This window comes from Engystomops pustulosus, chromosome 1 (assembly GCF_040894005.1).
Source record: "Engystomops pustulosus chromosome 1, aEngPut4.maternal, whole genome shotgun sequence".
In the NCBI taxonomy this organism is placed as follows: domain Eukaryota; kingdom Metazoa; phylum Chordata; class Amphibia; order Anura; family Leptodactylidae; genus Engystomops; species Engystomops pustulosus.
Genome location: NC_092411.1, coordinates 301,089,492 through 301,161,580, shown reverse-complemented (window position 1 = coordinate 301,161,580; position 72,089 = coordinate 301,089,492). Strand labels below are relative to the sequence as shown.

General features: G+C 45.7%; 1 protein-coding gene across 1 annotated transcript; it reads left to right on the top strand.

Moving 5' to 3' along the window:
- The first annotated feature begins 46,762 nt into the window (after window positions 1–46,762).
- Window positions 46,763–63,493, top strand: LOC140133133 (vomeronasal type-2 receptor 26-like). Its single transcript, XM_072152885.1, has 2 exons — window positions 46,763–47,503; window positions 63,416–63,493. Exons 1-2 carry the CDS (start codon window positions 46,763–46,765, stop codon window positions 63,491–63,493), a joined length of 819 nt encoding a protein of 272 aa, XP_072008986.1.
- Window positions 63,494–72,089: the final 8,596 nt, after the last annotated feature.

Here is a 72,089-nt window from a genome sequence, read left to right as displayed (position 1 = left end):
GTTGAGACGGGGGAGCTGGCACCACGGGGGGTGTCCAGTCCCCCGAATAGTTGTTTAACAGAGATATGGTGAATTCCTGGGAGCAAGGATCTCAGGAGGTGGAGAAGTCTCCATTTTGGGACCCTGGTCAGGCGCATAAACGGCTGGGGACAAGTGAGACTTCCTGGTAACGGTGAAAATTATAATGTTATGCAATGTTATTGATTTATGATGATGTTTTGTTATAATAAATGCGGCCGCTGTGGCCTTGACACCCAACAACTGTGTACGCCCATTATTGAGTGAAAGGGCGGTTTGGGGTTGGGTTGTTCACAGCGGTAATTTTAAGTCCCAAAGTCATGTGTTAAATTTTAAATTTTCATTTATTTCATATCATATATTTTACAGCTGTAGCTCCACCGGGTTTATGAAAATAAGATACTTTTTCAAACAACAGATCATAGAGTTTCCTTGGCGACGTTTCGGTCTAAATCGACCTTTGTCAAGCACGATCTGAAACTAGATTTGGAAAGTAGAGCAAGATTAGCATATATTACGCTGTTATCTATAAGAGATATTTGCAATAATGTTGGCGGACATCATAATTAAAGAAAAACACTATAAATGTTGTGGGTCTAACAAGAGATATAAATTGATAATCAATGTGTAAAGTGACAATGAATATTAACATAAGTAAGACACTGTCACCTGTCCCCAGTCTCGGCAGAGTAGGGCTGATCTTTACAGAAAGATGGTGAGGCAGTACGTAGCTGACCATACCATCGTCCTAAATGATCACACAGCTCCCTACAACTACTGGGTTTCAAAGCTGGACATGTGGCACGAACTGGCGCTGTACGCCTGGGAGGTTCTTGCCTGCCCTGCCGCTAGCGTGTTGTCCGAGCGGGTTTTCAGTGCAGCTGGTGGCATCATCACCGATAAGCGTACACACCTGTCGACAGCACTGACAGGCTGACGCTTATCAAGATGAATAAAGCCTGGATTTCTCAGAATTTCCATTCTCCACCAGGTGAAAGCAGCTCAACCTGAATAATGTATGCACTCCTCCTCCTCATTTTCCTCCTTCTCCTCCTCTTCGTACACTAAAGCAGAGGAAACTGGCTATTTTTTGACAGGGCCAACTGGCTCTAGCTATAGTACTCTATGCATTTAATTTTTCTGGAGGGCCACCTACCTGCTTCTCTGGTTTGAAAACTTTTTTGGACTGCCACATACAGGCACTCAATCTATTTAATTTTTCTGGAGGACCACCTACCTGCTCCTCTGGTTTGAAAACTTTTTTGGACTGCCACATACAGGCACTCAATCTATTTAATTTTTCTGGAGGACCACCTACCTGCTCCTCTGGTTTGAAAACTTTTTTTGGACTGCCACATACAGGCACTCAATCTATTTAATTTTTCTGGAGGACAACCTACCTGCTCCTCTGGTTTGAAAACTTTTTTGGACTGCCACATACAGGCACTATCCAAATTAAATTGTCTCCATAGCAGCCTCCACATGTCGTCTTTTTAGCTGCCTCCACACGTTGTCCATATAGCTGCCTCCATACATCGTCCCCTTATCAAACGAGCTGTGTCAGGCAGAATTTTGGGTTGTTTTCAGGGCTTCCACATCAAACTTGTTAACTTTGTCGTCACCCTGCTGTGTTATCCACAAAATATACTGGCAAACTTTTATGATTTACCAATATTATTTCAGCGCTTCTTGCGCATCTGTTTACATTCCCCTCACCCGCCATAACCCAAACTTATAAGAACACTACTACACTTGATCTTATACAAAAGGTTCTTAGAAGTGCTGTTTGCGGAGTAGCCGAGAGACAGGGGCCTGGACAGGCGAAAGCACGCCTGGCAGCGGACCGCCAGCTCCATTCCAAGATCCAATTAACATAGTTTTAACTGCAGCACCTTTAATCTACTACTACTTCAGTGCCTCCATACATGGTTCCCTTATCAAACGAGCTTTGTCAGGCAGAATTTTGGGTTGTTTTCATGGCTTCGACATCAAACTTGTTAACTTTGTCGCCACCTTGCTGTGTTATCCACAAAATATACTGGCAAACTTTTATCATTTACCGAAATTTTTTCAGCGCTTCTTGCGCAACGGCTTACATTCCCCTCACCCGCCATAACCCAAACTTTTAAGAACGCTACTACACTTGATCTTATACAAAAGGTTCTTAGAAGTGCTGTTTGGGGAGTAGCCGAGAGACAGGGGCTTGGATTGGCGAAAGCTCGCCTGGCAGCAGAGCGCCAGCTCCATCCCAAGATCCAACTAACATAGTTTTAACTGCAGCACCTTTAATCTACTACTAGTTCACTGCCTCCATACATGGTCCCTTTATCAAACGAGCTGTGTCAGGCAGAATTTTCAGGTGTTTCACCAGACACATAATGGAACTCGGCCCATCTGTCGCCGCCATGCTGGACGCCTGAAGTTGCAATCATAGCAGCGCAATATGGATGCCCCATACTGTTGCTCTTAATCATGGAACCATTTCCGAAAAACAATTAAAAATAGAACCACTATGCTATTCCATTATTCCTAGGTGAAATATTCACGACATAACGACCCCGCCTGCTTTGAAAATTATAATTTCTTCAAAGTAAACGCTTCTGGCCCCCAGGCCCATTTTGGGTTGGGAGGAGCCGAGAGACAGGGGCTTGGACCGCCAGCTCCATCCCAAGATTAGGCAGCCTCAGAGGCATCCATGCATTCTGCCCCTGCTGTTTCCTGTCCATTTCGCCTCCACAATCCTCCACAGCGTCCACCAATGTCTCCATGTGCAACTTTCAACTCTCTATACCCCAGACGCTGGAGCACGAGAGGATATGCAGCACATCATCCCCTTATCAAACGAGCTGTGTCAGGCAGAATTTTCAGGTGTTTCACCAGATACATAATGGAATTTGGCCCATCTGTCGCCGCCATGCTGGAGACCTGAAGTTTCAATCATAGAAGCAATATGGATGCCCCAGTAGTCACTCTTAATCATGGAAGTCGTCTCTATGGCTGCCTCCACATGTCGTCCCCTTATCAAACGAGCTGTGTCAGGCGCATTTTTCGGGTCTTTCACCAGATACGTTATGGATAGAGATGAGCGAGTATACTCGTCCGAGCTTGATGCTCGTTCGAGTATTAAGGTACTCGAGACGGCTCGTTGCTCGGACGAGTATTTCCCCTGCTCGAGATCGAGCATTTAATTTAAAAAACACAGTGAAGAACAATGAAGAATAGAATAAAAACAGTGAACACAGTGAACACAGGATCATTTAAGTGAAAAACACAGTGAAAAACACAGTGAAGAATAGATTACAGATGTTCGGCACATCTGCTTACTTGTCGGAAGATACGCGCGAAAAGGTGCGAACAAAATAGTATGTGAAGAACACATTGAAGAACATGGTGAGCAGCACAGAGACACCAGGGAGCAGCACAGAGACACCAGGGAGCAGCACAGAGACACCGGGGAGCAGCACAAGGAGACACCGGGGAGCAGCGCACGGAGACACCGGGGAGCAGGGCACGGAGACACCGGGGAGCAGCGCACGGAGACACCGGGGAGCAGCGCACGGAGACACCGGGGAGCAGCGCACGGAGACACCGGGGAGCAGCGCACGGAGACACAGGGGAGCAGCGCACGGAGACACCGGGGAGCAGCGCACGGAGACACCGGGGAGCAGCGCACGGAGACACAGGGGAGCAGCGCACGGAGACACATCGGGGAGCAGCGCACGGAGACACATCGGGGAGCAGCGCACGGAGACACATCGGTGAGCAGCGCACGGAGACACCGGGGAGCAGCGCACGGAGACACCGGGGAGCAGCGCACGGAGACACCGGGGAGCAGCACACGGAGACACATCAGGGAGCAGCGCACGGAGACACCGGGGAGCAGCGCACGGAGACAACGGGGAGCAGCGCACGGAGACACATCGGGGAGCAGCGCACAGAGACACATCGGGGAGCAGCGCACAGAGACACATCGGGGAGCAGCGCACAGAGACACATCGTGGAGCAGCGCACGGAGACACCGGGGAGCAGCGCACGGAGACACATCGGGGAGCAGCGCACGGAGACACATCGGGGAGCAGCGCACGGAGACACATCGGGGAGCAGCGCACGGAGACACATCGGGGAGCAGCGCACGGAGACACATCGGGGAGCAGCGCACGGAGACACATCGGGGCAGCACGGAGATTTCAGTGGAAGAAGAGGAGTCTATCTCCCGACAAGTAAGCAGATGTGCAGAACATCTGCAATCTATTCTTCACTGTGTTCTTCACTGTTTTTCACTTAAATGATCCTGTGTTCACTGTGTTCACTGTTTTTATTCTATTCTTCCCTGTTCTTCACATCTGATAACTTGTCGGGAGATAATATACGCGCGGAACAGTGAAGAATAGATTGCAGATGTTTGCATACATCTGCTAACTTATCAGAAGACATTCTTTTTCAATTAAATAACACATTTTATTCCCGAACCATGGTCCCTTTGAAAAATGCTCGAGTCTCCCATTGACTTCAATGGGGCTCGTTATTCGAGACGAGCACTCGAGCATCAGGAAAAGTTCGTCTCGAATAACGAGCACCCGAGCATTTTAGTGCTCGCTCATCTCTAGTTATGGAACTTGGTCAATATGTCGCCACCATCGACTAAATATACCGTCAACCTTTTTTTCACAGAGGAAATCATTTCAGCGCTTCTTGCTCACCTCCTTTGGTTCCTCTCTGCCACCCATTGGTTTGAAGCCTGAGTCCATTTAGGGTATGTCGCCATGCCACTATCTAGCCTGCCGCTGCTGCCGCTGCCTCTGCATGCCGTCCCCTATAGTGTCAGGGTCAATTATTGGATGTTTTAGATGCTATCTAGCCTCATTCGGTCACTCTGTCATGGCCATGCTGTTGCCCATAATTTTGGCATAATGGTGTGATTAAGCAGCCTCAGAGGCATCCATGCATGCTGCCCCCGCTGATTTCTGTCCATTTCCATGGTGTTTCCATCATTTTCTGAGGTTCCCAGGTGTTTGGCCAAGCTTCCCTGTGCAGAGCCTTGGTCCCCTTGAAAAATGCTCGAGTCTCCCATTGACTTCAATGGGGCTTGTTATTCGAGACGAGCACTCGAGCATCGGGAAAAGTTTGTCTCGAATAACATTTTAGTGCTCGCTTATCTCTAGTTGCTAATGTAAACAATTGATCTTATGCAAGACCACTGTATATATTGAGTTGTAAATTGGTTGCAGTGTAACAGTTTCCCCCTGCTGTCGCCCTGTGAACATCACAGTAATAAAACTACAACTAAGCAACTACAACTGGATCCTTATTGTCGAACTTTGAGAATCTGCAACTGTGGACATAATCCCTAGTGGGTGAGTCGACACTCACACGAGCCAGGAACAACTTATTCATTTTATATATAAAAACATATCAATTCCGACAGCTGCAGCGGACGTAGATCGGGGAAGCACAAAGAAAGAGTCTCTCCTTGTGCAAAGCCTGTTACCCAATTTTTTTTATAGATGTATGTATTCATATGATAGAAAACATGGATACCTACAGCTATATTGGGTTTATAAGAATTCAGAACCGCATCAATGAGCTCCAAAAAACAAGTCTATTAGACACGTCATCTAAGACCTTAGAAACCGTTCTATACCTCCTTATAAGGTTTTAATACTGGCACACGCATTACATTCGAATGACAGACAAAACCCCAACATTAAACTAAACAAATACAAACATATTAAACATTCAAAAATCTGTGCACAATGTTATAGCTCTAATGGTATGATCATAGCTACCGTCCAGCGGTCTTCCATCTACACTGCTGTGTGGCACTACTCCTTAGTTCCTGGTGTTCCTTCCTACCTTGAGCGCACTCATGGTGTTCCTTCCTTACTGGCCACCATGCACATTATAGCCATAAACCATTAGATGATTGTTAGAGATGAGCGAGCACTAAAATGCTCGGGTGCTCGTTATTCGTGACGAACTTTTCCAGATGCTCGAGTGCTCGTCTCGAATAACAAGCCCCATTGAAGTCAATGGGAGACCCGAGCATTTTTTTAATAAAACTGAACAGTAAAAGAACAGTGCAAAAAAAAAAATTCCAGATGTTTGCAGATGTTTTACTTGTAAGAACACATTGAAATAACACTATTCTTCACTTTGCAGGTGTTCGCGCGTGTCTCCCGCTAAGTTAGGAGATGTGCACGAACATCTGGAATGTGAAGAATAGCGTTCTGTGTTCTGCACTTAAATGGTCCTGTGTTCACTGTTTTTAATGTTTTAATTCTATTCTTCACATTGCAGGTGTGCGCGCGTGTCTCCCGATAGGTTCGGAGATACGCGCGCACAGCTGCAAAGTGAAGAATAGAATTAAAACATTAAAAACTGTGAATACAGGACCATTTAAGTGCAGAACACATTGAAAGAACACTATTCTTCACATTCCAGATGTTCCGAACATCTCCGAACCTAGCGGGAGACACGCGCGCACACCTGGAAAGTGAGGAATAGTGTTATTTCAATGTGTTCTTACAAGTAAAACATCTGCAAACATGTGTAATATTTCTTTTTTACAATAAAAATACTTTTATTCAATTTATTTTATTAATTTACTGCTCGATCTCGAGCCGGCGAGATACTCGTCCGAGTAACGAGCCGGTCCGAGTATGCTAATACTCGACCGAGCAGTATACTCGGACGAGTATACTCGCTCATCTCTAATGATTGTACATTTCTGAATGTGTCTATATATACCCAGAAACATGGCTTAGCACTAGGGGCTCCTACAGATGTGGGGGTAATAGGTGCAACAATTGCTGCTGTATGTGTAACACCACTGTCTTTAGTAACATCAATACAAATAAAACATGGAGTATTAACACATTTATAATTGCAACCCTAAATATGTGGTGTATTTGGCGGAATGCTCAGCATGTAAGCTACAACATGTAGGCAGTACAATACGCCCTCTAAAAAGAGAATATCAGAACACATTACTGATGCACCACACAAGCTGAGAAAAATATATCCAGCCTATCAAAACACTCTTTACAAGTACATGCAGGAGACAAATCTTGTAGTCACTGGTATTGAAAGGGTTACTTCTCCAAGGAGGGGCAGGGATTGGACCCACAAGCTCCGCAACCGGGAGATATTGTGGATCCTCCAATTGGATACACGCATGCCTAAGGGTCTAATTAGTAAGACTGATACAATGGGGCACATTTACTTACCCTGTCCAGTCGCGATCCCGCGGCGCGCTGTCCGACGCTGATTCGGGTCTGCCGGGATTCACTAAGGTCCGTGTGCCCGATATCCACCAGCTGTCGCTGCTGCGCCGTGGTCCGTTGGAGTTCACCTGCTTCTTCTCGGTGCATGTAAGTGCTGCTATTGCGACGCAAATTCTTTTTTAAATTCTGCGGTTTTTCCGAATCTGTCGGATTGTCCAATGGCCACGCCCACCGATTTCTGTTGCGTGAAAGCCGACGCCGATGCGCCAAAATCCGATTGCGTGCACCAAAATCCCGGGGCAATTCGGCGCATACATTGTTAAATATATGTTAAAATTCCTTCCTATTTCTCTGTTAGTGGTTAACTTTGTGTTTGTCCGCATGCGCTAAAAGGCGGCAAGCTGTAATTTTGTGCGCGTGCGCTCATCACAAAGTCCATTTCACCTGTTACCTGCCTTTATAAATGGAGTGTTTGTGCATTTCCTATAGACCATGAATAAGAACTAAATAGCTACGTTGGAAACGCGTAGGTCCTTGGATCATGCAATGTATTTTTGCTATTGCCTGTCATAGCACATTTTTTTCTCCTTGGATATTGCTTTAGTTATGGACCTTCTAGGACAATTCGGGTCGTAGACGGGATTCCAGGTAAATGTCACTAAATGTGAAATACTTAGTCTAAAGTCTAGGCCTCATGGTTACCTTCTAGAGCCCCCAGAGATATCAATTTCAGTTGCAGAGTCATCCATTAAATACCTGGTTCTTAATTGTAATATACAAATACCGACTGATGCTAAAAATATAATTTTCTTCTAGGCCTGCGCGCCTACCAGTTTAAGGCATGAATGTACTTTTCTGTGTTTTATTTCCTGTTTATACAACAAAAAAATGTATGAAAAAATAATTTCCTAATGTATAATGTGAGACCCCACTTCCCTGGAGAAAAAGGTTGTGATATTTGGTTGAATCTGTCCAGAATAATTGTTGTTTTGTGTCTTATAGATCAGCTATGGAGCCATCGACCCCTCGTTATCTGATAGACTCCTCTATCCACACGTCTTCCGAACAGTCCAAAGTAGCCACACCCACAGTATGGTGATCATTGAGCTGTTGAAGTATTTTGGCTGGACCTGGGTCGGGATTTTAGTATCAGATGATGATAACGGAGAGAGAGAACTGCAGATACTGACAAAGTACATGAGAGAGAACGGGATCTGTGCCGCCTTCACCATAACAATGACAGAGGAGAATTCTGACTTTGATTATGAATATAATGATGAGATTTCACATGTTATAAGCAATCCACAAGTCAGTGTCATTATAATGTGTGGGACCATGTCTTATGTTGGAATAAGTTTACTATACAACCATGAACTTGTATTAGTGAACAAAACCCTCGTCCTTCCCCCATCCTGGGTCTCCAGTTCTGTCCTTATGAAGTTTTACTACGAGAACCTGAATGTGAGTCTAGCGGTGGACTTCTCATCACAGCCTTTTGTAGGAGAGGAAGACTTTGTAAAAAATTACAAGAAATTACCCCAAATATATCAGCATGAAGACTACTGGAAAATATTAGATTTTATAGCAGAAAACAAAAAATATAATAACTTTATTTCATTCTACATAAACACAAGTACAGGTGTGAGGTTGTATCACTATAGTTCCCCAAATCTAAGGACCCTCCTCTCCTCCGGGGTGACCCCACGATTGTATGAGGCAGTAGAAATCCTGGCAAAGTCTCTACATGAAATGTTCTTACATATAAAAGACAAATATAAAGAAAACCCAATAACTGGACTTGTACAATACACAGGGAAGTTACAGCGCTACATACAGAGGATGAAGAATTCCCGGGACCCAATGTCTCCTTCATATTACTTTACTGACCAGGGGGAAGCGCTACATCCATATAAGATCATGAATAAGATGTTTGTAGATGAGGCCACAGGGGACGGGGAAGTAGGAAATTTTACCCCATGGGCTGTGAGTGGTAAGAAGCTTTACATAAATCCCCAGTCTATAACCTGGAGACACACACAGGAGGTAAGTAGCCTTACATTATATGTATATGGATGTGTAACGCTTTGGTTTGCTCTTGATCCTTATATACTGCAGGTTACATATAGAAATGAAAAGGAAAAATTTTTCCAGCATCCAGCTCGAAAACGACTTCAATATTTTCTTTATAAAACTTCCACTTTACTCAAATAATTTAAAAACAGTAGAAATGTCCTCTAGCATAACAAGTGTTTTGGACCCCGTTTGGTCCTTAGTTGTAGCCTATAAACGTGCTATGGCACCGAATATTTAAGCATTTTGCACATGAGGCAGAAATGCACTCGTATGTGATCACATGACCAAAAAACAGAGAAAATGAAAAAGACATCAAAATACAACAAAGGTAAGTTCAATATATACACAATAAGTCATTTCTATAATTAAGTCCTGTTGGAAAACATGTTTTTAAAGCCAATATCCAAAAAGCCTCACACGACTTCAATGCTTTTGTCCAATCCCCTCCTCTTTTGGGGCGGAACACTTTTTCAATCGGAGTAACTTGTAAGTATGAGATGTCCCCTCCATGTACTTTGTGTAAATGTTTGGAGAGTCCTGATACATTTGTTTGTATAATGTTGGTTTGACTGTTATGTTTTCTGGCTGCTGAAATATGCTCCGAGATTCTAATTTTTTATTTTCTTGTTGTGCAGCCGATGTATTGTTTGTTGCATAGTGTGAATGCGGCTAAATATACCACGTGGTCACTGTTGCAATTTACGTAAGACTTCATAGGATATTCTTTAGCTGTAGCTGAAGATGTGAAGGAAGTGGATTTCTCGAAAATATGACATAGTTTACATCGTGTACCTCCACATTTAGAATTACCCTTATATTTCAACCAAGTTTTTTGTGTGTCTTTCTCCGTAACAAATAAATTAGAAGACAATAAATTGCCTAAACTGGGTGCGTTTTTTGAGACAAACCTCACTCCCCTGTCCAATATATGACACAGTTTGTCATCTTGATATAGGATAGGTATGTGTTTTTTTACAATACGCAGTACCTGATCATATTGTGGACTGTATGTTGTACTAAAAGTAATGAGGTGCTTGTTTTCACCAGTTACTTGTTTTTTCTTGTTTCTGCAGAAGTATTGTTCCCTGGGTTTAGTACTAACATCTTTTTCTATCCTTTGTAACTGATTTTTACTGTATCCTCTATTCAGCAATCGTTGTGAAATTTGTTTTGTGCCGTTGTTATATGTAGAATCATTAGAACATATGCGTCTTGCTCTTATGGATGTATTCTCCTTTGAGAAGGTTACATATTACATGTGTAGTCGGATGAGTGAGAGTAGATTGGATTCTCTGTATCGAACACTTCAACAGAAGACCACACTTCAGTCAAAACACTGATAGTGGATCTGGAAAAAACCCTATTCAATCAAGTTAGGGTGTGGTGGGATTATACCACACTAACACAATACTTAGAACATCAAATGGTTCCTCGAGGACTAAGGTTATACAAATTACCGACTACGATTTACACGGATGATTTTCTCAAAAAATGGCATCCAATATTATCCGATTGCTCCATTAAGCTTTAACAGCTGATTGTACAATGCGAAGAACAAAAATTAAAAGAGTTTAATCAGAAAATTCAAAAAATAGAATCAGATCTAACTAAAGATTGTGCAGAAGAGGAGTACAATAATATAATAGACACTAAAATAGACAGCAATCAGAAAAAACTAGAAGACAGTATAACTGCGACTAAAAAATCCAAATTTGAGAGGGACCTACAAGATTACAAATCAGACAAGGTTTACACTTGGAAGCAAAAACGCATTCAAAAACCCAGATCCAACCCAGAATCGAAATTTTGTCCAGCCAAAAATAACATTCAGCTTATCTGAATATGAAATGTCTGATGTGAACACGGACATTTCAGATATGGAAGAAGACAGTAATAGATGACAATATAACAATCACAAAAAAAAAGGAAATACCCCTACAAGAATGACAAAAAAAAACGGCAACGCAGAGGGGGGGGGGCGAAAACATCGTTCTGGCAAGACATCACATGTTCAGACGCAAGCAATAGAAGATACAGCAAAAAATAACAAAAACTTAACAGTAATAAACTTATCATGATGTACTTTAACATCATCTTAAATTTCAGTACTGGCGAAAGGTCTTAATTTTGTGCCGTCTAGAAGCTTAAATTTATATGAAACTATCAAAGACATTAATAAATTCATACCTTTTTTACCCTTAAAGAGGCACTTCTTTGAGCAAGAGGATGATATCTCCCCCTCTTCCACAACAAATCAGGACATGCTAAATGTGCGGTCAGTCAAGTCTTCCAATTCATACAATGTTTCAAGAACAATTTGCAATTAATACAATTGCAAGAAAGCACAGAACAAGAATATTTTCCCATCCAGAAAGCAGCTAATTTTGTTACTACTTCTAATCCCACATTTTATCCAGTAAATTCAAGAGCAAATATAATGGACCAGTTCCAACATAATGTTGAAAAAGATCTAGCTTCGCTGTATGAACAACAAATAAAGTCGAAGAAAAATAATCTTACCTTATCGGAAAATCGTGCCATAAAGGAACTCCCAACAAATCCATACATAATAATACGTGCATCAGACAAAGGAGGAACAATTACGGTTTTGGATAAAGAACTTTACAAACAAGAGATAATAACAATGCTACACGATCCAGAAATTTACAACCCAGTGCACACAGATCCCACTAATCAAGTAAAACTACCACTGAAGAAAATTTTGCAAGTATTTTTGAACATTTTTTCCCAAAAAAACAGCTGATATAATGTTACCTGACTATCCTAATGTACCAATTTTTTATGCTTTGCCGAAAACCCCAAAAGATATTTTTCCCCTTCCACTTAGACCAATCACTTCAGGAGTAGGCTCAATCACAGAAAATATTGCGGAATGGTTAGATAACATCCTCCAAAAGAACACCTGGGTATATAACGGACACATTAGAAGTATTACAGGCCATGGATACCATACATTGGCAGAAAACATATACTTGGGTAACATGTGATGTGGTGGCATTATACACCAGTATACCACATGCACTGGCAATACAAGCTATGGAATACCATTTGACACAATATAGGAAATTTTCAAGCAATTTTTTTACTCAAAAATAATTTTTTCAGTTTTGATGGGTCAGTTTATTTCCAACAATAGGGTTGCCCGATGGGTGCTAAATTTTCACCCACACCAGTAAACCTGTATATGTCCTGGTTTGAAGAATTGTACATGTACCACACAAATAATCCATTTACATCATAAATATCTTGGTACGGCCGTTATATAGATGACTGTTTATATGGACAGGCACCTCAGAAAACATCTTTTCATTTGTACAAATCTGTATCTCAACAAGAATTCATTTAATTTAAAATGTACATTTTCTTATTCTCAAGTTTCCATGGCATTTCTAGATATTACATTAACTGGGGACAATTTGAGAAATGGTATTCACACTAATGTATACAGGAAGCCCATATCAGGCAACACACTTTTGCATGCTTCTAGTTGTCTCCCCCCACATGTAATATGTAACCTTCCCAGAGGAGAATACATAAGATCAAGACGCATAGGTTCCTATGTAACTTATGTCATATTTTCGAAAAAACCACTTCCTTCACATCTTCGCGATGCCGCGCCGATGTGCCAAAATCTGATCGGGAAAACCCGACGAAAGTGCTTCCGATGGACTCTTAGTAAATGAGAACCAATGTGTTTGAGGAGTCACTGAACATTCCTATCTGTACTTGGAGGAATCAGTGAACTGTTGGCCACTTTTGCTGACGTGAAGGCATCAGGACCTGCTGTCTGGACATAGTCTTTCCAAAGGTACAGTGAGCTCCCTGTGGTCTTGGGGCTACTTGGCAGAGTTGGAAGAGCTACTTGGCAGAGTTGCCTCCATGCTTCAACAGTTGCTTGACTCCCAGCGACTGCAGGCCCAGCTTTCCCTAAAGCCTCTCCAGCCTGTCTCTACAGCTGCCTGACTGCTCCGGCTTTCCAAGAGCCACTCCAGCCTCCGGCCTTTCCTGAAGCCACTCCAGCCTATGACTTTCCAGAGCCGCTCCAGTCTCCAGCTTTCCAGAAGCCACTCCAGCCTGCGGCTTTTCAAGAGCCACTCCAGCCTGTGGCTTTCAAAGAGCCACTACAGCCTGCATCTTTCCAAGACCAGCTCCAGTATCCAGCTTTCCAACTACAGGGGCTGTCAGGCTGTATACTACAGGGGCTGGCAGGCTGTATATTACAGGGGCTGGCTGGCTATATACTACAGGGGCTGGCTGGCTATATACTACAGGGGCTGGCAGGCTATATACTACAGGGGTTGGCTATGTTCTACAGGGGATGGCAAGCTATATACTACAGGAGTTGGCTGGCTATATAATACAGGGGGTTGGCTGGCTATATACTACAGGGGCTGGCTGGTTATATACTACAGGGGGCAGGTTATATACTAAAGGGGGTTGGCTGGCTATATACTGGGAGGCTGTGACCAATGCATTTCCCACCTTCGGATTATACTTGAGTCAATAGGTTTTCCCAGTTTTTTGTGTTAAGATTGGGTACCTCGGCTTATACTCGGGTAGGCTTATACTCGAGTGTATATGATATATTCCAACAAGACAATGATCCCAAAAAGCAACATCTACAATGGAAGATTCACAAATAACCATATCCAGGTGTTAGAGCGGCCGAGTCAAAGTCCAGACCTGAATCCAATCAAGAATCTGTGGAAAGAGCAGAAATCTGCTGCTCACAAACGCTTCATCCAACCTGATGTCTGGCTGTTTTCCAAGGAAGAACGCGAAGAATTTAATTCTCTTAATGTGCAAAACTGATAGAGACCTGATACTCCAAGCACCTTTCAGTTGTAATCACTGCAAAAGGGGGCGCTACAGAGTAATACGTTTATTATTTTTGCAAAAGTTTAAATATCGAATAAATTTCATTCCACATCACTATTGTGTCCCACTTGCTGTTGCTTCTTCACCATAAATTACAATTTTATATCTTTATATAAAATTGTGGAAAAAGGTAGAAACGTTTATGGGGGTTGAATATTTTTTCAAGGCAGTATACACCTGTAACTATTGCAGGCTTATATACGCCAAATGTGGGTCTGGTTACCTGGGCTTCTTCTAGCCTCCACCTGCTCTGTTCCTTTAAAGAAGAAATGTGCATAGTTGGGGGTGACTCATATGTGGCCCCTCAAACCACCAATAGACTCCATCTCTTCCAAGCCCACCCTCATCTCTAAATCATTTAGAAAACTGAACTACTCCCCCCATACCAATCCCCAATGTCCCAAATTGGACACATTTCTATCTCTGGACACGCCCCGATCTACGTGTCTATTATCATTTCTGATCTCCTCCAACCTTCTTTCTCATGGCGGTTGAATGAAACATTCTTGAAAAACAAAAAGGCCAAGATGCAAATATAGAAGACCATACAACACTATTTTGTAGAGAATCGCGATGACCAACTACAACTTCCTATCATTTGGGAGGCTCACAAGTTGGAGGTGAGAGGTGAATTCATTTGGAGCAATTACTGGCGGAAATGATAAGACTAGAAAGTAAATACAAACTCTCCCTTGAGCGCTCATTACTAGCTGAATTCACTGAAAAAAGAGAATGTCTAAAACAAAGACTGAACATAAAAGCTGCTAAGACGTATTTGTATAGTAAGTATAGAACAAACAGCAACAAAAGCTCCAAGATGATGGTCTTCTTAGCAAAAATTAGGAAGGAGAAAGCCCTCACACATAGATTCTGCTGCTAACTCACTATACAACTTAAGAAAAGAAAATATGAGGGTATGAAGGTCTCAAATTGACAGTTTTTGGATATACTTCAACTCCCCTCTGTATCCCCATTGCAATGTGGGGGTTTAACAAGTCCATGCAGCCAAAAAGAACTTAAGTTAGCCATAACCGAGTCACCAGCAGGGAAGAGCAGGTCAGACGCCCTTCCTGCCCAGTACTATACTAATGGAGGCAGGTGCTGTGACTATTGGCTATTGTGGGGCAGGTGCTGTGACTACTGACTACTGTGAGGGCAGGCACTGCGACTATTGGCTATTGTGGGGCAGGTGCTGTGACTATTTGTTATTGTGGTCTATAAGATGTCATGGGGCTGGCACTGTGACTATGGGCTAATGAATGCAGGCTACTAGAAGCAGAGGCTGTGAAAATTATCCATGGTAAGGACAGGCACCTTGACAATTGGCTATTGGATGCAGCAATGTGACCATATGCTAGTGGGGGTAAATGCTGAGACTTTGGTGGTGGCGTGAATTTTTGCTATGGTGTGAGGGGGCACATTTACCACATTTGCTCCTGTGAAGGGGGCACTAACTATATAGACTGGTGTGTTGGGGCACTGTGAATAGATTTGTTACTGTGTGGAGGCACCATTATTGATACAATATTGATCTCTAGGGGACAATAGGACATGTGTTATGTCTGTGATAAGATAGAGGTCAAAATATTGACGAGAGAAACCTAAAATGTTACTGCTGCTAAATCTCCAGAGACAAGTCCTTGCTGGATGTGTGAGTCGCTAAAGTTACAGTAAGTGCTGAGCTCACAATTCTGCGCTCAAAGCTAAATATTTCTACACTGGGCTTGGTTCTAAATGTAAATGTTCCTTGGAAAGCTGGGTGGCTCAATCTGGTGCTCAGTGTTAGTCTCGGCTGTGGATTAGGTGATGCATGGCCTAGCCAGCCAGCTGCTTGGGTAGCATCCAGTAACTGAATAAATGGCTAATCCCCAGTTTACTCAGGGCTGGTTATACTTTCTCCTGCAAGAGTATAACCTGTGCCTGACCCTGTATCCTTTCTGATCTCAGAACCTGTACTTGAACTCTGTGTCCTGCTTGATATGGAACCCCGACCTGATCCAGAACCCAATATCCTGCCTCATAAAGAACCCTGAAACCAGTGTCCCCTGTAGAGGTCAGAGAAAGGTTTATGTGGAGACGCAGATCTGAGGAAGGAACAGAAACATTTCTGCTGCGCTAAAGATCCCCAAAAATGTAACAGTCTTCATTATTGTAAAATAAGTGAAACTGAAACAAGCAGGAATCCTATTAGAGCTTCACCACCACCAGACTAAGTAATCAGGAGAGGGAGGACCTGGCCCAATGGTCGTCCCCTCTGGCTACATAGACTGATCAAGGATGAGGGAAAGCCTCATGGAGAAAACTGCAGGGATATTTGTAATAAAAACCATGATCCTTTCAGCTTCCATCACTCAAACAAAGGGGCGCACCACCCATGAGGCGACATTATGGAGGGGGCGGCATCTTGGGGCACCTTCGCTGCCCCCCCCCCTCCACCTCCGTAAAATACTCTATGGCCGCGACCCAGGAACACCCGGTCCTGAGTAGTGGCCAGTGCATTTATATTAGACAGTTGACGTCATAGTTTGTGTACTCACAGGCCGGTAGGAGGACAGCCGAAGAGAAGAAGCCGTGGGGAGAAGAAGCCGAAGGGAGAAGAAGCAGAAGGTGAACATAGAGGTTTTTTTTAAGGAGTCCGGATATGGGCATTACATTAATTCTGCAGGGGACATTACATTATAGGGGGGACTCTGCAGGGGACATTTCATTATAGGGGGGACTCTGCAGGGGACATTACATTGTAGGGGGGCTCTGCAGGGGACATTACATTATAGGGGGACTCTGCAGGGGACATTACATTATAGGGGGGACTCTGCAGGGGACATTACATTATAGGGGGACTCGGCAGGGGGCATTACATTATAGGGGGACTCTGCAGGGGACATTACAATATAGGGGGGACTCTGCAGGGGACATTACATTATAGGGAGGACTCTGCACGGGACATTACATTCTAGGGGGACTCTGCAGGGGACATTACATTATAGGGGGACTCTGCAGGGGACATTACATTATAGGGGGCACTCTGCAGGGGATATTACATTATAGGGGGGCTCTGCAGGGGACATTACATTATAGGGGGCACTCTGCAGGGGACATTACATTATAGGGGGGCTCTGCAGGGGACATGACAGTATAGGGGGACTCTGCAAGAGACATGACATTATAGGGGGGACTCCGCAGGGGAAATTACATTATAGGGGGAACCCCGCAGGGGATATTACATTATAGGGGAGACTCTACAAGGGACAGTACATTATAGGGGGGAATTTGGAAAAAAGGGGCGTGGTCATGGAAAATAGTACCAACAAATTAAGATGGTGGAGCACAGTGTAGAGCAGGTAATGATTGTGTTGCAGCAAAAGACTAGTCTTCTCCATGTCTACAGTGTCGGAGCCGGGGACACATCAATGATTCCCCCCGTCTATCAGCGCTGACCACAGTTGGGCGTCTGTTCCTTATGGAATAGATTTACTGGTATGGCTTCTATCCTGCATCATCTGACTCAGTTTTCTGGTAACTCAAGCCTGATGTTAGGGGAGAACAGTTGAACATATCTAGGGGGCAAAACTAATCTGCTGCTGGCGAAGGCTAAAGTGCTGCATGGGGTGCACAAAAACGGGGTGACCAAAAGTGAAATAAACCAAACTTAAGCCTTCATCAGGTCTCAGGACTCAGGAAAACAATATAATGACCGGCCGCCTCCTCCAGGCTGAGATGTTATATATCTAACAAGCTGCTGGGAAGGGTTAGACCTCGCCTGTCCCTCCACCCAGAACCACCAGCAGGGGACATGATAGTAAATATACTGATAGCAAAGGTGACAATATCCTCTTACTATCCGTCCATCCATCAGGGTTATGTCTCCTCCAGCTACTTATTGTGAGGTCAGGAGGAAACTTCATGTGACTGGATCCTTCACCTTCTCTAGTCCTTCCTCCCAGGTCTCCTCATCACTTGTATCACATATGTACATTTGTCTTTGTCCTTCCAGTAAATGTTCTGGTCTTTCCCCTCAGATCCCAGTCTCCCGCTGCTCAGATCCGTGTTTACCCGGAAGCAGGAAAAAGCCAAGAGCCACAACTCACATCTGCTGCTATGACTGTGTCCCATGTTCAGAGGGAGAGATCTCCAATATCACAGGTACATGGTAGTAGGATTAGTAGGAAACAACAAAGGACTAAGTGCTACAGCAGAGCCCTAACAGGTGGGGGAAGAAGAGGTTAATGTATTTTATATGAGACCAGATAGATCTTAGTTGTGGCCCATAGAGACAACCCCCCTTTCTATCTTGTGTGACTGTTTTGTATGAGTAAGAAATGTTCTACATGCGCTGCACCTCCAGCTTTTCCGAGCTGCACCGCGGTCTAGCACCATCCACCAAAGTCCCACAAATATGGAGAAAAAAGTTTTATCTGCCGGAGCTCTTGATGTAACGTGCCGTCTCCATGGTCTTTGAAAGGTTGGTCCAACTTTATTTAAGGTTTCAGCACAGCCAGAAGGTTTTCCTCCGGAATAATCCACCAATCAGACACAAAACACTATTGGTCGCTTTCCTCCAGTATCACTAGTGTTCTCCACTAGAGATGAGCGAGCACTAAAATGCTCGGGTACTCGTTATTCGAGACAAACTTTTCCCGATGCTCGAGTGCTCGTCTCGAATAACGAGCCCAATTGAAGTCAATGGGAGACTCGAGCATTTTTCAAGGGGACCAAGGCTCTGCACAGGGAAGCTTGGCCAAACACCTGGGAACCTCAGAAAAGGATGGAAACACCACGGAAATGGACAGGAAACAGCAGGGGCAGCATGCATGGATGCCTCTGAGGCTGCTTAATCGCACCATTATGCCAAAATTATGGGCAACAGCATGGCCATGACAGAGTGACCAAATGAGGCTAGATAGCATCTAAAACATCCAATAATTGACCCTGACACTATAGGGGACGGCATGCAGAGGCAGCGGCAGCAGTGGCAGGCTAGAGAGTGTCATGGCGACATACCCTAAATGGACTCAGGTTTCACCAAAGGAGGTGAAATGATTTCCTATGTGAACAAAAGGTTGACGGTATATTTAGTCGATAACACAGCATGGTGGCGACATAGTGACGAAGTTCCATAACGTATCTGGTGAAACACCAGAAAAATGAGCCTGACACAGCTATTTTAATACGACATGTGGAGGCAGCCATGGAGACGACTTCCATGATTAAGAGCGACAGTATGGGGCATTCATATTGCGCTGCTATGATTGCAACTTCAGGTCTCCAGCATGGCGGCGACAGATAGACCGAGTTCCACTATGTATCTGGTGAAACACCTGAAAATTCTGCCTGACACAGCTCGTTTGATAAGGGGACGATGTATGGAGGCAGTGAACTAGTAGTAGATTATAGGTGCTGCAGTTAAAACTATGTTTGTTGGATCTTGGGATGGAGCTGGCGCTCCGCTGCCAGGCGAGCTTTCGCCAATCCAAGCCCCTGTCTCTCGGATACTCCCCAAACAGCACTTCTAAGAACCTTTTGTATAAGATCAAGTGTAGTAGCGTTCTTATAAGTTTGGGTTATGGCGGGTGAGGGGAATGTAAACAGATGCGCAAGAAGCGCTGAAATAATATCGGTAAATGAAAAAAGTTTGCCAGTATATATTGTGGATTACACAGCAGGGTGGCAACAAAGTTAACAAGTTTATGTGGAAACCATGAAAACAACCCAAAATTCTGCCTGACACAGCTCGTTTGATAAGGGGACCATGTATGGAGGCAGTGAACTAGTAGTAGATTAAAAGTGCTGCAGTTAAAACTATGTTAGTTGGATCTTGAGATGGAGCTGGCGCTCCGCTGCCAGACGAGCTTTCGCCAATCCAAGCCCCTGTCTCTCGGCTACTCCCCAAACAGCACTTCTAAGAACCTTTTGTATAAGATCAAGTGTAGTAGCGTTCTTATAAGTTTGGGTTATGGCGGGTGAGGGGAATGTAAACAGATGCGCAAGAAGCGCTGAAATAATATCGGTAAATGATAAAAGTTTTCCAGTATATTTTGTGGATTACACAGCAGGGTGGCGACAAAGTTAACAAGTTTGATGTGGAATCCATGAAAACAACCCAAAATTCTGCCTGACACAGTTCGTTTGATAAGGGGATGATGTATGGAGGCAGCTATATGGACGACTTTTGGAGGCAGCTATGGCGATGACGTGTGGAGGTAGCAATGGAGACAACGTGTGGAGCCAGCTAAAAAGACGACATGTGGAGGCAGCTATTGAGACAATTTAATTTGGATAGTGCCTGTATGTGGCAGTCCAAAAAAGTTTTAAAACCAGAGGAGCAGGTAGGTGGTCCTCCAGAAAAATTAAATAAATTGAGTGCCTGTATGTGGCAGTCCAAAAAAGTTTTCAAACCAGAGGAGCAGGTAGGTGGTCCTCCAGAAAAATTAAATAGATTGAGTGCCTGTATGTGGCACTCCCAAAAATTGATTAAAACAGAGGACCGGGTAGGTGGCCCTCCAGAAAAATTAAATACATAGAGTACTATAGCTAGAGCCAGTTGGCCCAGGCAAAAAAATAGCCAGTTTCCTCTGCTTTAGTGTACAAAGAGGAGGAGAAGGAGGACAATGAGGAGGAGGAGTGCATACATTATTCAGGTTGAGCTTCTTTCACCTGGCGGAGAATGGAAATTTTGAGTAATCCAGGCTTTATTCATCTTGATAAGCGTCAGCCTGTCAGCGCTGTCAGTAGACAGGCGTGTACGCTTATCGGTGATGATGCCACCAGCTGCACTGAAAACCCGCTCGGACAACACGCTAGCGGCAGGGCAAGCAAGAACCTCCAAGGCGTACAGCGCCAGTTCGTGCCACATGTCCAGCTTTGAAACCCAGTAGTTGTAGGGAGCTGTGTGATCATTTAGGACGATGGTATGATCAGCTACGTACTCCCTCACCATCTTTCTGTAAAGATCAGCCCTACTCTGCCGAGACTGGGGACAGGTGACAGTGTCTTGCTGGGGTGACATAAAACTGGCAAAGCCCTTGTAAAGCGTACCCCTGCCAGTGCTGGAAAAGTTGCCTGCTCGCCTACTCTCCCTCGCTACTTGTCCCGCAGAAGTACGCCCTCTGCCGCTAGCACTGTCAGAAGGGAAATACTGTTTCAGCTTGTGCACCAGGGCCTGCTGGTATTCATGCATTCTCACACTCCTTTCCTCTCCAGAGATGAGAGTGGAAAGATTTTGCTTGTACCGTGGGTCCAGGAGAGTGAATACCCAGTAATCGGTGCTGGAATAAATTCTTTGAACGCGAGGGTCACGGGATAGACAGCCTAGCATGAAATCTGCCTTATGCGCCAGAGTCCCAACGCGCAAGAATTCACTCCCCTCATTCCCCTCCTCTTCCTCCTCATCCTCCTCCACCTCCTCCGATATGCGCTGAGAAACAAACCTAAGGGTGCTTTGGCTATCAACAAGGGAATCTTCTTCCCCCATCTCTTGTGACGAGCGCAAAGCTTTCGACTTCATGCTGACCAGAGAGTTTTTCAACAGGCCAAGCAGCGGGATGGTGAGGCTGATGATGGCAGCATCGCCACTGACCATCTGTGTTGACTCCTCAAAGTTACTCAGCACCTGACAAATATCAGACATCCACGTCCACTCCTCATTGTAGACTTGAGGAAGCTGACTGACCTGACTTTCAGTTCTGGTGGAAGTTGACATCTGGCAGTCTACAATCGCTCTGCGCTGCTGGTAAACTCTGGATAGCATGGTTAATGTTGAGTGCCACCTCATGAACACGTCGCACAACAGTCGGTGAGCGGGCAGTTGGAGGCGGCGCTGCGCTGCCCTGAGAGTGGCAGCATCTATGCTGGACTTCCTGAAATGCGCACAGATGCGGCACACCTTCGTGAGCAAATCAGACAGATTGGGGTATGTCTTGAGGAAACGCTGAACTATGAGATTTAACACATGGGCCAGGCATGGCACATGTGTCAGTCTGCCGAGTTTCAGAGGCGCCACCAGGTTACGGCCGTTGTCACACACAACCATGCCTGGCTTCAGGTTCAGCTGTGCCAGCCACACATCGGTCTGCGCCGTGATGCCCTGTAATAGCTCTTGGGCGATGTGCCTTTTATCGCCTAGGCTCAGCAGTTTGAGCACCGCCTGCTGTCGCTTAGCGACGGCACTGCTGCTGTGCCTAGAGCTACCGACTGATGGCGCCATGCCCACGGATGGTAATTCGGAGGAGGAGGAGGTGGAGGAGGGGTGGGAGGAGGAGGAGGCATAGTAGGCCTTTGAGACCTGGACCGAGGCAGGCCCCGCAATCCTCGGCGTCGGCAGTATATGACCAGCCCCAGGGTCAGACTCGGTCCCAGCCTCCACCAAGTTAACCCAATGTGCCGTCAGCGACATATAGTGGCCCTGCCCGGCAGCACCCAGGGCTGGGACGGCACATCGGGAAAAGTAGTGGCGGCTGGGGACCGAATACCGAGGGTCGGCCGCCGCCATGAGGTTTCGAAAGGCCTCAGTCTCTACCAGCCTTTAGGGCAGCATCTCCATGCTAAGCAACTTGGAGATGTGGACGTTGAGGGCTTGGGCGTGTGGGTGGGTTGCGCTATACTTCCTTTTGCGCTCCAGCGTCTGGGTTATGGAGAGCTGAACGCTGGTGGATGCTGTGGAGGATCGTGGAGGCGAAGATGGGGTTTTCGCACGGGAGGTGTTTGGGCCGGGGTCCTGGGCAGGGGGCTGACTAGCAGATGACACAGGGGAAGGAGCAGTGGTGTGCCCGGCCGGAGGTGAACGGGCTTGGTGCCATTGAGTGGGGTGTTTAGCATTCATATGCCTGCGTATACTGGTGGTAGTTAAGTTAGTAGTTGTGGAACCACTGCTGATCCTGGTTTGGCACAGGTTGCACGCCACAGTCCGTCGGTCATCCGGTGTTTCTTTAAAGAACCTCCAGACTTCTGAAAATCTAGCCCTCGCCACGGGAGCTTGACTACGGGAAACACTTGGCGCTGATGCACCAGCTCTGGCCCTGCCTCTCCGTCTGGCCCCACCACTGCCTCTTCCAACCTGTTCCGCTATAGAACTTACCTCCGTCTCAGAAGCACTGTGTTCACCTGGCCTATCAACCCAGCTTGGGTCCGTCACCTCATCATCCTCCGATCCCTCAGTCTGCTCCCCCCTCGGACTTCCTGCCCTGACAACAACTTCACCACTGTCTGACAACCGTGTCTCCTCATCGTCGGACACCTCTTTACACACTTCTTCCACTACGTCAATAATGTCATCATCACCCACAGACTGCGACCGGTGGAAAACCTGGGCATCGGAAAATTGCTCAGCAGCAACCGGACAAGTGGTTTGTGACTGTGGGAAGGGTCCAGAAAACAGTTCCTCAGAGTATGCCGGTTCAAATGCCAAATTTTGCTGGGAGGGGGCAGACTGGGGGGAAGGAGGCTGAGGTGGAGGAGCTGGAGGAGTGCTGATTTCGGTGACATGGGTGGACTGCGTGGAAGACTGACTGGTGGACAAATGGCTAGAAGCATTGTCCGCAAACCACGACATCACCTCTTCGCACTGTTCTGGCCTCAACAGTGCTCTACCACGAGTCCCAGTAACTTGAGACATGATGAACCTAGGGAGTGTAGCTCTGCGGTGTTCCCCTGCTCCCTCATCAGCAGGTGGTGTCTCACCCCGCCCAGGACCACAGCCTCTGACCCCTGCAGTAGTTGGACGCCCACGTCCACGCCCTCGTCCTCTACCCCTAACCCTCGGTTTAAAAATTTTCCAAATTAAAGTGTAAACTTTAAAAAAAAAAATGTTTTGTTTATTTTTATTTAATTATTTATTTTTTTAAACAAAACGATGCTATCCTATTGCTATGGCTAGTTTCTAACCTACGCTGACAGCACACAACTGGATTTTGTGCTGTGCCTGATGACTTTGAGTTATAAAAATAAATAAACGTAAAAAAAAATAAATCATCAGACTCTGCCTAATTCTAATCAAACCCCTAATAAATTGTCCCACTTTGGTGTTTGAGGTGGATATGCGTGTCACTAAGAGCTAAACACAACGGTCGCAAGTCTCCCTGCAAATTCCTCACAATATGGTACTAGCTGCACTACTAATGCCAGCAAGCCCAGCCACAAGCAAACCAAAAAAAGGAAAATATAACACTATTTTAGGCCTAAGTAAGCCGTTGAGGTTCTCCTATGGCTATTTTGTAGCCTACAATGAGAGCACACTGCTTTGCAAGATGACTTTGAACTATAAAAAGAAATAAAGGTAAAAAAAAAAAAATCATCAGACTCTGCCTAATTCTAATCAAACCCCTAATAAATTGTCCCACTTTGGTGTTTGAGATGGATATGCGTGTCACTAAGAGCTAAACACAACGGTCGCAAGTCTCCCTGCAAATTCCTCACAATATGGTACTAGCTGCACTACTAATGCCAGCAAGCCCAGCCACAAGCAAACCAAAAAAAGGAAAATATAACACTATTTTAGGCCTAAGTAAGCCGTTGAGGTTCTCCTATGGCTATTTTGTAGCCTACAATGAGAGCACACTGCTTTGCAAGATGACTTTGAACTATAAAAAGAAATAAAGGTAAAAAAAAAAAAATCATCAGACTCTGCCTAATTCTAATCAAACCCCTAATAAATTGTCCCACTTTGGTGTTTGAGATGGATATGCGTGTCACTAAGAGCTAAACACAACGGTCGCAAGTCTCCCTGCAAATTCCTCACAATATGGTACTAGCTGCACTACTAGTGCCAGCAAGCCCAGCCACAAGCAAATAAAAAAAAGGAAAATATAACGTTATTTTAGCCCTAAGGACTGTTGGGTTCTTGTAGAATCACTCCTGCCTAACACTATTCTAATATAACACCCTAACGCTTTCCCTGACCAGCAGCAGCTCTCTCCCTAGCGGCATCCAGACACAGAATGATCCGAGCAGCGCGGGCAGCGGCTAGTCTATTCCAGGGTCACCTGATCAGGCCAGCCAACCACTGCTATCGACGTGTAAGGGTACCACGTCATGCTGGGTGGAGTGCAGTCTCCTGGCTTGTGATTGGCTCTGTTTCTGGCCGCCAAAAATCACAACGGTGGGAGCTGCCATTTTCTCGAGCGGGCGAAGTATTCGTCCGAGCAACGAGCAGTTTCGAGTACGCTAATGCTCGAACGAGCATCAAGCTCGGACGAGTATGTTCGCTCATCTCTATTCTCCACCAGTTACTAGATGGAGGGAATTCACACAGACACAGTGCACGACCTTCTAGTAATCCAAAAATAATTTATTAAACACTCACAAAAGGGAAGATAAAAATGTGCATATACATTGTGTTACTGAAGACGCCAGTTTCATGAGCCGGACCCGGGGTGTCACCACAGAACATCTTCCTGACGTCTGAAAGCGTCACGTGGTAGGATCTATCCTGTCACGTCTTTCCAAGTGTTCCTCCAATGGCAGGATGGGCAGGATATTTGTTTTTTTCCTATTTATCCTTCCTATAACAAGATGAATTGTGGCCCTCTAGTGGCTGTAGCTTGTTACCTGACTGGTTATATGTGATAGATGGTCGGACCTCCCCTCTGGGGCTGGGCGCATGCGCGGTGGAGGATTTGCTTCGGCCACTGCGGTGCTATCTATATCTTAGACGCTGTCAGTGAATACGTTGCGGTGCTATCTATATCTTAGATGCTGTCAGTGAATACATTGCGGCGCCACCTATATCTTAGACGCTGTCAGTGAATACGTTGCGGTGCTATCTATATCTTAGATGCTGTCAGTGAATACGTTGCGGTGCTATCTATATCTTAGACGCTGTCAGTGAGTACGTTGCGGTGCTATCTATATCTTAGACGCTGTCAGTGAATAAGTTGCGGTGCTATCTATATCTTAGACACTGTCAGTGAATACGTTGCGGTGCTATCTATATCTTAGACGCTGTCAGTGAATACGTTGCGGTGCTATCTATATCTTAGACGCTGTCAGTGAATAAGTTGCGGTGCTATCTATATCTTAGACACTGTCAGTGAATACGTTGCGGTGCTATCTATATCTTAGACGCTGTCAGTGAATACGTTGCGGTGCTATCTATATCTTAGACGCTGTCAGTGAATACGTTGCGGTGCTATCAATATCTTAGACGCTGTCAGTGAATATATTGCGGCGCCATCTATATCTTAGACGCTGTCAGTGAATACGTTGCGGTGCTATCTATATCTTAGACACTGTCAGTGAATACGTTGCGGTGCTATCTATATCTTAGACGCTGTCAGTGAATACATTGCGGCGCCATCTATATCTTAGACGCTGGCAGTGAATACGTTGCGGTGCTATCTATATCTTAGACACTGTTAGTGAATACGTTGCGGTGCTATCTATAACTTAGATGCTGTCAGTGAATATGTTGCGGTGCTATCTATATCTTAGATGCTGTCAGTGAATACGTTGCGGTGCTATCTATATCTTAGACGCTGTCAGTGAATACGTTGCGGTGCTATCTATATCTTAGACACTGTCAGTGAATACATTGCGGCGCCATCTATATCTTAGACGCTGTCAGTGAATACGTTGCGGTGCTATCTATATCTTAGACACTGTTAGTGAATACGTTGCGGTGCTATCTATATCTTAGACGCTGTCAGTGAATACGTTGCGGTGCTATCTATATCTTAGACGCTGTCAGTGAATACGTTGCGGAGCTATCTATATCTTAGACGCTGTCAGTGAATACGTTGCGGTGCTATCTATATCTTAGACGCTGTCAGTGAATACATTGCGGTGCTATCTATATCTATATCTTAGACGCTGTCAGTGAATACGTTGCGGAGCTATCTATATCTTAGACGCTGTCAGTGAATACGTTGCGGTGCTATCTATATCTTAGATGCTGTCAGTGAATACGTTGCGGTGCTATCTATATCTTAGACGCTGTCAGTGAATACGTTGCGGTGCTATCAATATCTTAGACGCTGTCAGTGAAAACATTGTGGCGCCATCTATATCTTAGACGCTGTCAGTGAATACGTTGCGGTGCTATCTATATCTTAGACACTGTCAGTGAATACGTTGCGGTGCTATCTATATCTTAGACGCTGTCAGTGAATACATTGCGGCGCCATCTATATCTTAGACGCTGGCAGTGAATACGTTGCGGTGCTATCTATATCTTAGACGCTGTCAGTGAATACGTTGCGGAGCTATCTATATCTTAGACGCTGTCAGTGAATACATTGCGGCGCCATCTATATCTTAGACGCTGTCAGTGAATACGTTGCGGTGCTATCTATATCTTAGACGCTGTCAGTGAATACATTGCGGTGCTATCTATATCTATATCTTAGACGCTGTCAGTGAATACGTTGCGGAGCTATCTATATCTTAGACGCTGTCAGTGAATACGTTGCGGTGCTATCTATATCTTAGACGCTGTCAGTGAATACGTTGCGGTGCTATCTATATCTTAGACGCTGTCAGTGAATACGTTGCGGTGCTATCTATATCTTAGACACTGTCAGTGAATACATTGCGGCGCCATCTATATCTTAGACGCTGTCAGTGAATACGTTGCGGTGCTATCTATATCTTAGACGCTGTCAGTGAATACATTGCGGTGCTATCTATATCTTAGACGCTGTCAGTGAATACGTTGCGGAGCTATCTATATCTTAGACGCTGTCAGTGAATACGTTGCGATGCTATCTATATCTTAGATGCTGTCAGTGAATACGTTGCAGCGCCATCTATATCTTAGACGCTGTTAGTGAATACGTTGCGGTGCTATCTATATCTTAGATGCTGTCAGTGAATACGTTGCGGAGCTATCTATATCTTAGACGCTGTCAGTGAATATGTTGCGGAGCTATCTATATCTTAGACGCTGTTAGTGAATACGTTGCGGTGCTATCTATATCTTAGACGCTGTCAGTGAATACGTTGCGGAGCTATCTATATCTTAGACACTGTTAGTGAATACGTTGCGGTGCTATCTATATCTTAGATGCTGTCAGTGAATAAGTTGCGGTGCTATCTATATCTTAGACGCTGTCAGTGAATATGTTGCGGAGCTATCTGTATCTTAGAAGCTGTCAGTGAATACGTTGCAGTGCTATCTATATCTTAGACGCTGTCAGTGAATACGTTGCGGTGCTATCTATATCTTAGACGCTGTCAGTGAATATGTTGAGGAGCTATCTATATCTTAGATGCTGTCAGTGAATACGTTGCGGTGCTATCTATATCTTAGACGCTGTCAGTGAATACGTTGCGGTGCTATCTATATCTTAGACGCTGTCAGTGAATACGTTGCGATGCTATCTATATCTTAGACGCTGTCAGTGAATACGTTGCGATGCTATCTATATCTTAGACGCTGTCAGTGAATATGTTGCGGTGCTATCTATATCTTAGATGCTGTCAGTGAATACGTTGCGGTGCTATCTATATCTTAGACGCTGTCAGTGAATACGTTGCGGTGCTATCTATATCTTAGACGCTGTCAGTAAATACGTTGCGGTGCTATCTATATCTTAGATGCTGTCAGTGAATACATTGGGGTGCTATCTATATCTTAGACGCTGTCAGTGAATATGTTGTGGTGCTATCTATATCATAGACGCTGTCAGTGAATACGTTGCGGTGCTATCTATATCTTAGACGCTGTCAGTGAATACGTTGCAGTGCTATCTATATCTTAGATGCTGTCAGTGAATACGTTGCGGTGCTATGTATATCTTAGACGCTGTCAGTGAATACGTTGCGGTGCTATCTATATCTTAGATGCTGTCAGTGAATACGTTGCGATGCTATCTATATCTTAGACGCTGTCAGTGAATACGTTGCGGTGCTATCTATATCTTAGATGCTGTCAGTGAATACGTTGCGGTGCTATCTATATCTTAGACGCTGTCAGTAAATACGTTGCGGTGCTATCTATATCTTAGACGCTGTCAGTAAATACGTTGCGGTGCTATCTATATCTTAGACGCTGTCAGTGAATACGTTTCAGTGCTATCTATATCTTAGACGCTGTCAGTAAATACGTTGCGATGCTATCTATATCTTAGATGCTGTCAGTGAATACGTTGCGGTGCTATGTATATCTTAGACGCTGTCAGTGAATACGTTGCGGTGCTATCTATATCTTAGATGCTGTCAGTGAATACGTTGCGATGCTATCTATATCTTAGACGCTGTCAGTGAATACGTTGCGGTGCTATCTATATCTTAGATGCTGTCAGTGAATACGTTGCGGTGCTATCTATATCTTAGACGCTGTCAGTAAATACGTTGCGGTGCTATCTATATCTTAGACGCTGTCAGTAAATACGTTGCAGTGCTATCTATATCTTAGACGCTGTCAGTGAATACGTTTCAGTGCTATCTATATCTTAGACGCTGTCAGTAAATACGTTGCGATGCTATCTATATCTTAGATGCTGTCAGTGAATACGTTGCGGTGCTATCTATATCTTAGACGCTGTCAGTGAATACGTTGCGGTGCTATCTATATCTTAGACGCTGTCAGTAAATACGTTGCGGTGCTATCTATATCTTAGATGCTGTCAGTGAATACATTGGGGTGCTATCTATATCTTAGACGCTGTCAGTGAATACGTTGCGGTGCTATCTATATCATAGACGCTGTCAGTGAATACGTTGCGGTGCTATCTATATCTTAGTCGCTGTCAGTGAATACGTTGCAGTGCTATCTATATCTTAGATGCTGTCAGTGAATACGTTGCGGTGCTATGTATATCTTAGACGCTGTCAGTGAATACGTTGCGGTGCTATCTATATCTTAGATGCTGTCAGTGAATACGTTGCGATGCTATCTATATCTTAGACGCTGTCAGTGAATACGTTGCGGTGCTATCTATATCTTAGATGCTGTCAGTGAATACGTTGCGGTGCTATCTATATCTTAGACGCTGTCAGTAAATACGTTGCGGTGCTATCTATATCTTAGACGCTGTCAGTAAATACGTTGCGGTGCTATCTATATCTTAGACGGTGTCAGTGAATACGTTTCAGTGCTATCTATATCTTAGACGCTGTCAGTAAATACGTTGCGATGCTATCTATATCTTAGATGCTGTCAGTGAATACGTTGCGGTGCTATCTATATCTTAGACGCTGTCAGTGAATACGTTGCGGTGCTATCTATATCTTAGACGCTGTCAGTAAATACGTTGCGGTGCTATCTATATCTTAGATGCTGTCAGTGAATACATTGGGGTGCTATCTATATCTTAGACGCTGTCAGTGAATACGTTGCGGTGCTATCTATATCATAGACGCTGTCAGTGAATACGTTGCGGTGCTATCTATATCTTAGACGCTGTCAGTGAATACGTTGCAGTGCTATCTATATCTTAGATGCTGTCAGTGAATACGTTGCGGTGCTATGTATATCTTAGACGCTGTCAGTGAATACGTTGCGGTGCTATCTATATCTTAGATGCTGTCAGTGAATACGTTGCGATGCTATCTATATCTTAGACGCTGTCAGTGAATACGTTGCGGTGCTATCTATATCTTAGATGCTGTCAGTGAATACGTTGCGGTGCTATCTATATCTTAGACGCTGTCAGTAAATACGTTGCGGTGCTATCTATATCTTAGACGCTGTCAGTAAATACGTTGCGGTGCTATCTATATCTTAGACGCTGTCAGTGAATACGTTTCAGTGCTATCTATATCTTAGACGCTGTCAGTAAATACGTTGCGATGCTATCTATATCTTAGACGCTGTCAGTGAATACGTTGCGGTGCTCTCTATATCTTAGACGCTGTCAGTGAATATGTTGCGGTGCTATCTATATCTTAGACGCTGTCAGTGAATACGTTGCGGTGCTATCTATATCTTAGACGCTGTCATTGAATACGTTGCGATGCTATCTATATCTTAGACGATGTCAGTGAATACCTTGCGGTGCTATCTATATCTTAGATGCTGTCAGTGAATATGTTGCGGTGCTATCTATATCTTAGACGCTGTCAGTGAATATGTTACGGTGCTATCTATATCTTAGGTGCTGTCAGTGAGTACGTTGCGGTGCTATCTATATCTTAGATGCTGTCAGTGAATACGTTGCGATGCTATCTATATCTTAGACGCTGTCAGTGAATACGTTGCAGCGCCATCTATATCTCAGACGCTGTCAGTTAATACGTTGCGGTGCTATCTATATCTTAGATGCTGTCAGTGAATACGTTGCGATGCTATCTATATCTTAGACGCTACGCTGTCAGTGAATACGTTGCGGTGCTCTCTATATCTTAGACGCTGTCAGTGAATATGTTGCGGTGCTATCTATATCTTAGACGCTGTCAGTGAATACGTTGCGGTGCTATCTATATCTTAGACGCTGTCATTGAATACGTTGCGATGCTATCTATATCTTAGACGATGTCAGTGAATACCTTGCGGTGCTATCTATATCTTAGATGCTGTCAGTGAATATGTTGCGGTGCTATCTATATCTTAGACGCTGTCAGTGAATATGTTACGGTGCTATCTATATCTTAGGTGCTGTCAGTGAGTACGTTGCGGTGCTATCTATATCTTAGATGCTGTCAGTGAATACGTTGCGGTGCTATCTATATCTTAGACGCTGTCAGTGAATACGTTGCGATGCTATCTATATCTTAGATGCTGTCAGTGAATATGTTTCAGTGCTATCTATATCTTAGACGCTGTCAGTGAATACGTTGCGGTGCAATCTATATCTTAGACGCTGGCAGTGAATACGTTGCGATGCTATCTATATCTTAGATGCTGTCAGTGAATACGTTGCGGTGCAATCTATATCTTAGACGCTGTCAGTGAATACGTTGTGATGCTATCTATATCTTAGACGCAGTCAGTGAATACGTTGCGGTGCTATCTATATCTTAGACACTGTCAGTGAATATGTTACGGTGCTATCTATATCTTAGACGCTGTCAGTGAATACGTTGCAGTGCTATCTATATCTTAGATGCTGTCAGTAAATAAGTTGCGGTGCTATCTATATCTTAGAAGCTGTCAGTGAATACGTTGCGGTGCTATCTATATCTTAGAAGCTGTCAGTGAATACGTTGCAGTGCTATCTATATCTTAGATGCTGTCAGTAAATAAGTTGCGGTGCTATCTATATCTTAGAAGCTGTCAGTGAATACGTTGCGGTGCTATCTATATCTTAGATGCTGTCAGTGAATACGTTGCCGTGCTATCTATATTGTGAGACACTGAAGGGGTTAACTGTGGATGGGCGGTATGTTTCCCCTAGGTTTTCCTATTACGCAAGGCCTTAGTGCTGAGGTTGTGTTGTCCAGCACCTTGGACACAGGTGGTGGGAACAGCCCAATCAGGCCAATAAAGCCGCTCAGCAGAGCTCAGAATGTTGTCTCTCTGTGGAAGGAGGCGGAGAGCACACAGCCCTGACCTCTGTGCCTGGAGCAGCCACGTGTACTTTGGATATTGTGAGTTAGTGATCCTATGTTTAGTTAGCACCCTGACGGGTAGGATATTATTTTGATTGGATGCCTGAGTGTAAAGGCTGTTTTATTTTACTTTTTGCTGCAATAAACGCAGGCTAGACCTGTTTTGGACTGTACCTTGGTGTCACTGTCTTGAACTGCATCACAGCACCCCGTTACCACAGTCTCTACTGGGGCAATTCTCCCACATATGGTGCTTCGGATTGCGGGCAGTTCAAAAAGACACACACCTGAAAGGCTTGCTACATCCTGCAACATTGCATGGCCTGGGTGAAAGCAGCAGGCAAAGTGCAGGATAAAGCCAAGATGGAGGACTTTATTAAATACCTGCAAGAGGAGGCCAGAGCTAATCGGCAGCAGCAGCAGGCCATGCTCCAGCAGCAGGAGGAGAGGTCCCGCCAGCAGCAGGAAGAGTCCCAGGCTAATCGGCAGCTGCAGCAAGCCATGCTCCAGCAGCAGGAGGAGAGGTCCCGCCAGCAGCAGGAGGAGAGGTCCCGCCAGCAGCAAGCCATGTTCCAGCTGCAGGAGGAGAGGTCCCGCCAGCAGCAAGCCATGCTTCAGCAACAACAGGAAGAGTCCCGAGCCATGTTCCAGCTGATGATGGAAAAGTTTTCTGGCGTTATGGCAGCACCACAAGCGACGACTACTGAGGGGTCCCATACTGGTTTGCAAGGGTACCCGGTTGTCCAGCATTCCGCACGGGCTGCAGTGCAGAAGGCTTTACAAAAGATGACAGCGACCGACGATGTGGAGGCGTATCTCACTGTGTTCGAGCGAGTAGCTGAGCGAGAGGAGTTACCAGCCGAGCAGTGGGCAGATGTCCTGGCACCGTTCCTGACAGGCGAGTCGCAGAAGGCTTACTACGACCTGAGTGAAACGGAGGCCCGTGAGTACCCCCAGCTAAAGGCGGAGATTCTGGCTCGTCTTGGGGTCACCGTTCAAGTTCGTTCCAGCCGGGTCCACCAGTGGGCATACTCTGAAAAACTACCCCCACGCTCCCAAATGCATGACCTGATCCATCTTGTCCGGAAGTGGCTACAACCAGAGGACTGCACCCCAGCACAGATGGTGGAGAGAGTGGTTCTCGACAAATTCACCCGTTCTCTGCCCTCTCGGCTCCAGCGGTGGGTTGGACAGGCCGGTCCCACAAAAGCTGAGGAACTCGTGTCCCTAGTAGAGAGATATCGGGCTACGGAGGACTTTCTACTTACCTCTCCCACACGAAGCAGTGCCAGTGACAGGGTCACCAAACCGTCTGGTAAGACTACTACTGCGGAAAAGGGGAGACATGTCAGGTGGGGAGGGGGTTCATTGGGGGGCGTGGATACCCAGAAACCCAGTGAGGCTCGTGACCGAGGTCATAGCCGTATCCAGTGCTGGCGATGCCATGAAATGGGCCATATTGCTGCCAACTGTCCCCTGTCAGTGGAGCCAATGGACTGCAACCAGACCCGGCGAGTGTCACTGTTTGCCCGGCCGGTTCTGGCAGCCGAGTCAGTCACGGATGCAGAACCCCAAGTGTGTATGGTCACAATCGGTGGTCACACGGTGGAAGCCTTGCTAGACTCAGGCAGTCTGGTCACCCTGGTGCGGGGAACTTTGGTTGATCCTGGACTGTACAGTGGGCGGAAAGTGGGAGTGCTATGTATACATGGGGACACTCGCGAATATCCCACTGCCGTCATCAACCTACATACACCTTGTGGTACTGTCACCCATGAAGTGGGGGTGGTGGGGACCCTGTTTCATGAGGCTATTATCGGCAGAGACTTACCGGTGTTTTGGGACCTCTGGAGACGAAGATCCACCTCAGGTGCTGTTGCAGATAATGGACATCAGGTGTGTCCGGCCTTGGCCCCTGAACCCTTTGAGGCCAATGTACCCACACCAGCAGTAGGGGTGACCCCATGTGATGAATTCTCTCCCCTAGAGGTCCTAGCTGGTGAGGTCGAGGGCCACGAGGAGGTGGCCGACATGCCGGACCTTGAGATTTCCCGTGAAAATTTTGGGGCTGCACAGCTACAGGACCCTACCTTGTTTAAAGCACGGGAGAATGTTAAGGTGATAAATGGGGTACTCCAAATACCAGGGGCTGACAAAATATACCCCCGAATGGTGATTGTTGGGGAACTGTTGTACAGGGTCGACCAGATACGGGGTGAGGAGGTTGAGCAACTTGTAGTACCCCAATCTCACCGTAGGCTGGTGCTAGAGTTGGCACACAAACATGTGCTGGGAGGGCACTTAGGTGCAGAGAAGACCCGAGAGAGGATCCTGCAGAGATTTTTCTGGCCCGGGGTGTGGGAGGAGGTAAACCGGTATTGTAGCTCCTGCCCTGAGTGTCAACTTACTGCCCCGGTGTCCCACTTCAGGAGTCCTCTGGTCCCGCTACCAATCATAGAGGTGCCATTTGAACGGATTGCAATGGATCTGGTTGGCCCCATAGTCAAATCCTCAAGGGGGCACCAATACATCCTGGTTATCCTGGACTACGCTACGCGGTATCCCGAGGCGATTCCATTAAGGAACACCTCCTCCAAAAATATTGCTAGGGAGCTGTTCCAGGTATTCTCACGCACAGGCCTCCCCAAGGAAATCTTGACTGACCAGGGTACCCCATTCATGTCTAGGGTTATGAAGGAGATGTGTAAATTACTGCAGGTTAAACAGCTCCGCACCTCTGTGTATCATCCTCAGACAGATGGCCTGGTCGAGAGGTTTAACAAAACCTTGAAGGGGATGCTAAAGAGGGTGGTCAGCAAAGATGGGAAGGACTGGGATTGTTTATTGCCCTATTTGATGTTTGCCATACGTGAAGTTCCCCAGTCCTCTACAGGTTTTTCACCCTTTGAGCTGTTATATGGCCGTTCCCCACGTGGGCTGTTGGATGTAGCCAAGGAGACCTGGGAACAGGAGAGGACCCCCCACCGTAGTGTGATAGAACACGTCTCCCTTATGCAGGACCACATAGCGGCGGTAATGCCCCTTGTAAAGGAGCACATGACAAGGGCACAAGAGGCCCAGTCTAGAGTCTACAACAGGTCAGCCAGACTCAGGACCTTTAACCCAGGCGATAGAGTGCTAGTTCTGGTGCCCACCGTTGAGAGCAAGTTCTTGGCAAAGTGGCAAGGACCATATGAGGTCATGGAGAAAGTGGGGGAGGTAACCTACAAGGTATCTCAACCGGGGAGGAGGAAACCCGAACAGATATACCACGTGAACCTCCTAAAGCCATGGAGGGAAAGAGAGTCCCTGATGGCCATGGGAGTAGAAAAGGCGTCTGTCCCCAAGAAGGTGACACCGGAGGTAGGTGTACCCGATGCCAAGGTGCCTGAAGTACGGATCTCGGAGTCCCTCTCCAGGGCCCAGATTCAGGAAGCGAAGGAGTTTGTGCTCCGAAATGTGGATGTGTTCTCTAAGTTACCGGGGCGTACTTCAGTCATCAAGCATGACATCATAACTGAACCCCACATCCGGGTACACCAAAAACCCTACCGGGTCCCTGAAGCGCGCCGGCTTGCCATATCCGAAGAAGTCAGGCAGATGTTAGACCTGGGGGTAATCGAGGAGTCTAAAAGTGACTGGTCGAGTCCTATTGTGTTGATTCCCAAACCTGATGGTTCCCTACGGTTCTGCAATGACTTTAGGAAGTTAAACGAGGTGTCCAAATTTGATTCTTATCCCATGCCCAGGGTTGACGAGTTGATAGAACGACTTGGACAGGCTAGGTTCTTCTCCACCCTTGACCTGACAAAAGGGTATTGGCAGGTACCTCTGACTGACAGGGCTAAAGAGAAGACCGCTTTTGTTACCCCTGATGGGCTTTTTCAGTACGTGGTACTTCCCTTTGGGCTACATGGGGCTCCCGCCACATTCCAGAGGTTAATGGATCTCGTGCTAAAACCTCACCGGAGTTATGCCTCGGCCTACTTGGATGACATCATAGTCTATAGTAACGACTGGGAGAGTCATCTAGCCAAGGTGCAAGCAGTGGTAGACTCCCTGAGGGCAGCAGGGCTGACAGCGAACCCCCAAAAATGTGCACTGGGTCTGGAAGAGGCCCGTTACCTGGGGTACCGTATTGGGCGAGGGGTCATCAAACCCCAAGTAAATAAAGTAGAGGCGATCCAGCAGTGGCCACGACCTTTGAGCAAAAAGCAAGTGAGGGCCTTCCTGGGCATAGTGGGCTATTATCGCCGATTTATCCCCGATTTTGCGACAATAGCGGCACCCCTGACTGACCTGACCAAGGGTAGCAGGGCGGTGATGGTAAAGTGGAGTGAAGAGGCTGAGGGGGCGTTTCAGCGACTTAAGACGGTTTTGTGCGAGGGACCGGTACTGATCACCCCTAACTTCACCAAGACATTTATTGTGCAGACTGATGCTTCTGACGTGGGCTTAGGGGCTGTCCTGTCCCAAGTAGTGGAGGGTGAGGAACATCCTGTGACATTCCTGAGCCGCAAGCTCACACCTCCTGAAAAGAACTATAGCATAGTTGAGAGGGAGTGCTTGGCGATAAAATGGGCTCTGGAATCCCTGAGATACTACTTGATAGGGCGACAGTTCACACTAGTGACCGATCACTCTCCCCTCACCTGGATGAGTCAGGCCAAAGAGAGGAACGCCAGGGTCACAAGGTGGTTCCTGATGCTGCAGGGTTTCAAGTTCACGGTGGAACATCGAGCAGGAAAGCTGCATGGGAATGCCGATGCCCTGTCTCGTACCCACTGTCTGATGGCCAATAGTGTTCGCCCCCACAGGGTCAAACAGAGGGGGAGGGTATGTGAGACACTGAAGGGGTTAACTGTGGATGGGCGGTATGTTTCCGCTAGGTTTTCCTATTACGCAAGGCCTTAGTGCTGAGGTTGTGTTGTCCAGCACCTTGGACACAGGTGGTGGGAACAGCCCAATCAGGCCAATAAAGCCACTCAGCAGAGCTCAGAATGTTGTTTCTCTGTGGAAGGAGGCGGAGAGCACACAGCCCTGACCTCTGTGCCTGGAGCAGCCACGTGTACTTTGGATATTGTGAGTTAGTGATCCTATGTTTAGTTAGCACCCTGACGGGTAGGATATTATTTTGATTGGATGCCTGAGTGTAAAGGCTGTTTTATTTTACTTTTTGCTGCAATAAACGCAGGCTAGACCTGTTTTGGACTGTACCTTGGTGTCACTGTCTTGAACTGCATCACAGCACCCCGTTACCACAGTCTCTACTGGGGCAAACCTCCCACAATATCTTAGACGCTGTCAGTGAATACGTTGCGATGCTATCTATATCTTAGACCAGTGATGGCGAACCTTTTAGAGACCGGGTGCCCAAACTACAACCAAGACCCACTTATTTATCGCAAAGTGCCAACACAGAAATTTTATTTGTGATTTATACTCCCTGCTCAGTCAAAACACCATCCCACTCCTCGAGTAATCCAAGGTAGCACTGTCACTTTAAAATAGCTCTATGCACAGCAGGTCCTGAGCTGTCTGGGACTGCAGGAAGATACCTGGAGTCCTCTCTGGTGATGGCCTGGGTGCCCACAGAGAGTGCTCCAAGTGCCACCTCCGGCACCAGTGCCATAGGTTCGCCACCACTGTCTTAGACGCTGTCAGTGAATACGTTGCGATGCTATCTATATCTTAGACGCTGCCAGTGAATATGTTGCAGTGCTATCTATATATTAGACACTGTCAGTGAATACGTTGCGGTGCTATCTATATCTTAGACGCTGTCAGTGAATACGTTGCGGTGCTATCTATATATTAGACGCTGTCAGTGAATACGTTGCGGTGCTATCTATATCTTAGGTGCTGTCAGTGAATACGTTGCGGTGCTATCTATATCTTAGATGCTGTCAGTTAATACGTTGCGATGCTATCTATATCTTAGACGCTGCCAGTGAATATGTTGCAGTGCTATCTATATATTAGACACTGTCAGTGAATACGTTGCGGTGCTATCTATATCTTAGACGCTGTCAGTGAATACGTTGTGATGCTATATATATCTTAGACGCTGTCAATGAATACATTGCAGCGGCATCTATATCTTAGACGCTGTCAGTGAATACTTTGCGGTGCTATCTATATCTTAGACGCTGTCAGTGAATACGTTGCGGTGCTATCTATATCTTAGACGCTGTCAGTGAATACGTTGCGGTGCTATCTATATCTTAGATGCTGTCAGTGAATACGTTGCTGTGCTATCTATATCTTAGATGCTGTCAGTGAATACGTTGCGGTGCTATCTATATCTTAGATGCTGTCAGTGAATACGTTGCGGTGCTATCTATATCTTAGACGCTGTCAGTGAATACGTTGCGGTGCTATCTATATATTAGACACTGTCAGTGAATACATTGCTGTGCTATCTATATCTTAGATGCTGTCAGTGAATACGTTGCGGTGCTATCTATATCTTAGACGCTGTCAGTGAATACGTTGCAGCGCTATCTTTATCTTAGACACTGTCAGTGAAAACTTTGCGGTGTCACTGTCAGTGAATATGTTGCGATGCTATCTATATCTTAGATGCTGTCAGTGAATACGTTGCGATGCTATCTATATCTTAGACGCTGTCAGTGAATATGTTGCGGTGCTATCTATATCTTAGATGCTGTCAGTGAATACGTTGCAGTGCTATCTATATCTTAGACGCTGTCAGTGAATACGTTGCAGTGCTATCTATATCTTAGACACTGTCAGTGAATACGTTGCGATGCTATCTATATCTTAGATGCTGTCAGTGAATACGTTGCGGAGCTATCTATATCTTAGACACTGTCAGTGAATACGTTGCGGTGCTATCTTTATCTTAGATGCTGTCAGTGAATACGTTGCGGTGCTATCTATATCTTAGATGCTGTCAGTGAATACGTTGCGGTGCTCTCTATATCTTAGACGCTGTCAGTGAATACGATGCGGTGCTATCTATATCTTAGACACTGTCAGTGAATACGTTGCGGTGCTATCTATATCTTAGACGCTGTCAGTGAATACGTTGCGGCGCTATCTATATCTTAGACGCTGTCAGTGAATACGTTGCGGCGCTATCTATATCTTAGACACTGTTAGTGAATACGTTGCGGTGCTATCTATATCTTAGATGGTGTCAGTGAATACGTTGCGGTGCTATCTATATCTTAGACGCTGTCAGTGTATATGTTGCGGAGCTATCTATATCTTAGACACTGTCAGTGAATACCTTGTGGTGCTATCTATATCTTAGACGCTGTCAGTGAATACGTTGCGATGCTATCTATATCTTAGACACTGTCAGTGAATACGTTGCGGTGCTATCTATATCTTAGACGCTGTCAGTGAATACATTGGGGTGCTATCTATATCTTAGATGCTGTCAGTGAATACATTGCGGTGCTATCTATATCTATATCTTAGACACTGTCAGTGAATACGTTGCGGTGCTATCTATATCTTAGATGCTGTCATTGAATACGTTGCAGTTAGAGATGAGTGAACACACTCGTCAGAGCTTGATGCTTTTAGGCAGGAGTGATTCTACAAGAACCAAACAGCCCTTCTTAGGCCTATTATAACGTTATAAATATTTTTTTTTGTTTGCTTTTGGCTGGGCTTGCTGGCATTAGTAGTGTAGCTAGTACCATATTGTGAGGAATTTGCAGGGAGACTTGCGACCGTTGTGTTTAGCTCTTAGTGACACACATATCCACCTCAAACACCGAAGTGGGACAATTTATTAGGGGTTTGATTAGAATTAGGCAGAGTCTGCTGATTTATTTTTTTTTACGTTTACTTTTTTTTATAACTCAAAGTCATCAGGCACAGCACAAAATCCAGTTGTGTGCTGTCAGTGTAGGTTAGAAACTAGCTTTAGCAATAGGATAGCACAAAAAAAACACAAAAAAAAAAATTTACAGTTTACACTTTAATTTTGAAAATGTTTAACCCGAGGGCTAGGGGTAGAGGACGAGGGCCTGGACGTGGGCGTCCAACTACTGCAGGGGTCAGAGGCCGTGGTCCTGGGCGGTGTGAGACACCACCTGCTGATGAGGGAGCAGGGGAACGCCGCAGAGCTACACTCCCTAGGTTCATGTCTGAAGTTACTGGGACTCGTGGTAGAGCACTGTTGAGGCCAGAACAGTGGATTGCGGACAATGCTTCTAGCCATTTGTCCACCAGTCAGTCTTCCACGCTGTCAACCCATGTCAACGAAATCAGCACTCCTCCACCTCAGCCTCCTTCCCCCCAGTCTGCCCCCTCCCAGCAAAATTTGGCATTTGAACCGGCATACTCTGAGGAACTGTTTTCTGGACCCTTCCCAGAGTCACAAACCACTTGTCCGGTTGCTGCTGAGCTATTTTCCGATGCCCAGGTTTTCCACCAGTCGCAGTCTGTGGGTGATGATGACATTATTGACGTAGTGGAAGAAGTGTGTAAAGAGGTGTCGGACGATGAGGAGACACGATTGTCAGACAGTGGTGAAGTTGTTGTCAGGGCAGGAAGTCCGAGGGGGGAGCAGACTGAGGGATCGGAGGATGATGAGGTGACAGACCCAAGCTGGGTTGATAGGCCGGGTGAACACAGTGCTTCTGAGACAGAGGCAGTCCTATACAAGAACAGGTTGGAAGAGGCAGTGGTGGGGCCAGATGGAGAGGCAGGGCTAGAGCTGGTGCATCAGCGCCAAATGTTTTACGTAGTCACGCTCCCTTGGTGTGGGCTAGATTTTCAGAAGTCTGGAGGTTATTTAAAGAAACACCGGATGACCGACGGACTGTGGTGTGCAACTTGTGCCAAACCAGGATCAGCAGGGGTTCCACAACTACTAGCTTAACTACCACCAGTATGCGCAGGCATATGAATGCTAAACACCCCACTCAATGGCACCAAGCTGGGCACACCACTGCTCCTTCCCATGTATCATCTGCTAGTCAGCCCCCTGCCCAGGACACCGGCCCAAACACCTCCCGTGCAAAAACCCCATCTTCGCCTCCACGATCCTCCACAGCATCCACCAGCGTTCAGCTCTCCATACCCCAGACGCTGGAGCGCAAAAGGAAGTATAGTGCAACCCACCCACACGCCCAAGCCCTCAATGTCCACATCTCCAAACTGCTTAGCCTGGAGATGCTGCCCTGTAGGCTGGTAGAGACCTAGGCCTTTCGAAACCTCATGGCGACGGCCGACCCTTGGTATTCGGTCCCCAGCCGCCACTACTTTTCCCGATGTGCCGTCCCAGCCCTGCACCAGCACGTGTCAGAGAACATCATCCGTGCCCTGACCAACGTTTCTGACAAGGTCCACCTGACCACGGACACGTGGACGAGTGCTGCCGGGCAGGGCCACTATATATCGCTGACGGCACATTGGGTTAACTTGGTGGAGGCTTGGACCAAGTCTGACCCTGCGGCTGGTCATATACTGCCGACGCCGAGGATTGCGGGGCCTACCTCGCTCCAGGTCTCAAAGGCTTACTATGCCTCCTCCTCCTCCCACCCCTCCTCCTCCGAATTACCATCCGTGGGCATGGCGCCATCAGTCGGTAGCTCTAGGCACAGCAGTGCCATCGCTAAGCGACAGCAGGCGGTGCTCAAACTGCTGAGCCTAGGCGATAAAAGGTACAAGAGCTATTACAGGGCATCACGGCGCATACTGATCTGTGGCTGGCACCGCTGAACCTGAAGCCAGGCATGGTTGTGTGTGACAACGGCCGTAACATGGTGGCGGCTCTGCAACTCGGCAGACTGACACATGTGCCATGCCTGGCCCATGTGTTAAATCTCATAGTTCAGAGTTTCCTCAAGACATACCCCAATATGTCTGATTTGCTCACGAAGGTGCGCCGCATCTGTGCGCATTTCAGGAGGTCCAGCACAGATGCTGCCACTCTCAGGGCAGCACAGCGCCGCCTCCAACTGCCCGTTCACCGACTGTTGTGCGACGTGCCCACGAGGTGGAATTCAACATTAACCATGTTATCCAGAGTTTACCAGCAGCGCAGAGCGATTGTAGACTGCCAGATGTCAACTTCCACCAGAACTGGTAGCCAGGTCAGTCAGCTTCCTCAAGTCTACAATGAGGAGTGGACGTGGATGTCTGATATCTGTCAGGTGCTGAGTAACTTTGCGGAGTCAACACAGATGGTCAGTGGCGATGCCGCCATCATCAGCCTCACCATCCCGCTGCTTGGCCTGTTGAAAAACTCTCTGGTTAGCATGAAGTCGGAAGCTTTGCGCTCGTCACAAGAGACGGGGGAAGAAGATTCCCTTGTTGATAGCCAAAGCACCCTTAGGTCTGTTTCTCAGCGCATATCGGAGGAGGTGGAGGAGGATGAGGAGGAAGAGGAGGAGAATGTTGGCGAGACAGAAGAGGGGACCATTGTTCAGTCCTTCACTGTTCAGCATGTATGGGCAGAAGAAGAGGAGTTGGAGGAGGAGGAAAAGGCCAGTGAGGGGAGTGAATTCTTACGCGTTGGTACTCTGGCGCATATGGCAGATTTCATGCTAGGCTGCCTATCCCGTGACCCTCGCGTTCAAAGAATTTATTCCAGCACCGATTACTGGGTATTCACTCTCCTGGACCCACGGTACAAGCAAAATCTTTCCACTCTCATCCCTGGAGAGGAAAAGAGTGTGAGAATGCATGAATACCAGCAGGCCCTGGTGCAAAAGCTGAAACAGTATTTCCCTTCTGACAGCGCTAGCGGCAGAGGGCGTACTTGTGCAGGACAAGTAGCGAGGGAGAGTAGGCGAACAGGCAGCTTTCCCAGCCCTGGCAGGGGTACGCTTTACAAGGCCTTTGCCATTTTTATGTCACCCCAGCAAGACACTGTCACCTGTCCCCAGTCTCGGCAGAGTAGGGCTGATCTTTACAGAAAGATGGTGAGGGAGTACGTAGCTGACCATACCATCATCATAAATGATCACACAGCTCCCTGCAACTACTGGGATTCAAAGCTGGACATGTGGCACAAACTGGCGCTGTACACCTTGGAGGTTCTTGCCTGCCCTGCCGCTAGTGTGTTGTCCAAGCGGGTTTTCAGTGCAGCTGGTGGCATCATCACCGATAAGCGTACACGCCTGTTGACTGACAGCGCTGACAGGCTGACACTTATCAAGATGAATAAAGCCTGGATTTCTCCGGATTTTCATTCTCCACCAGGTGAAAGAAGCTCAACCTGAATAATGTATGCACTCCTCCTCCTCATTGTCCTCCTTCTCCTCCTCTTTATACACTAAAGCAGAGGAAACTGGCTATTTTTTGCCAGGGCCAACTGGCTCTAGCTATAGTACTCTATGTATTTAATTTTTCTGGAGGGCCACCTACCCGGTCCTCTGTTTTAATCAATTTTTGGGACTGCCACATACAGGCACTCAATTAAATTTTTCTGGAGGACCACCTACCTGCTCCTCTGGTTTGAAAACTTTTTTGGACTGCCACATACAGGCACTATCCAAATTAAATTGTCTCCATAGCAGCCTTAACAGGTCATCTTTTTAGCTGCCTCCACACGTTGTCTCCATTGCTACCTCCACACGTCATCGTCATAGCTGCCTCCAAAAGTCGTCCATATAGCTGCCTCCATACATGGTCCCCTTATCAAACGAGCTGTGTCAGGCAGAATTTTGGGTTGTTTTCATGGCTTCCACATCAAACTTGTTAACTTTGTCGCCACCCTGCTGTGTAATCCACAAAATATACTGGCAAACTTTTATCATTTACGGATATTATTTCAGCGCTTCTTGCGCATCTGTTTACATTCCCCTCACCCGCCATAACCCAAACTTATAAGAACACTACTACACTTGATCTTATACAAAAGGTTCTTAGAAGTGCTGTTTGGGGAGTAGCCGAGAGACAGGGGCTTGGATAGGCGAAAGCCCGTCTGGCAGTGGAGCGCCAGCTCCATCAAAAGATCCAACTAACATAGTTTTAACTGCAGCACCTTTAATCGCTTAAGGCGCTCCTTCCCCTCTGCGCCTCGCTGTGCGCCCATTCAACACGTAACATTTACATGTGGGGGGTCTCTGTACTTGGGAGAAATTGCATAAAAAATTTAAGTTGTGTTTTCTCCTTTTATCTTTTGTGTATGTGTCAACTTTTAGGGATAAATGAATTTATTACCAACACAATTAGACCTTTCTAAATTTCCCCTCCAATCTTAGGGATGTGCTTTCGAAAGTGTGTGTGTGTGTGTGTGTGTGTCTAAAAAAAATTATCCAAAAAATTTCAATTTAGAAATTTCTGGAAAAAAATTATAAAAATCTATGTCCGATTTATTTACTGTCTTCTATGAATAAAAAGTCTTTTAATAAAAGATGTAATAAAGTTGAAATATGCAAAATGTTAATAAATAAACCCAAAACTTATCAACCAAATTTTACCGCTAACATGAAGCACAATGTGTCATGAAGAAACTGTCTAAAAATCATTTTTTTAAGTTAAATCTTTCAAAAGATCGAACCATATAAAGCGACACGACCCAGAATACCAAAAAAAAAAAGAGGCTGAGCCTTAACGTACGTCCTGAAGGGGTTAACAATGACAACCTACCATCTCCAACTGGCCGACTGCAGGGGCCCCATAGATGACAGATGTTTACAGTCACAGATGTATAATAGCACTGAGAGAAATAAGTCTATTCCTATCCACGAGGGATCCACCTCACACGTCTCTGGAATGGAGATTCTCTGAGACTGGTTCTTCTGGGGCAGAAGCTCTGACACCACAGCAGGAAAGTAACGCACCCCAAAAATAACGAAATATCATAATATCTTAAAGGAAATCTACCATTAGAGGATCCACCTGTTACGGTACATCCGGTGGTAGGTGCATCTAATGTTTGTGTGGATAGGCCCTTTTTATGGCGAATTCTTTACTCCCCTCTATCTTTTCTAATCTTTAATCAGGGAAATTTTCTAAAGAGGCGACAGGGCCGTGGAGTAGCCAGAGCTGAGGCTACACGGTGCAACTAGTCCACGCCCCAGTAGCCTCTTTGATCCTCCTACTCAGACATCTTCAGGGTGCAGTTACAAGTATCTACGTGCACTCATCCACGAAGCTGGAGTTCTGTGCATGCGCAATACCTCTGGCTTTAGAGCTGAGATTGCGCAGCCTCTGGCTTGGGCATCGTGGACGAGCGTGCTCAGCTCCTTTTAGCTGCGCGCTGAAGATTTCTGGGTAGGAGGATCAAAGAGGCTACCGGGGCGTGGAGTAGTCACCATATAGCCTTAGATCCAGTTCCTCCACGCACCAGTAACCTCTTTAGAACATTTTCATATTACCCTGAAAAAGTTTAGAAAAAACAGAGGGGAGTAAAGTATTAGCCCTAAAAAGGGCTGTCCTTACATTCGTGAGATGCACCTACCAGGTAGATCCGCTGTGGTAGGTTTTCTTTAATATTATTGTCTTAATTAGAGATAAAAATAATCTCTATAAATCTAAAATACAACAGTAAAGACAGATGGAAACCTGGAAGTAACTTCTGTATATAGTAATACATATAATACTTATTACAATCAGATGAAATCTATAACCTTGCACACGGTCAGTGATGGGTTGTGGATCCTCTGCTGTCCTGGTCCATACGTCGCCTTCTTACTGCTGATGTCATGTTATTGGGCGACTTTCTCTGGATATTACTGATTCCCTGGAATGGCGTCCATACGTCTATATTGTATCTTCCCTATATACAGGGGCTGCTAATACAGGAAGTAGTGAGATGTGCATCATCACTCAGTGTGGACTGGTTTCATATTTATAATTTTATGTATAAGAATAAAGTTTACTTTCCAGTTTTGTTCTATTTTTGTGTTTTGGTCTTTTGTTGGGAATGGTAATAGCTGATATTCTCCCTTCTGCCCCTTGTTACAGTAAAGGTGTTGTGTATTGTCTGTGTCTTATTTTCACCACCTACTTATCTTACTTATTCATTGTGAGTTATAAACTGATGTCACTTGCTTCATTTCTCTCCTCGGTTTTTCCCCAATAATTCCAAAACCCCTGCAAGCACAAGTGTGTCCTTCCCCCAATCCATATCAGCACCTGTCATTCTCCTCCCCAGATGGATAGATAGGAGATAGATATTATCACCATGTAATATGTTATGTGATATTCCTACAGATGCCGACAACTGTATACAATGTGAAAGTGATGAATGGCCGAATGAGGAGAGAGACCGATGTCTCCCCAAAGTCATAGAATTCATCTCTTACCAGAATGACCCGATGGCTTCTGTCTTCTCCTGTCTCTCGCTCTTCGGATGTCTTTTGACCGGCTTCATATTCACAATATTTATTTCCTACCGGGACACTCCTATTGTTAAAGCTAATAACCGGAACCTGAGTTACCTCCTCCTGGTCTCCATCTTCCTCAGCTTCCTCTCTGTCTTCTTGTTTCTTGGTCGTCCCAGTGATGTCACTTGTAGATTACGTGAAACCAGTTTTGGAGTTTTCTTCTCAGTTGCCGTCTCTTCACTTCTGGCCAAGACTGTGATGGTTTGTGTTGCTTTTAAGTCCACCAAGCCTGGAAGCCCCTGGAGAAGATGGCTGAGTGTGAAGCTGCCCTACACCATAGTGTTGTTGTGTTCATCCATACAAGTTGTCATCTGTGTTATCTGGTTGTCTATTTCTCCCCCATTCCAGGACCTGGACACTCAGTCTTCTCCTGGGAAGATCATCATTCAGTGTAATGAGGGGTCAGATATCTGCTTCTACTCCATGTTGGGTTATATGGGGCTCCTGGCAGCGGGCAGCTTTCTTCTGGCTTTCATGGTGAGGACATTACCGGACAGTTTTAATGAGGCCAAGTACATCACCTTCAGCATGCTGCTGTTCTGCAGTGTCTGGATCTCCATGATCCCGGCTTATCTGAGCACCAGAGGGAAATACATGGTGGCTGTGGAGATATTTGCAGTAATGGCTTCCAGTGCTGGACTCTTAGGTTGTGTGTTTTTCCCAAAATGTTTTATCATTTTATTTAGATCTGAAAACAATAGAAAAACAGATCTACTGGTGAGAAGAAGAGAATGACTGCAGAATATGAGCCTCAGTGATATATAATATTAGTATAATGTTCTCAGGACATGTTTTATTACATCGCTGACGGCTGCAGTCACATTCATCAATGTTAGAGAATTGTAGGAAGTGAAGGCGCGACCTCTGATTGGACACTACAGGCGGCCGTGTTACCGCTTCATCTGGTACCAAAAATTGGGCAGAATATAATTTAGGAATTAGTAGAATGTATAAGAAATGTTAACCAGAATGATTTATTAAATAAAAAATATTCAGTGTATAACAAGACTGACACTTATTGTATTTTTCGGACTAATAGAGATGGGAGAATCGATTCTAAAGATTCTAACTAATGGTTAGAATTTCAGGAAAAATTTGATTCGTCACAAAGCTGAAGTTTACGCTGATTTGCGGGGTCAAAGTTTTTTTCCCCTCTTCTTTCAGAGAAATGGGCGCAAGCACAAGTGTTACATGGGGCAGAGAACTCTGGGAAGGAGGAAGGAACACCCCCGATGACATCTGCATACCTGTAAGCCAATCAGCGACTGGCAGGCTTATGTGATGTCACACAGCCCTATAAAACCAGCCATTTTCTATTTTGTCACTTCACACTGGATGTGCTGTCAGTAGCTTTGAGCTGCTGCTACTATGCTGTGCAGTAGCAATTCTTGCTGCAATCCCTGCATATTCTTTGAGGGGGATCTGTATACCCCAAATAGCAGTTCTATTTAGTGACAATCGAATAGGAAGAAATCTGTTTCACATTCAGGCATTTGTGGACCTCTCACTGGGGGTCAGTTGTAGGGTGTCTGTATAACGCACATTGCAATACCTTTTGGGGGCTCTAGTTTACAGCCATATTCACGTGTCAAATCCACGTAGTTTATACAGTGATTTTCGCTGAAATTACACTGTCAGTTGTGGGGTATCTGTATAACGCACATTGTAATACCTTTTGGGGGCTCTAGTTTACAGCCAGATTTACGTTTAAAATCCACGTAGTTTATAAACCACTATGTTAGACAGAAAGGTGGCAGGTGGAGTAGGCAGAGGTGGCAGCACAGTAAGGCGATGTCGCAGCATGGGTGACTCTGTGAGGCCACAACTGCTGTTGTCATCTAGAGGAAGTGTGTTGATCAACAACCCAAAGGCTGTTGAATGGTTGACTAGGTCATCCAATTCCTCAAACATAACATCTGACAACCCCAGCCAAGAGTCTGTGGGTTCCTCAGATTTAACAATTAGTTGGCCAGGAGCAGGTCAGCGGCCCTCAACTGTCCTCAACCAGCCTCTGTCCTCTTCCTTTCCCACAATCAGAGAGTTACTAGGTGGTCTGGGCTCAGTGCCACTATTCAGCGAGGACGAAGTGTTTGAGGACAGTCAGCAGCTGCTTTGCAGTAAAGAGGTGGGGTAGATATCTGCTGCTTCGTGCAGTGGGCAGGCTGTGCATACTGACACCGGTGAGGAGAGTAGCAGTGACTGGGAAACGCAAATTGACGAAGAGAGTGTCAGCTTGTTTGTCAGTCAGCGGAGAAGGCAGCAAGTCGCTAATGTGGCTGTGAGTCAGCAGGGTGGCAGCAGTGCGAGGACGGTAGCAAAACGTACGCGGGGTACAAATCCTGATTCGCAGGTCCAAGTTAGCAGTGGCACAGGGGCCCAGCGAGGCAGCGGCGGTAGTAGTCGCTCAGTGCAGAGTGTTGGCGGTAAAATTACCACCTCGGCTGTGTGGCAGTTTTTTTGAAAGACACCAGAGGAGCCAAGAGTGGGTATATGTCGTATCTGTGGGCAGAAAGTGAAGCGTGGCCAGGGAGCTAACCACATGCAGCGTCACCATCCAATGGCCTGACGGGTGTCAGATGTGGTTCAGCCTGCATGCGCAGCAACAGCAGCAGCACCTAGTGGCACGCATGTTGTTTCAGCAAGTCAAGGCTCCAGCACCTATATATGTACAGAGTCCATAGTACAGGATACACCAGTCTCCATCCAAATGTATAGAGTCCATGATCCATGACATGCTGAATCTTCTGTCCATACGTTAAACGTTCTTGGTGTAAGATTTATCACTATCTGACATCTATATCTGTAATCCATGGTAACTCAGCTGACAAGTACCTGCCACTTCTGTGTCCTCATCTGCTCCCCTTGAGCATTCTACTCTGGGTCCTAAAACCAGCTTACACAACAAACTCCAGGTGTTAGGACACGGAGCGGAGCAGCAGATTGCGGGATGCAACTTGAAGCAACACATGGTGAATATCTAAAACAAGTTCTAGGAAAGTTTTCCTTTATTATCTTGGTTGTCTTATCAGGAAGGTCACCTGTTACATGTCTTAGGGCCCTTCAGGTTTCTTATCTTGGTATAACAAACAGCATAAATCTATACACCAGATATCCTGTAACAGGTTATGTCTCCTATATTAATTATGGGCAGCAAATTGGAGTACATTTAAAACTAAATTTTATTAATAACCATTTAAAAATAGATACATAGAAAAATAGAAAAATGTCCACACACCTTTCGTGAGCTCAAAAAGCCTTCGATGCACCAATATGTTTACACACAATGCTAAGTATATAATGGGTTAGATAAATTATTCACTATGTACACCCAGAGCTACAATATCATAAATGCATGAGAAGTAAGGGTAGATCTTACCAGGTTTTTCCGTCATAGTGTGATACACACCCACTTGTCAAAGTGAGCTTCATCCCCATTTGTGGTGGATACGGTCATGTATTTGGTAATCCACATCTTTAGGACGGTACGGGCAAGTGCAAATGTAAAGTCCTATCCCCCTTAATATAGCTCCCGCCCTAACAAGGGCGGTCCCCAGTAGTACTGTCCCTACCAGAACACTTGCACTTCCCTTCCCTGACGCGTTTCAACATCTGTATCATCACAGGGAATCACGGGGAATGCTCTGCAGGAAATTTCAAGTGCAAAAAAGGGGCCAAAATCAGTATACCATTTGATATATATCACGATATAAATCATGGAGCTTAAATCCTAATCCTTACCGGTCTAGGGTGATCTTGGTGGATGGAGTGCCATCACACCAGAGGCTTAGTTGTGAAGCCGTCTATCGTATGCCTGGTGGTGTGGCGTGTGACGCTAACTCACCATGTGCAGGCCTACTTAAATCCCCCTTACCCCGCCCTCGTGGTGTGACGTTTAGCGCTGTGGTCAAGGCGACCAGACGCTCACCTCGTCATCGTCTGGGTTCGCCGATCACATGACCGGATATACGTCACTACTTCCAGTATGCGGCGGTGTGGGAAGTGTACGTTGTCATAGAGACAAATCGGTTCGCAATTCTCTTCCGTAAATAGTGTGAGATGCGCTCAGAACATTTGTATTTGGTACAGCAGAAGTCCTCTCTACAGCAATCGAGAAGGACACAGCGGCCTACATCGGGTATTCGTCAATAGTAAGTTACAACTTTATAAAAGAGACCATATGATTATGCTTTCAATTGTTCACTTGGTAAACATAAGGAGACTACTTAAATTGTTCTACTTAAATCATCTAGGGGTCATTTTTGCTTTAATCTGTTATTTACATCGTGGGGGCAGGGGTATCCCGGAGGATCGAGACCTGTCTATGCAGAAGTACCACATATTACAGGCACATTCAAAAGTGTACGTAAAATATCTATGGATTATAAAAAGCATGCATATTGGAGCTGTAAATTCAGACCTTTTGGGGCTACCGTGTTTAGGCGGTGTATCCACCTTGCCTCTCTTTGGAGGACTCTCTTATCCCAGTCTCCTCCCCTTGCAGGATAGGGGACCAGATCGATACCCATGAATTTTAGGACTGATGGTGTGCCTCCATGGGCCATATATACATGACGGGCAATTGCAGTGTCTCTTTCATTCATTATGTCCCCTAAATGGTCACCAATTCTCCTTCGGAATTCACGAATTGTCTTCCCTATTGTGGGGAATTGCTCTGGTAGTTGACTGGTAGCAGTGCAGGAAGCAGCGACACACGCCGGTTTAAAGTCCAACTTAAGTGTTTTTTTTTTTCACACTTGCAAAACAGAACACAAATTCAGCCCTGGCTTAGGCACATGCAAAAACATTATAAAAGTAATTCCTGCCCGGCTAGGCGCTGTCTAACACATTTGACGGACCCTAGCTATCCGGGTACCAGGCTGCCTGGCACCCGCTATTGGCCAGCAGCAAGACAGGAGGCCCTCAGTTACCTTTGCTGTCAGAATGCAATCTCGCTTTCAGCTCTCCAGGTAGGGCCTCCCCTACTGCTTCTGGTCTGCAGTCTAAATCAGGCCCTAACGAGACCTGTGACCCACACCTGTGGACTATACAAAAGCCCAGGACCGAAGCCCGGGTGGAGTAGGAGTCCCACTACCAGCCTACCCCTACTCCATAATAAGCAGGCCCAGTACGGACATTACAAATGTGTCTGTGTTAGCTAGGCCAACACAGATAAAACAGACTATTCCTGCTTATCACATGTCTGCATTAACCCTTGGGTTACTGCAGACAAACCCAGGGCTTTTACCACATGCATTTCATCTGCCTGTAGGACAGATAGCGGTTTTCCCAAATGACACCTCTCACTTTCTCACACTATGTATTCCATGCCACATATGCATGGTTGCTTTATAAATTATTCCCATGGATTTACAATTGTATTGTTTCCATGAAAAGTTTTTCCTGTTGTGACATATGGGCAGGCTACACATCCGCTACATCTGTAGCATCCCTTTGGTTTCCCATCTAGCCAGGTGTTCGGTGGGGAGGGGGGGTGAAATGGCTGTGGACCACTCTATCTTGGATCGATCTGCCCCATCTAAATGTGACAGCTGGTTTTTGTGTCAGTACACCTTTCAGATCTGGGTCCATAAGGAGAATGGGACAGTGTTTTTTCAACACCTCTCTTGCTTCTTTGGCCCCATTGTCAAAAGTGGTTATCATCCTAATTGTTTTCTCATCAGTTCTCTCTTTACTCTTTTCTCCGTGTAGTAGTGTGTGTCTGGGTCTACTACATGCATATTGATAGGCTCCTTTGAGGCTAGTATTGGGGTAGCCCCTCTCTTTAAATCTAGTTCTTAGATCATCTGAACATCTCTTGAACTCCCTGTCGTCACTGCAGTTACTCCTCATCCGTAAATATTGACCCTTCGGTATACCCCTCCGGAGCGCCAATGGATAGTAACTGTCCCATTGTAGCAACGCGTTCGTTGCTGTTGGTTTTCTATATACCGAAGTTTCCAATAGACCCCTTTCACCCTTTTTGATCATTACATCTAGGAAGGGGAGGGCTTCATGGTGTATTTCACAAGTGAAGTGCAGCCCTATCTCGTTGGTATTCAGTTGTTTGACAAAATTTTGAAATATCTCTGGGTCCCCTCTCCACAAAATGAAAATGTCATCAATATAACGCAAAAATAACTCAATTCTAAAAATATCACTAGGTGGGTTGTCTCCAAACACGCATGTACACTCCCACCAGCCCTGGAGCAAATTGGCATAGGTAGGGGCACATGGGTTGCCCATAGCTGTGCCCCTGAGCTAGTGGTAGTGCATGCGATCAAAAAGAAAAAAATTGTGTGTAAGAAAGAATTGTAATAAATCCATCACTAATTTATTGTGTGGGTGATATTGAGTCCCCCTACTTGACAGAAAGAATTCGAATGCTTGAAGACCCTTATCATGTGGAAATGAGGAATATAGTGCTTCCACGTCCATACTCGCCGGCCAAATTTCATCATCCACTCTTATATCCTCGATGTGTTTCAAAAGATCCGTTGTGTCTCTTACATAAGACGGCAAGGTTAGCACATATGGTCTCAACACTTTATCGAGGTATACGCCGACGTTTTGACAAAGGGAGTTCACTCCCGAGACAATTGGTCTCCCTTTGAGGGGATTTGTCCCCTTATGAATCTTGGGGAGGGCATAAAAGGTGGCTAGGGTCCTTCTCGATTGCTGTAGAGAGGACTTCTGCTGTACCAAATACAAATGTTCTGAGCGCATCTCAAACTATTTACGAAAGAGAATTGCGAACCGATTTGTCTCTATGACGACGTACACTTCCCACACCGCCGCATACCGGAAGTAGTGACGTATATCTGGTCATGTGATCGGCGAACCGTCACACCACGAGGGCGGGGTAAGGGGGATTTAAGTAAGCCTGCACATGGTGAGTTAGCGTCACACGCCACACCACCAGGCATACGATAGACGGCTTCACAACTAAGCCTCTGGTGTGATGGCACTCCATCTACCAAGATCACCCTAGACCGGTAAGGATTAGGATTTAAGCTCCATGACTTATATCGTGATATATATATCAAATGGTATACTGATTTTGGCCCCTTTTTTGCACTTGAAATTTCCTGCAGAGCATTCCCCGTGATTCCCTGTGATGATACAGATGTTGAAACGCGTCAGGGAAGGGAAGTGCAAGTGTTCTGGTAGGGACAGTACTACTGGGGACCGTCCTTGTTAGGGCGGGAGCTATATTAAGGGGGATAGGGCTTTACATTTGCACTTGCCCGTACCGTCCTAAAGATGTGGATTACCAAATACATGACCGTATCCACCACAAATGGGGATGAAGCTCACTTTGACAAGTGGGTGTGTATCACACTATGACGGAAAAACTCGGTAAGATCTACCCTTACTTCTCATGCATTTATGACATTGTAGCTCTGGGTGTACATAGTGAATAATTTATCTAACCCATTATATACTTAGCATTGTGTGTAAACATATTGGTGCATCGAAGGCTTTTTGAGCTCACGAAAGGTGTGTGGACATTTTTCTATTTTTCTATGTATCTATTTTTAAATGGTTATTAATAAAATTTAGTTTCTTATCTTGGATAGAATATTTACATTGATGATCAGTCCAGATACAGAAGGCGCGTGAGCCCTGAGCTTTACAAACGTCATACTTGATTGTCCTGCCCGAATTTGCTGGAGGTAACTGTGCAGCCGTCTCTAACCAGGATAAGTGCACATTATGGACTAACGAAGACGACTATTAAATTAGTTCTTAACCAATAAGGTGATGAGGTACAAAACAGAAAGTGGAAGAGTAGACAAGTTAAAAGACAAAGGCCCACATTTATCAAAAACAGTGTAAACTGCACTAGGTACAATGTCCTTTGTATAGTGCAGGGGGTGCGCAGTCCGACTGTGCACTAAAATGCCCCTTTAGGTGCAAAATTTGGTGTCACATCGGGGATAGAGCAGCCGCAACACAAATGTGTGGACACTTTATAAATACTTGTGCAAGTCTGTACTGAAATGAATGTGGAAAAAACTGGCGCAGAGGCTTCAATAAATGGGGCCAATATCTCACAACAAGACAAAAAGCCAAAAAACAAGATCTTATTCCAGCAGGTGAGCGGATCCGCAGAACCCAAACAGAAACCAATGAGCAGAAGGAATCAGTCCAGGAAGTCCAAGGTTTAGAGTTACAGTTACTAAATAGAGATGAGCGAGCACTAAAATGCTCGGGTACTCGTTATTCGAGATGAACTTTTCCCAATGCTCGAATAACGAGCCCCATTGAAGTCAATGGGAGACTCGAGCATTTTTCAAGGGGACCAAGGCTCTGCACAGGGAAACTTGGCCAAACACCTGGGAACCTCAGAAAAGGATGGAAACACCACGGAAATGGACAGGAAACAGCAGGGGCAGCATGCATGGATGCCTCTGAGGCTGCTTAAATGCACCATTATGCCAAAATTATGGGCAACAGCATGGCAATGACAGAGTGACCGAATGAGGCTAGATAGCATCTAAAACATCCAATAATTAACCCTGACACTATAGGGGACGGCATGGAGAGGCAGCGGCAGCAGTGGCAGGCCAGAGAGTGGCATGGTGACATACCCTAAATGGACTCAGGCTTCACCAAAGGAGGTGAGCAAGAAGGGCTGAAATGATTTCCTATGTGAACAAAAGGTTGACGGTATATTTAGTTGATAACACAGCATGGTGGCGACATAGTGACCAAGTTCCATAACGTATCTGGTGAAACACCAGAAAAATGAGCCTGACACAGCTCTTTTGATAAGGGGACGACATGTGGAGGCAGCCATGGAGACGACTTCCATGATTAAGAGCGACAGTATGGGGCATTCATATTGCGCTGCTATGATTGCAGCTTCAGGTCTCCAGCATGACGGTGACAGATGGGCCGAGTTGCACTATGTATCTGGTGAAACACCTGAAAATTCTGCCTGACACAGCTCGTTTAATAAGGGGATGATGTGCTGCATATCCTCTCGTGCTCCAGCGTCTGGGGTATAGAGAGTTGAAAGTCGCTGTGGAGGATCGTGGAGGCAAAATGGACAGGAAACAGCAGGGGTAGCATGCACAAATGCCTCTGAGGCTGCCTAATCTTGGGACGGAGCTGGCGGTCCGCTGCCAGGCGAGCTTTCGTCTGTCCAAGCCCCTGTCTCTCGGCTCCTCCCCACCCAAAATGGGCCTGGGGGCCAGAAGCGTTTACTTTGAAATAATTATAATTTTCAAAGCAGGCCGGGTCGTTTAAATATTTCACCTAGGAATAATGGAATAGCATAGTGGTTCTATTTTTAATTGTTTTTTCGGAAATGGTTCCAAGATTAAGAGCGACAGTATGGGGCATCCATATTGCGCTGCTATGATTGCAACTTCAGGTCTCCAGCATGGCGGCGACAGATGGGCCGAGTTCCACTATGTATCTGGTGAAACACCTAAAAATTCTGCCTGACACAGCTCGTTTGATAAGGGGACGATGTATGGAGGCAGTGAACTAGTAGTAGATTAAAGGTGCTGCAGTTAAAACTATGTTAGTTGGATCTTAAGATGGAGCTGGCGCTCCGCTGCCAGGCGAGCTTTCGCCTATCCAAGCCCCTGTCTCTCGGCTACTCCCCAAACAGCACTTCTAAGAACCTTTTGTATAAGATCAAGTGTAGTAGTGTTCTTATAAGTTTGGGTTATGGCGGGTGAGGGGAATGAAAACAGATGCGCAAGAAGCGCTGAAATAATATCGGTAAATGATAAAAGTTTGCCAGTATATTTTGTGGATTACACAGCAGGGTGGCGACAAAGTTAACAAGTTTGATGTGGAAGCCATGAAAACAACCCAAAATTCTGCCTGACACAGCTCGTTTGATAAGGGGACCATGTATGGAGGCAGTGAACTAGTAGTAGATTAAAGGTGCTGCAGTTAAAACTATGTTAGTTGGATCTTGAGATGGAGCTGGCGCTCCGCTGCCAGGCGAGCTTTCGCCAATCCAAGCCCCTGTCTCTCGGCTACTCCCCAAAAAGCACTTCTAAGAACCTTTTGTATAAGATCAAGTGTAGTAGTGTTCTTATAAGTTTGGGATATGGCGGGTGAGGGGAATTTAAACAGATGCGCAAGAAGCACTGAAATAATATTGGTAAATGATAAAAGTTTGCCAGTATATTTTGTGGATTACACAGCAGGGTGGCGACAAAGTTAACAAGTTTGATGTGGAAGCCATGAAAACAACCCAAAATTCTGCATGACACAGTTCGTTTGATAAGGGGACCATGTATGGAGGCAGCTATATGGACGACTTTTGGAGGCAGCTATGGCGATGACGTGTGGAGGTAGCAATGGAGACAACGTGTGGAGGCAGCTAAAAAGACGACGTGTGGAGGCTGCTATGGAGACAATTTAATTTGGATAGTGCCTGTATGTGGCAGTCCAAAAAAGTTTTCAAACCAGAGGAGCAGGTAGGTGGTCCTCCAGAAAAATTAAATAGATTGAGTGCCTGTATGTGGCAGTCCAAAAAAGTTTTCAAACCAGAGGAGCAGGTAGGTGGTCCTCCAGAAAAATTAAATAAATTGAGTGCCTGTATGTGGCAGTCCAAAAAAGTTTTCAAACCAGAGGAGCAGGTAGGTGGTCCTCCAGAAAAATTAAATAGATTGAGTGCCTGTATGTGGCAGTCCAAAAAAGTTTTCAAACCAGAGGAGCAGGTAGGTGGTCCTCCAGAAAAATTAAATAAATTGAGTGCCTGTATGTGGCAGTCTAAAAAAGTTTTCAAACCAGAGGAGCAGGTAGGTGGTTCTCCATAAAAATTAAATAGATTGAGTGCCTGTATGTGGCACTCCCAAAAATTGTTTAAAACAGAGGACCGGGTAGGTGGCCCTCCAGAAAAATTAAATACATAGAGTACTATAGCTATAGCCAGTTGGCCCTGGAAAAAAATAGCCAGTTTCCTCTGCTTTAGTGTACAAAGAGGAGGAGAAGGAGGACAATGAGGAGGAGGAGTGCATACATTATTCAGGTTGAGCTTCTTTCACCTAGTGGAGAATGAAAATCCTGAGAAATCCAGACTTTATTCATCTTGATAAGCGTCAGCCTGTCAGCGCTGCCAGTCGACAGGCGTGTACGCTTATCGGTGATGATGCCACCAGCTGCACTGAAAACCCGCTCGGACAACATGCTAGCGGCAGGGCAGGCAAGAACCTCCAAAGCGTACAGCGCCAGTTCGTGCCACATGTCCAGCTTTGAAACCCAGTAGTTGTAGGGAGCTGTGTGATCATTTAGGATGATGGTATGGTCAGCTACGTACTCCCTCACCATCTTTCTGTAAAGATCAGCCCTACTCTGCCGAGACTGGGGACAGGTGACAGTGTCTTGCTGGGGTGACGTAAAACTGGCAAAGGCCTTGTAAAGCGTACCCCTGCCAGTGCTGGACAAGCTGCCTGCTCGCCTACTCTCCCTCGCTACTCGTCCCGCAGAAGTACGCCCTCTGCCGCTAGCGCTGTCAGAAGGGAAATACTGTTTCAGCTTGTGCACCAGGGCCTGCTGGTATTCATGCATTCTCACACTCCTTTCCTCTCCAGGGATGAGAGTAGAAAGATTTTGCTTGTACCGTGGGTCCGGGAGAGTGAATACCCAGTAATCGGTGCTGGAATAAATTCTTTGAACGCGAGGGTCACGGGATAGGCAGCCTAGCATGAAATCTGCCTTATGCGCCAGAGTACCAACGCGTAAGAATTCACTCCCCTCACTGGCCTGACTCTCCATTTCCTCCTCCTCCAACTCCTCCAACTCCTCTTCTTCTGCCCATACACGCTGAACAGTGAAGGACTGAACAATGGTCCCCTCTTCTGTCTTGCCAACATTCTCCTCCTCTTCCTCCTCATCCTCCTCCACCTCATCCGATATGCGCTGAGAAACAGACCTGAGGGTGCTTTGGCTATCAACAAGGGAATCTTCTTCCCCCGTCTCTTGTGACGAGCGCAAAGCTTCCGACTTCATGCTGACCAGAGAGTTTTTCAACAGGCCAAGCAGCGGGATTGTGAGGTTGATGATGGCGGCATCGCCACTGACCATCTGTGTTGACTCCGCAAAGTTACTCAGCACCTGACAGATATCAGACATCCACGTCCACTCCTCATTGTAGACTTGAGGAAGTTGACTGACCTGACTACCAGTTCTGGTGGAAGTTGACATCTGGCAGTCAACAATCGCTCTGCGCTGCTGGTAAACTCTGGATAACATGGTTAATGTTGAATTCCACCTCGTGGGCACGTCGCACAACAGTCGGTGAGCGGGCAGTTGGAGGCGTGATGCCCTGTAATAGCTCTTGGGCGGGTGCCTTTTATCGCCTAGGCTCAGCAGTTTAAGCACCGCCTGCTGTCGCTTAGCGACGGCACTGCTGCTGTGCCTAGAGCTACCGACTGATGGCGCCATGCCCACGGATGGTAATTCGGAGGAGGAGGTGGAGGAGGGGTGGGAGGAGGAGGAGGCATAGTAGGCCTTTGAGACCTGGACCGAGGTAGGCCCCGCAATCCTCGGCGTCGGCAGTATATGACCAGCCCCAGGGTCAGACTCGGTCCCAGCCTCCAACAAGTTAACCCAATGTGCCGTCAGCGATATATAGTGGCCCTGCCCGGCAGCACTTGTCTACGTGTCCGTGGTCAGGTGGACCTTGTCAGCAACGGCGTTGGTCAGGGCACGGATGATGTTGTCTGATACGTGCTTGTGCAGGGCTGGGACGGCACATCGGGAAAAGTAGTGGCGGCTGGGGACCAAATACCGAGTGGCAGCCGCCGCCATGAGATTTCAAAAGGCCTCGGTCTCTACCAGCCTATAGGGCTGTATCTCCAGGCTAAGCAGTTTGGAGATGTGGACGTTGAGGGCTTGGGCATGTGGGTGGGTTGCACTATACTTCCTTTTGCGCTGCAGCGTCTGGGGTATGGAGAGCTGAACGCTGGTGGATGCTGTGGAGGATCGTGGAGGCGAAGATAGGGTTTTCGCACGGGAGGTGTTTGGGCCGGGGTCCTGGGAAGGGGGCTGACTAGCAGATGACACAGGGGAAGTGCAGTGGTGTGCCCGGCCAGAGGTGAACGGGCTTGGTGCCATTGAGTGGGGTGTTTAGCATTCATATGCCTGCGTATACTGGTGGTAGTTAAGCTCGTAGTGGTGGAACCCCTGCTGATCCTGGTTTGGCACAGGTTGCACACCACAGTCTGTCGGTCATCTGGTGTTTCTTTAAAGAACCTCCAGACTTCTGAAAATCTAGCCCTCATCACGGGAGCTTGACTACGTGAAACATTTGGCGCTGATGCACCAGCTCTGGCCCTGCCTCTCCGTCTGGCCCCACCACTGCCTCTTCCAACCTGTTCTGCTATAGGACTCGCCTCTGTCTCAGAAGCACTGTGTTCACCCGGCCTATCAACCCAGCTTGGGTCTGTCACCTCATCAACCTCCGATCCCTCAGTCTTCTCCCCCCTCGGACTTCCTGCCCTGACAACAACTTCACCATTGTCTGACAACCGTGTCTCCTCATCGTCCGACACCTCTTTACACACTTCTTCCACTACGTCAATAATGTCATCATCACCCACAGACTGCGACTGGTGGAAAACCTGGGCATCGGAAAATAGCTCAGCAGCAACCGGACAAGTGGTTTGTGACTGTGGGAAGGATCCAGAAAACAGTTCCTCAGAGTATGCCGGTTCAAATGCCAAATTTTGCTGGGAGGGGGCAGACTGGGGGGAAGGAGGCTGAGGTGGAGGAGCTGGAGGAGTGCTGATTTCGGTGACATGGGTGGACTGCGTGGAAGACTGACTGGTGGACAAATGGCTAGAAGCATTGTCTGCAATCCACGACATCACCTCTTCGCATTGTTCTGGCCTCAACAGTGCTCTACCACGAGTCCCAGTAACTTGAGACATGATGAACCTAGGGAGTGTAGCTCTGCGGCGTTCCCCTGCTCCCTCATCAGCAGGTGGTGTCTCACCCCGCCCAGGACCACAGCCTCTGACCCCTGCAGTAGTTGGACGCCCACGTCCACGCCTCGTCCTCTACCCCTAGCCCTCGGGTTAAACATTTTCCAAATTAAAGTGTAAACTTTTAATTTTTTTTTTTTTTAACAAAACGTTGCTATCCTATTGCTATGGCTAGTTTCTAACCTACACTGACAGCACACAACTGGATTTTGTGCTGTGCCTGATGACTTTGAGTTATAAAAAGAAATAAACGTAAAAAAAATTAAATCAGCAGACTGTGCCTAATTCAAATCAAACCCCTAATAAATTGTCCCACTTCGGTGTTAGAGATGGATATGTGTGTCACTAAGAGCTAAACACAACGGTCGCAAGTCTCACTGCAAATTCCTCACAATATGGTAATAGCTGCACTACTAATGGCAGCAAGCCCAGCCACAAGCAAACCAAAAAAAAGGAAAATATAAAGCTATTGTAGGCCTAAATAATCCGTTGGGGTTCTCCTATGGCTATTTTCTAGCCTACAATGAGAGCACACTGCTTTGCCAGATTACTTTGAGTTATAAAAAGAAATAAACGTAAAAAAATAAAAAATCAGCAGACTGTGCCTAATTCAAATCAAACCCCTAATAAATTGTCCCACTTCGGTGTTTGAGGTGGATATGTGTGTCACTAAGAGCTAAACACAACGGTCGCAAGTCTCCCTGCAAATTCCTCACAATATGGTACTATCTGCACTACTAGTGCCAGCAAGCCCAGCCACAAGCAAACAAAAAAAAAGGAAAATATAACGCTATTGTAGCCCTAAGAAGGGCTGTTGGGTTCTTGTAGAATCACTCCTGCCTAACACTATTCTAATAGAAGCCTAACGCTTTCCCTGACCAGCAGCAGCTCTCTCCCTAGCGGCATCCAGACAGAGAATGATCCGAGCAGCGCGGGCAGCGGCTAGTCTATTCCAGGGTCACCTGATCTGGCCAGCCAACCACTGCTATCGACGTCTAAGGGTACCACGTCATGCTGGGTGGAGTGCAGAGTCTCCTGGCTTGTGATTGGCTCTGTTTCTGGTCGCCAAAAATCAAAACGGCGGGAGCTGCCATTTTCTCGAGCGGGCGAAGTATTCGTCCGAGCATCGAGCAGTTACGAGTACGCTAATGCTCGAACGAGCATCAAGCTCGGACGAGTATGTTCACTCATCTCTAAATGGAACATTTCCACCTAGAGGGAATAGCAAAAAGTGCAGGACAAAATGTGAACACATGCAGGCACAAAGTGATAGAAAACTACTGTGTATAGGTGAATATGAAGTGGCAGCGTGAGAAAGTGCCAGTGCTAAGTGCAGTGAAAAAAAAAAAGTTAAAAAATATACACATATATATATACTTATCCTCCAATAGGATGTCAAAATGCTGCATGAGGTGAATAAACTTGAATCTTGAGTTGCTGAGCAGCAAAGAAAACCTGTACGACTGCAAAATTTGTGCAAAAACAAAAATGCATAAAACACCAAAATGCAATAATAAATATTTCTGCAAAAGTGACTGGAAATGCATAATCATTTTTGGATATTGCGCACAAATAATAAAATGCCCCCCCCCCCCCCTTAGAACATGGATTGGGTGACAGCTAAATGAGCTACACAACGAGATCATTTGAATAGATTACAAACTAATACCGGACTGTGCCCGGCACCCAATTGTAAAGAGCTCAAGCGATAAGATGTCGACTACAATCTGCATACGCCCCAATCACAATTAATATGTGTGGATAGAAATGACCAACAAATGTCATAATTATATGGTGATAAACAACATTACGCACATAAAAACTTTGGGGCGCCTGTGTATTGGCTAGTCTTCACAAGGCGTGCCCCTACTGATAAAGCCTGCCGCAAACCAAAATAACTAGACATTTTAAAATTTAAAAAGATAAAAACTGGAAGAAAATGATGGAGTTGTGAGTGTACACGATACCCTACAAGTACGAAGCAAATGACAACTTTTCATTCAGGCCAAGGGGTGCCCCAGTCTGAAGTTTCACAATTCGTTTCAATGTTTTCTAATTTCCTGAAAGTGATGCCACCGCGTGAGTGCAGAAGTATTTTGTCGATGCCACACCCGAACATCCTGCCCCCTGTCGTCATGAAACTCATGAAAGTGTCTCGGTACATTTTTAAATTTTTAAAATGCCTCATGATCATTTGGTTTGATCCTGTATTCAAATCCTGAATTCTCTGGTAGTCATTCCAATTTAGCTCAATCGGCACGGGCATGATGGTTGTGCACCGCACCAGATGTGCTGCAATTGATAAAATGGACAATTTGAAATTACTTTTCTCCACAGGAATCGGAAAAAGAGTCCGTCTTTGTCATTACTTTGCAGACGGAACAGTGCCCACAAGGAAAAGACCCCCATTCAGGGCCTTTTGACCCAAAAATGTAAGGTCTTGAGTAAAGAAGAGTTTGATGGCTTTTTACAAACATATCTCCAATTGATTTGCTCTTCTTAGCTGCCAATTGTGGGCGAGGTGATGAGTGGGTGTTCAGATCTGGGTCAGAAAGAAGTATCGGCAAAAACTGCTTCATAATCCCCTCAACCCTCCTCCATTGCCAATAGTAAGGCGTGATCAACCTTACCTGATTTTCATTGGGTCGTTGAGGTCTAGACTGGAGAAGATGATTCCGATTCTCCTTTTCCGCGCGTCTGTATGCTCCCTCAATGTCCCCAATGGAATATCATCTCTGATTAAATTCTGCCTTCCCTCCATTTATGGTGCGGTGAACCTCACATGCGCATGAAAGGAATTTTCACCAATACTGTAAGTAATCTTCGGCGCGCAGCTCCTCGTAGCTGCGCGCCCTCGTGCGAATATCCTGCGTTCTGCGCATGCGCAGGACGCAGGACTACGGGTGCGCGGCCGTAGGTCTGAGGCCGGCGCTACTGCGCATGCGCAGACGCCGGGTGCTCGGACGAGGGCGCGCAGCTACGAGGTGCTGCGCGCCGAAGATTACCCGGTAGGCGGAGGAACAATGCTACTGGGGTGTGGAGTAGCCGCGACTAGTAGCCTCATGTCCGGCTACTCCACGCCCCAGTAGCCGCTTAATTAAATTAACATATCAACTGATTAAAGTTTACTAAAGGATAGCCGGGACGTAAGGATTAGCCCAAAAAGGGCTATCCTTACGTCCCATTCATCCACCTACCACCCGTTCTACCTTTATAGGTAGAATCGTGGTGGTAGGTCCCCTTTAAGCCACGTTATTACCTCCCGGGACGTCAGGGGGGAGTAATACGTGAAGAATGTCACTATCCTTGTATAAGTTACACACTACTTGCATAGAAACGCTGACCAAATGATATATGCAGAGCAAGCAGCAAACTAACAGGACACTGTTCACATGAGGGGAAATCTTTGGTGGACTTTAGGACAACTTATTTTATTACTTTATACATTATTGTTTGTAGAGATGACTCTTCTAAGTGCTCGGGCCCCGCACTATATTATTACATGTACCATATGTGTATCTGCTACTAATCAGATGTTTACATGATATATTGTAGGACTTTGCTATAACTGTGTTTTTTACTCTATTATATAGTTATAAAATTGAGGAAAGTCTTTATTGGGAATAAGTGGTGCACACGGCAGTTTTTGTATTTTTTATCACATTTGTAGACATCCCACTGTACCCGGGATAGCCGTTCTTTGCACATCTGCTAATATCCCTTAACTAGTTAATGATGCCCCACTAGCTATAATAATATAGTCCTGAAAGTTCCCAACTCCGCTTATACTCGGGTATATAGAAAAATTTATGGAGTACTTATCATTCTGACTCCCCGGGCAGCTCCTCTTCTGTCTTCATGTGCACGAGTGTTGGGTACAGGTCCGCAACAGCTTTGTGCGCACGGCCCGGCCAGAGCGCAATGGTGATGTCAGCAACAGAATGGTAAGTGCTCCATTTATATTTTTTAATGTGCTGGCCGTATGGGGGGCTGACAGGCTATATACTACACAGGGCTGGCTGGATGGAAGGCTATATACTACATGGGGCTGGCTGGATGACAGGCTATATACTACATGGGGCTGGCTGGATGACAGGCTATATACTACATGGGGCTGGCTGGATGACAGGCTATATGCTACACGGGGCTGGCTGGATGACAGGCTATATGCTACATGGGGCTGGCTGGATGACAGGCTATATACTACACAGGGCTGGCCGGATGGGAGGCTATATACTACATGGGGCTGGCCGGATGGGAGGCTATATACTACAGGGGGCTGGTAGGCTATATACTACAGGGGACTGGCAGGCTATAAACTACAGGGGGCTGACTGGCAGCATTTATACTACAGGGGGCTGCCAGGCTATATACTACAGAAGGCTGGCTGGCTGTTACTACAAGGGCAGGATGGCTATATACTACTGAGGGCTGGCTATATACAGGGGATGGCCAGCTATATACAAGGTCTGGACAACTATACACTAGGGAGGCTTAGAGCAATGCATTTTCAACCCTAGGCTTATACCTGTGTCAATTTTTTTTCCAGTTTTTATGGTAAAATTAGGTACCTCGGCTTATACCTGCATTGGCTTACACTCAAGTATGCAACCTGAGGGTAATTACCAATACCAGTCAGGCAGGCACACGCTGTACACCCCGACACGTGTTTCGCAAATAGCTTTCTCAAGGGGAGTGTCTAAAGTTCCACTAGGTGAGATTATATATGGAAGTGTACCAATCAGAAAGGACATTAATTAGAGTGAAATTGTATACTGGTGTGTACTCACGAGATGCAGGCGGCACGGAGAGAATGGGCTGGATGATCGCGAGACACCGTGACCTACCATGGGTGTCCCAAGTCTCTTCATAGTAAGGCTGCAGCAGTGGGAGCTGCAATATAGAAGAAGAGGAGGATTAGCGGGTAAGTATATGGAGGGAATAAATGGCAAAGAATGCCGAATACTTGGTTATATGAGGCGGTAATGGCCAGTGAGGGGAAGGCAATGCATGATATGCCTTCTATACACATAACAGGGAAATAGTGATCGAAACAGCATAACCATAAGTTAAAGTGACAAGTGCATTAGTTACAAAAAATATATATATATATATATATATACAATATCGAGTGTATAGATACTTTGCATAGTAGAAATAATAATAAAGTGACAAGTGCATCAATCCCAACGAATACATATATATATATATATATATATATATATATATAATATAATATCAAAAACATTACATGTAAAAATGACAAATATAATAGCCATATGTAGACTGTACCTGGACTAACCATAAATTTCGGCTGTTTTATTATTTTAATTAATTACGCTCTGCCTGATTGATATTTTTTTTTTTTTTTTTTTTTTTTTTTTTTTTTAATTGTTTTATTATTCCATATAATAATACAAGACATCGTTTGCAACAGAATCCATAAAACATTAGAACATTACATGTCATGTTGTTAATAACATCCTATACATAAACTCCATCTACAAAAAACAACCATCCTATTGCGAAACACAGAATGTCCAAATCTTAATACGGATAGTCCCCCCCCAAACCCCCCTCCCTCCCCACCCTCTACCGATGCTGGAGACGCTGAATGGACACAATCTATACACAGTGGGTTACAGAGAACCCTCTATAGCCTCCACTGATTCCAAATCTCTTTAAGTCTGTTGCCCTTCCTATATCGTTTCTCGAACGCACATTCGTATGCTTTTATACGCTTAACTAAATTGCTCCATTCATTCACATCTGGAGGCTTCTCATCAAGCCAATGTCTAACTAATACTAATCTTGCAAGAAAAATGGTCTTCAGGGCCAAATCACTTTTTAATCTGTCGTCTAACGAGATCGGTATCAAGCCCAGAAGCCCAAAGGTGGCAACTCGCGGGAAAGAGCATTGGAGCTGGGCCTCTAATCTCATAAATATCTCCTCCCAATAAGGGTTGATCTTAGGACAATCCCATAGAACATGTAGGATATCGGCTTGTGAATAATTACACCTCCTACAATTCGCATTTTCCCTTAAACCAATTTTAAACATTAGATCTGGTGAAAAATAAATTCTATATAAAATATATAATTGTGTGCATCTGTGATTTAGATTAATTGTTGCTCTTACCACATTCTTATAAATATCACGCCACTGTGCCCCAGTGATAAAACCGACCTGGTTTGCCCATTTCAATTGAGATACGTGACAAAACTTCTGGTCTATAGTGTACCTAAGGAGCCTATAAATATTTGATAAATTAATTCGTGTTGGATCTAAATCTAATAGATCCATAAATTTACCCCCTATGTGTATCCTAAACCTCTCGTGCTGTGCCTCTTTCCTATAAGCGTGCTCGATTTGACGGTACCTAAAAAAATCCCTTTCCTCAAGCGTATCCCTCAGACACCAATCATGAAAGGAGGGCAAGGTCCCATCTTCTTCCAACTGTTCCAAGGACGTAATTCCCTTTCTTTCCCAAAACCCAACATCATCCATCTTAGCTAGTTCCGAAAAGTTGAGATTACTCCACAGCGGAGTAAATTTAAAACCTCCAGTAATACCAAATATCCTCCTAAGATCTCTCCAGATATACAACAATAGCCGAGCCAGAGGGAATCTCTTAGCGTTCAAACGCTTCAGTTGGCCTGACTCTAATAGTGCCAGCATTGAATCAAATCTACGCTCCACCAGCGAAGTGAGCGCAAAAAATATATTAGACTGTCTATTTTCCAAAATAAACTGGGTCTGGGCTGCCAAAAAATAGTGATAGAAGGAGGGAAGCGACAGCCCGCCCCTTTCCTTATTAAGCATTAGAGTTTCTTGCTTAATGCGAACCCTTTTCCTCCCCCACAATAACTTGTTTATAATAGCACGAATAAACCCAAACCATTTCTTGCCTATCCAACATGGAGCATTAGATATTACATATAGAATTTGGGGAAGCAAAACGCTCTTTATCAGTATAACTCTCTCAGCCCGATTTAATGGTAGCGTATTCCAAGTATTCACCTTGTTTTTAATTTTTATTAATAAGGGCACTAGATTCAAAGTGATGTAGTCGTCAACCTTGGCCGTGATCTTTAGGCCAAGATATTCACATAAAGAGGAGATCTTAAGTCCAAACAGCGAATAATTAGGATGAGGGTCCTCATCCAAAGGCACCATGATCGACTTATGGGTATTTATCTCAAAACCCGAAAACCTACCGTACTCCTGAATAACCTTCAGGGCCTTTGGAGCCGATATATCAGAATCTTTGAGGAAGAGAAGGACATCATCAGCATATAACATTATCTTATCCTCAACACCAGCTATTCCTCCCCCCTTTATTACACTGTCTGCCCTCAGTTTTATTGCCAGGGGCTCTATAAAGAACGCAAATAGAAGCGGGGACAGGGGGCAACCCTGCCTTGTACCTCTAGACAATGAAAAGAAAGGGGAGAAATCACTATTAACCCTGATGCAGACCCTCGGGGATTTATAAAATAGTTTAACCCAGTTCAGAAACTGGTCGCCCAACCCAAATCTAGACAGTACCTCCCAGAGGAAGTCCCACTCCACCCTGTCAAAGGCCTTAGAGGCATCCAAAGACAGGATGGAGCGAGACCCCCCCCGGCCCATCTGGAGACCCGCAAAGAGCCTTCTTATATTAGTCTTACTCTGTCGCCCAATCAGAAAGCCGCATTGGTCTTCATGTATCAGTAGTGGAGCACATTCTTTGAGTCTATTTGAAATTAACTTGGCCATCAGCTTGGCATCTGCGTTGATAAGCGAAATCGGCCTATAGGATTCCGCCTCCAAAGGGTCTTTATTTTTTTCCGAATCAAGACTATGCTGGCTTCATACCATGAGTCAGGCAACCTGCCCTCCCTTTGCGAGGATTCCCAGGTCTCCACCAAAACGGGTAAAAGAATAGCCCCAAATCTACTATAAATTTCTAAAGGAAGCCCATCCAAACCCGGAGCGGATTTACGTCTAGAGGAAGCAAGAGCCTCCTCAAGCTCTTCGATCGTTATCGGGCGCGATAGCGTCTCTACCCCTTCCCTCGAAATGGCGGGTATTTGAACCTTGCCTAAAAAGGATCTTATATCGTCTATTGATACCTCCAAATCTGAGGTATATATGCCCTGAAAAAATTTTAAAAAGGTATCTCTAATCTCCTCGGCATTAGAGGTTGTATCCCCAAAGTTGTTTTTAATGGCTGTTATTCTATTATCCTCTTGTTGTTTTTTAACTTTCTGCAAGAGCCCCTTTGAAGGCACCCCACTCTCACAATGTGCCCTTTGGTCCAAAAAAAATAATTTCTGTGTCGCCTTCTCTGCCATAAATCTATTATATTCCTCTTGTGCCCCAAAAAAGCTATTGCGTCGCTCCCTCGAACCACACTCCAAACAGGCCCTTTCTTTTTCTTTCAGCTCCTTATTTAAGAGCCTCTCCTTACTAGCCCATTGCTTACGCAAATAAATGATTTCTGAATTTAATATCCCTCTAAGACAGGATTTCAGGGCATCCCACATTAGCCCAAGGTTAACCCCGGCTCTGTTTGACACAATAAATCTATGAAGCTCTTCCTTGATTTTATCCTCATCTGGCAATAACGCTAACCAATGCGCGTTGAGCTTCCAAAACTTAACGGGCGCATTCCTTGATCCGATCAACTCGAGAACCATTGGGGAATGATCGGAGATAGAACGGTTATCATACCGCATTTTCCCTACCCAATCGATGGCCAAATCATTAGCCAACACTAGGTCAATCCGGGAAAAGGTGTTATGGGAACGGTTGTAACATGAGAAAATCTGATGTTCCCCCTTTAAACTTCTCCAGACATCTCTCCAGCCCACTTCCTGGCAGAACCTAGAAAAGGGGGTGTCTCCCTTCTCTATACTTCCCGGATTTTTTTTCCCACCTGTGCGATCTTTCTCATCAGACATTACAGCATTAAAATCGCCCAGGATCAAAACCGGGCATTCACCCACCCTTTCAATAAACCGCAGTAGCTTTATCAGGACCTCGTATCTAAAGGGGGGAGGTATATAGACTCCTGCAAGAACGCATTTATTGCCATCTAGTATACCTGACAGGAATACATATCTTCCATCTGGGTCACAACTTACATCTAAGGCTTGAAAGGCAACAGATCTGTGAATCAAGATAGAGACCCCTCTAGAGAATGATGAAAAAACAGAGTTGTAAACCTGACTGGCCCACCTCCTTTCTACAAGAGCCAAAGATTCCCTATCAAGATGTGTCTCCAATAAGATAACAATCGCAGGAAGTTGTTTAACAATGTAATCAAAGATAATGCAGCGTTTCAGGCGATCTTTAAGCCCTCTTATATTCCATACTATAAACCTAGTACCCATCTATTATATCTGGACAAAAGACACGAAAAAAGACACAACGACATGCTCTAACCAAACAGCATCCCCAGCATCGGCTCATCCCACCCCCCCCCAATCCCACCACCTGTTCTACCATAGTACAACTCTTCCTACTTCAGCCACTTTCCCGCCCCCCCTCCCCACCTACCCCCCATTGCTGACCCGAAATAGGTATAATGGCCTAAATATTCATATTCAAAGACCTTTTCGATCCAACCAGTCTGAAACTTGTTCTGGAGTGCTGAAAAACTGGGACTGGCCTTGAAAGATAATTTTTAGTTTGGCCGGAAACATTAATGCATAAATAATACCCTTGTCTCTCAACCTTTTTTTTACCTCCAGAAAACTCTTCCTCCTCTGGAGAGTGTCCTTAGAAAAGTCCGGGTATATTGCTACTTTGGCCCCTTGTATTGTAAGATCTTTTAGATCGCGTGCTCGTTTCAGTATCATATCCCGATCTCTCGAGAGTAATGTTTTGCATATAAGGGTACGGGGAGTATTCCCCGGAATATAGGGGCCTGCCGGGATTCTATGGGCCCGCTCAATATCAAAGTGCGGGGAGAGATGCTCCTTCCCTATTTCCTTCAAAAACCATTCTTTAATGTAGCTTACGGGGTTATCCCCCTCAGCTTTTTCTGGGACCCCTATTAATCTTAGATTCGCTCTTCTTGAGCGGTCCTCCATATCCGCAATTTTCCCTTTCAGGGCCTTATTCTCTACCTCCAAACGTGAGGTGACTTTTTTGAGGGTGCAGACCTCCTTCTCAATATTAGTAATTTTATCTTCTGCCGTTTTTTGCTTATCTCTTAACCTGTTCAGCTCTTCTCTCATAATGGAGACATCTCCTCTCAAGGCCCCAACCTGGTCTGTCAGCCCCAGTATTGCTGAGTTACAGGTTTTTATGGAGTCTAAGATCTCTTTTAACATTTCATTTTCACCTCCCATGTTTGCCTCACCCCCGTCCCGATCCTCCCCCTCTACAGGGACCGATCTCGATCCCTGCGGTTTAGGATCTACAGTTTCATTTTCCAAGTTTTTCTGACTCGATAATCCTGTCCGTGTTTTAACTGGGGGGGATTTCCATAATTTATCCAACTTTGCGGAGTTCTCTCCTTTAGCCCCTCCTTTCTCTTTCTCCTTGGGGGAAGATGTCCCCAAGGACTTCCTTGCAGCATTTTTAGGGGGCATCCCTGCTACAGTGAATATACCCTAAGTCACAATGTTACAAAGCTAGGTAAACATTCATATGCCCAAATTGAGCAGCCTATAAATCGGACCAAATATGCTACCCAATTGACAGTGAGCAATATTAACTTATTACAGTAAACAAATCCCTCAGACAATAGGAGGAAAGGTCGAGGATTGACACAAGAACCGCAAACTATTCTGTAAGCCGAAAGGGCTGGTACTAAAACAGAGACATAAACAGAACCGATCACCCTAAAGGATCACCGATCACCCTAAAGGAAGTAAGACAGTTTTATGTCCAGAGATAATATATCACAAATATTCCGTTGTAACTCTCCTATAATCTTGAGGATATGTTGTCCCCGTGGACACCGGGTTATAAAAGTCCAAATTGCCCTAACAAAGTTCAGACGGTTACGTAATAGATGCAGATAGTTGAAATCGAACAGTCAGATCACATACAAGTAGCAGGCAGATGTCAAGCGGATGTTAATATAGTTAGTAACAAAACAGAGTTAGTAGCGTATGCAGGCAAATGTCGAGCCGATGTTAGCACGATTAGCAATAAGTCAGAGTTAGCGCCATATGCAGAT

Excerpts from the sequence above, each read along its gene's own strand:
- LOC140133133 (XM_072152885.1), top strand. The coding sequence starts at position 46,763 with ATGTTATGTGATATTCCTACAGATGCCGACAACTGTATACAATGTGAA. Across the intron at positions 47,504-63,415 it reads GCATGCTGCTGTTCTGCAGT|CTGCCAATTGTGGGCGAGGT; the intron begins GTCTGGATCTCC and ends TGCTCTTCTTAG.